This window comes from Archocentrus centrarchus, chromosome 1 (genome assembly GCF_007364275.1).
Source record: "Archocentrus centrarchus isolate MPI-CPG fArcCen1 chromosome 1, fArcCen1, whole genome shotgun sequence".
Lineage (NCBI taxonomy): Eukaryota > Metazoa > Chordata > Actinopteri > Cichliformes > Cichlidae > Archocentrus > Archocentrus centrarchus.
This window is the reverse complement of record NC_044346.1, coordinates 19,250,962-19,313,691: the sequence shown is the minus strand read 5'-3', so window position 1 is coordinate 19,313,691 and position 62,730 is coordinate 19,250,962. Positions and strand designations below refer to the sequence as shown.

The window sequence follows — 62,730 nt, the reverse complement described above, 5'->3', positions numbered from 1 at the left end:
TTATTTTCCTGTGACAATACATGCAGGGGAATATTGTGTCCATTAGGCAAAGAATGCTGATGATTTCAGCTCTGAGGACTGAGGAGATATGAGTTTGTGGGTGGAAGACTGGCCAAAACCTAGTGGATGTGACAGTTAAAGTAGCTGTGATAACGGCAGGTAGTTTTTGTTTTGTCACTGTCTCAGTTAAGTCTCAACTTCATTTTTTTCCCTTTTAAAACCAGTGGCCTCTTTAGCTTCAGTTTGAATGCAAAAACCCTAAATGTCAAACACAAAAGCCAAAATTAAAGAAATTAATATGACTGACGGTTCTTTAATGAGCATTCATTACCTGATTGACATTGCGCAGGCTCATACCTGAACACGCATTTGTGAACTTACATTATACTATTTCTACTCCTCTAGGTAAGGAAAAACGACAACTTACAGCTCGACAGTGTACATTTACAGCAGTATTTTCCATGAGGTTTTCACTATTAATATACAATATATATAGATTATGAAAGATCTATGACATATTACTGGAGAAACCTGAACCTTTAATCCTTGTCCACTTAGAAGGAAGTGTTCTGTTGGCCCAATGCCTTCCTACGAGATTTTACTTTACTTTTTATTTTCTTTATTTAATAATTTTGTAGTAGAAATGTGGGGTTTTTTGTACTTTTACTATAGTAAAATCATAACTGTTAGTTGTGACATACATTGTGTAATACAAAATGCTCTTATATAGTTAAACTAACTTTATTTAGGTGCATCCTAAACTAGGTCTATCTTCCCTTTGAGCACAGAAAACTAGAAAATGAAGATATTAATGTTCCACTTTCCTTCATTATCTTCACCTAGATCTGCTTCCACCCTGCAATAGGCATTGTGCTTTCAAGGAGCCAAAACTGGCTCCTTTTTGACAGACAAAGATGACTTCACCAAAATCAGCATATGACAAGGGTTTAAACAAGCAAAAAAAAAGATTCATATAATGCATGTGTGCGTTTACACTCACCTGTCACTTTATGTGGTATTGCTGTTCAGCTGTTAACACAAACATCTAATCTGTCAGTGTATTAAGGCACGCTGACATGGTCATCCTGCTGAAGTTCAACTAATGGGGAAGAAAGCTGATTCAAGTGACTCTGAACGTGGCATGGTTCTTGGTGGCAGACAGACTGCTTTGGGTATTTCAGAAACTGCTGATGTGCTGTGATTCTCACAGGGCACATCTCTGGGGGTTTACAGAGAATGGTCCTAAAATGAGAAAATATCCAACGAGCGGCACTTCTCTGGGTGAAAATGCCTTGTTGATGTCAGAGGTCATTGATGCTCAATGGTGAGATTACTGTACTTTTAGCTTATTTGAAGGCAACAGAAACTCAAATAACCACTTTTTACAAACCAAGGTATGCAGAAGAACACCTCTGAAGACCTTGAAGCAGACAACAGAAGACCACGCGGGATGTCACTCCTGTCAGCTGAGAAAAAGGAAACTGAGGCTACAGTTAAAACAGGCTCATAAAATTGGAACAGAAAATTAAAACAACATCGGATGAGTTTTCTGCTGCAACATTTAGATGGTAGGGTCAGAATTTGGAGTTAAAGAAACAAAAAAACAGTTCCTCTTTACATCGATTAAGATAAAGGTTTGATTTTGCGTAGTATTGTAATGTGAAATAATGACCACAGGGGGGTGCTGTCAGACTTGAAGCGTTGAAAATTTTATGTATTTTTGGCCCTGCTGATCTATCCAGAGCTAATCAGCAGGCCCCTATTTCAGGAACCAGGTTCAACAAACTTGATAAGCACTGACATGGGCAACTCTTGAGTTTCTCATTCCAAACAGATGATCAGAGTGAGTTCAGTCAGAGTATACTCACCTTGAGTTAGCGCGTCCATCATCAATGGAGCTCTGATACCAGGATTCATCATGGCAAGGTGTAAATAAGAACAGGGCCTCCATTTTAACCCAATGGACCGAGGATCGTGCGTGTCCGTGTGGAACATGATGGTTATCTAAAAACAAAACAAAACAATAAACAGGAGGGAAGAAAATAGTTGTTTTAATCAGCTCGGTCCACTCTGTCATCTTCATAGACCCAACTTTAATTTTCACCAGATGAAGCCGAATCCCAGTTTTACTAAAAAAAAATAAATAAATAATAAATTTAAAAAAAAAATCTAATTATTTGGCTCAGACCCGACAGGACAAAATGCAGGAGACAGAAAATTCATTTTTATTTTATTTTATTTTCAAATCACAAGAAACAGTCGTCTCCAGGCGCTTTATGTTGTAAAGTAAAAACCATACAACAATTAAAACTGAAACTGAACATAAATATGTGGAGAAACAGATCAGACTCAGTTTAATGATAAATCTGTGTTATTAGTGGCTGGGCATTTTTATTTTTTATTAAATAAAAACAGATTTTGCTGCAGCTTATGACCGTTTTTTGTTATTATTTAGTTGAAATGTAATCCATTGATGGAAGAGCAAGCTCACTTTTTTCTTATTTTTCCTAAATGTAGAATTTCATTAATTCTGTCATTACTGGATAAAAATGCTCCATGAGACTTAGAGAAAAACTGTTCCCAGTTTAAGTATTTCTAATCTGATCTAATGTGAGCTTCACTGATAGGTGACGCCTCTCTGACAGCCGCAGGGGAGATGTTTTACTGAGTTACTGTCAAAGGTCACAGTTCAGTCATAGCTGAAACCAGGCCGGGCAGCTTTACAAGAATGAGAACGAGCTGGGAAATGACTGGAGTCTGAACTGGAGCTGGGCCTTGTCCGGTCTGATTCCGTGATCCTGATCTGTTTTGGATCTCTCCTGCTGCGCACGTGTCCTCGGACACGGTTTGCTGATCCGTCACGGAGCGAATCAAGATTCATACTCTGAATTTCAGACATCATAACTTTCAAACTGTTGACAGCATTTAAGGTACTTTAAATATATTTAGTTCAGTTTTCAAGTCTTAAAATTATTTCAACCTCATCTTCACTCAAACATTCACATCATCTCCAAGATCCAGACATTTTCCCATCACTGACCTTTTACAACACGACAAATGATCAGTGATCAGCGTTCTGCGTCTAAAGCTCTAGACAGTTTCGTTTGATTTAAACAGTGATGCTACAGAAGCTGAAGTAAATATTTCAGAGGAACTGACTGACAGTCTGAAAGCTCCATCTGAGCCAATTATAAATGCGTCATCTAATTGCTGTCTCCGTCCTCATAGCCTATCGACAAGTGGATGCCAATAAAGGCGCCGATGTTATGTACATAACATAACAAATGAAAGTCTAGCCTGTATTTCAGTGCCCGTAAAAACATAAACGTATGCAAATGAACTCGCTCCTCAGACGCTCTGACTTATTATGAATGAAGAAATGAATGGGAGTGTCAACCAGGTGGTTCCGGTGTAACAGGAGGGGTAAAGTCAGCGAGGAGGTTAGGTTCACAGAGCCTGTTATCCCGGTAACTAATTGAGAGTTGAAGTAAACTTTCTCTCTGGAACAAAAAGCCCGAGTTTCCCCCCATTTCATCCCATACTGCTGGATACACCAGAAGGCAGTGTTAGATACAAAAACACAAACCATCCCACTACAGTACTACTGTATTCTGTTTCATGGAAAGCAAAGGTGCTTTGAAACGAAGTACAAAGGTATGATGAGGGTTACTTTAACAGCGTAACAAATCTCGGAGAACATAAACTAACACCAAATGCTGGTGGGATATATTTTTGACAGTATTTTATGGAGCTCCTTCCTGTAACAGCTGCTCCAACATCTTGCCTCGTGAATCAGGAATGTTCAGAAACTGGCAATAATTCCTGCAGACACTGCGTGACATAACAGTGCCATTGTGTGCCAGTGGGTGTGCCTACTTTGGCACTTTTCAGACGAAAAAGAATAAACAAACTGAGCTCCATTGTTCCAGTAGCTGTGACCTATTAGGTGTATAGTTAAGAGAGAACACGTAATATAAAGCATAATAGTATAAATATGTTTTTGACTTTTAAAAAATAAAGCATGTTGAGTCATAGTTCGGTGTCACCAATTAAAAACACAAACTCGGATTTTTTTTAACAAAATTTTAGTTTACCAAGAAATGTTGAAGTACACGGAAACATAAAATATGGTCAGTAAACACCGAATAAGGAGGCAGTGGGTGTTTTTTCAAGTGTAACAGATTGTCTCCTCTGTATTGCCAACATGACAACACTCAGTTATCCTACCAAGATCTTTGTTTTTACACAGAGTCACTCTAACAAATCAACACACAAAATGCTTTGTGCTTTGATTCACAAGGACTCAAGTCCCTTCCTTTGACTGCAATGCTAAGCAGTGCTAAGGACAAATACTGACTGGATAGAAATTACAAAAGCCTGAGAGTTACTAAGACCTGAAATCACACAGAAACTTTACATAAACAAGCATGAAATGAGGTTAAGTCATATTTCACGTTGGTAACATGACTAGAATACTTAACACAGAAGCACTGACTATCATGCCTTAAGTACCAAAAAAGAATTCTTAGTGCAAGTATGCAATATTGTGCTATTACGAACTGTGTCAGCATGACAGCATGCATGTTTACTGTATGCTTTTTTTCTAAAACTGTGGTCCCTTTTCAACATTTTCATAGCATATTTCATGTCATAAATTACAACACAACTTCATAACAAAAGCAAGCACAGAAAACACTGTTTAAAAAAATGAGCAGTACACAACTACATAAACGCAAAGATGCTTGACTTATGGAATATATCATTTGAAATGAAAAGCTCCTAAAAATGTTAAATTATTAAAATAAGTGCTAAAAAAAAAAATACTCTCCTCTGTCAAAAACAAAATACAAAAGTCTTCAAGGAGAAGAAAGTCCAACATTGTCTTTTTTTCCCCATCAGTTTAGTCAGGTTCAGAGAAACCTCAGTGGATTATTGAGAACATGATATCAGGTATTAATCACAGAAATATTCTGTTGTGTAAGTTGCCTTCTGAAAGTCAGTCCTTCTGACTGAGATGCCAATTGTTCAGTTTTATTACTTCTTTTTGTCATCGTGTCCAATTACTTTGCGTATCCAGGAAATAAAAGCAGAGACTTTGGTGTAGACACCAGGTGACTGTTGTGTCCTGCAGGCGTGACCCCAGGATGTGACCCCGTAAACCACCCAACCCCCTCCTGGACGCTCACACACCAATGGACCCCCACTGTCTCCACGGCAACTGTCCACGCGCCTTTCTGAATGGTCGCTGCCGGCACAGAGCATGCGGCTTGTGAAGGCTCCGCGAAAATGCTGCTCGCAGTGACGGCGCGGAAATAGTGACAGAGGAGCCTGCTGCAGGGTCTTGGAGTAGGAATGGCCTGGAAAAGGAGCGAGAGCACAGAATGGGAAGTTTCAAGGCATTCACATTTCTTAATGTGACAAAGGAAGAGAGCAATGGTTCCCAGACATTGTTTTCTAATGACATACAGTAATAGCCTGACTATGGCATGTAGGGGTGAGCAGATGTGTGGAGATACCTGCATAACTACTAGCTTAATTACACACTTTCTACAGACATTCGTGGTTCCTGGGGGACGAACTGCATACCTTCCAACACTTAGGTTTAAAAATACACAGGTTTTTCAGTGTGAGGTGGATGAGTGGATAAATACAACCTTGAAAAGCTGCAATACAGTAGCTAGCAAATGTAGTCCATTCAGCATTAAACTGCCTGACAACAGCCACATACACACTCTATGATGTGTGGGTTCCCAGGTTGTTAAAACTGTATGGACTGTGTGTGTGATTAGGATTGGATTTAAAAAAAATCTTCATAGTATTCATTGTAACCTTTCATTTAATGCCATTCTCAAGAATCTTTGTTTGTTTTAGGACTTTGACATAAATGTATGACTGTATGTGCAAAACAGGAAGTGTTTGCATTGTATTAAGTTCTTTGTAGCATGTGGATTTTATCATTTAGTTCACAATACCAGAGTGCTTTTGATATTTGTGATTATGAAGTAGTGAGCATTACTTTTGCTTTCTAAATTTTGAAACTTAACTGACTCTCATTTATTACATTCTTACGAAGGAGATTAGAGGGCTTAAAATCAGTTTTAAGCTTTCTAGCTAATCCCTCCTTTCTTTCCACATGGCTCCCACTTTGTCTCCTTTAATAAACATTGTTTTTTACATCTGCTACAGCATACAGAGCCAGCTAATGGTCAAACAAGAAGAAGCAACACAGATAATATCCATTTTGGGCTTCCAAAATTGTGTCGTTGGAACACACGCCCAAACATTAGGGAACCACTGCTAAAAACTGAGCCCACTGCTCTGGAGTTGTGGGTGGTTTCTTTCTCTGACCCTCTCCCACACTGTTCCTAACTATCCAAGGCAGCTTAGGGTGGCACATATGTGTAAAATTTGCTTGTGTGTGTGATATCAGAGGGGCACCGACAGCTGTACAGAGCACACACGTCCTCACGCCCTCAATAGCCTGCACCGCCTCACTTAAATAAACTAAACAAAAAGCGCTCTTTCCCACCCACCAAGACAAACACAAAGGTTTTATCACGTGAATTCTACTACTTAGAATCCATGTATGACACACACTCCATTCTTAGTACAGAGTGTGCGTACTTGCATGAGCGCTGACTGCGTACTTTTGAGTCACTGTGATTAATGACATCAGCGTGTAATTTAAAGATGGCTAACAGATGTGCACGTGCACACATGGTCAAGTGTATGGACAGGGACAGAAGATGAAGTCAAACAAGCGCAATTTACTGGTGAGGGACTCATCTTTACTTCATCTGGCTTTGCAGGTGACCTTTAAAAGCACATTCGAATGGCATTTTCCTTCAGGATACGAAACTAAATTTTTCTGCTCTTTGCAGAAACTCAATACAAAACCATTCCTGGGGTGCACTTGTTCCCCTTTTTATTGCCTTATTGTTTCAAAGCACCACTTTGCTTGCTGAGTGTTTTTCTTAACACTCAAAGTCATTTAGAGGTCCCCGTGAGCTTTAAAATAAATATTTTCAATATTTCAAACTATTTTCAGTGAAAATCTAACACAAAACTGAAAAAATGCAAATATCAGATAATTTGAAACCACTTTTAAAGTTGCAAGTTTTTGTTTTATTTTTCGTCTTATTTTAATATACTGTGACCCTGCGGCAATAAATAAATAAATGAAAAAGAAAAGCTGTTATATAGTAGCTAGCAAATTATATATATATATATATATTTATTTATTTATTTGTTATACACATACACACCCTCACCTGTGTCACCCCAGCCCGTTATGTGACAGTTGCTAGCTTGTTTGAGCACTCGCTCTTTCTTCATAGGCAGACAGGCAGGAAGGACATGCCGGCTGAATGACACACACTCTCCCGGTATCTGGCCCACCGCCCCCGGTGACAGATGAACCAAAGCCAGGTCGTAATCATTGCTATGGGAGTGGTAGCTTGGATGGAGGACAATTTGATCAACACCGTACTCCTCTTCATACTCCTCAGGGACCAGGGAGTGGTAATCTCCCACTCTGACTTTATACTGCTTGGTGCTGTTTCCATACCTGCAGAGGGATGAATCGAGTGACGAATGGTGTGTTTGTAACACAAGCAATACTATCATATAAGCTTTTATGAGATCTGGCAGCAACAGTTTAACTACAGTTGGCAAAAGTAAATGCATTTTACACGAAGCTGTAAAATCCTCTAAACCGGCTGCCTCTGAATTTCCGAACACATTTGTAGGTTTTGGTATAAATGTGCAACGTTATTGTAAGAAACAATACAGCCTCAAATCTTTGTGCAACTGTCTTGTTACCACCTCATCACACAAATACTGCAGTAAAACAGGGTTGAGAGATTCTTGCAATACTGCTGAGGTCTAAATAAACAGAATATGACACCAGTGAGAGCTAATCATTCTCTCTGTGTGAAGGTGTTATTGCTTGACTCATAGTTTTAAATAGCGGTGTTTCACACAGCTTCCAGTTATTTCTTAGAGGTGTTTGGACTTTTTGAAATAGAAGGGGAAATACATAGAAGAGAGGAGGAGTGAGCCTGACACAAAGAAATGAGGAAGAGAAGAAGAGTGAAAGAAGGCGGCCTGTTGATCATGACTGTGTAGTTACACACGGTGCAGTGTTTCCAGTAAGATCTCTTGACCTGGGAATGTCACCGCATTCTTGGCAGAGCAGAGACACTGCTGATCAGCCTTTTCACTATGTGAATCTTTTTGCGCACACAGGCGCGAAAGTTTTGATATCCACACAGTCACACATATTATTAAAAATAAATTGAATCTAGAGGCACAAGCAACCAGGCTTGATCCTGCACTTAAGACAAAATCTCCAGATTAGCATGGATCTTTCACATATTGCTGTTGTTGCTAAAATCTGTATGTAATATTAGTGTTGGCAAGCCTGTGGCTGTACAGTTAAAAGGTCAACACAAATGAGGCCAATTTTTATTAAGGTACTAAGGGCAATAAAATTAAGCTAGTAAGGTTGAACAGCTTTACTTAAACATTTCATATTTAAAATCACCCACACTTGTGAGCAAAAATCAAGCAAACACAAGTGAATGGACCGACTTGTTCATCCGATTTCTCTGGCCTGTGAGGGCTGCGTGGTAATATATCTTTGTTTGTTGCTGTGTGTAACTTTGTGATTGTGTATGCATCACTCTATTTTGGTTAGAGTATACTGAATGAAAGGTGACACTGAAGTCGGAAGTCTTTACATCTCTTTGTCCTCTGGCTTGCGTACAGCAAATTTCTTTTCAAAGCTGTCATAACTGAGGCTAACAGCTTGAGACATTGTAAACCAATATGTAATCAGGAAGATAAGAGAAGCAGCAGAGATCTATGTACATGTATCAAATAGCTGCCCTCTGCATACTCCATGGCAGCCACTGAAGACTTAAATAGCTGAATTGGTTATCTGTGAATTCTGTGCTCACCATTTCATGTGTCACTTGCTAGACTGTTTAATGTGTTTAATTCCTGTTTAATGTGAATTTCAGTGTATGCAGATGGCAAAAGAGTTGCAATAACTGGTCATAATAACTTTGGTTGTGCTGCAGTCTCCAACATCTGTTTTTCCCTAGTGTGACGGTGGCTTGTTTGATGTTGCACCTAAACAAACCTATCATCTCAAAGTATTTATTAGCCAAACAAGTTCAGAGCAAAACAGCACAAAAGATGTCCACAAACCTGAAATGAAAAGCACCTTGAGGTGACTGTAGTTGTGATTTGGCACTATATAAACAGACCTAAAGTGAACTGAAACAGGTTTTAATGTCTCTATGCTATGAAGCAGCAAGCAATGTGTTTCTAATATTAGATAAGCTTGGCTCTCAAGTCTGACAACTCAGTCCCACCCTGCAAGATGAAGGAATGAGTTCCTTAGGTTTCGTTCTCATTAAGCTGTGGCTGTCTGAATTGGCAGTGAAAGTGGGGCCACACATGATATATTAGAAGTTTTCTCTTACAAAGCAAAATCATTGAAACCTTGGTGATTAACTAATCACTAGGTAATCACTCCTAGAAATCCTAAGCATTGTTAATTTGGAGCAGTTTCTGTGTTCTTTTAAAGGAGCAGAAAGCAGAGGAGTTCTTGCAGATATGGCCTCTGACAGTTAAAGTGGTCTGGGAATGGCTTGGGAAATGGCACTGGGAAAGATTTAGTGAAAGATTTCTTCCTCTCTGTAATATGGAAATACTGGGATTTATAGTCATGCAGCTTCTGAGGTCTGTAAGAGGTTATTGTTCTCCCACCAAACCCATGGAACTAAAAGCAGGTAACAACCATGAGATATTATCTGCAAAATAAAGCCTGACAACCCAACATGTACTGTGCAATCATTAAATGTGGACTCTTTGTTTTTCCACTGCCTTCTCTACTGTACGCACTGAGTGATAGATTTTAGGTTTGTGGCACCATGTGGAGGCCCCAGGTCCAGATGAAACTGAGATGAAGTAATGGCCTTTCTCCCTGACACCTGCACCACAACCACAGCCAAACCACCACTGATTAATGCTCACATGTTGAGTTCTCAGGCACTCTATCAGTCTTGAGCATGTGCACACATTGTGTAGCTGATTTGGGGTGAGTTCAAACATAAAATTTTATGCAAAACATCTTTAACATTGAAGACACAGGCAGAGCAAAACGTATGCGTAGGCACACTCCACATTTACACTTCAAAATATATGCAATATATATAAAAAAAAAAAAGTAAGTGCATTTGAGTATTAGCAAATGTGTGTTTTTGACCTTTTGAAGCAGTGTGCTGAGGTGAGAACCCAGCAGGTGTCAATAAGTGTTGCTCCACAAACCAACCTCCCGTCTCCTCGAGAGCCTCGCAGACGAATGGCAGCCTGCCATGGCCAACCACCCCTATAAACAAACACAAACATGCCAAACATGCACGCATACAGGTGCATATAAATAGACAAGCAAATATGTAAGTAAACAATAGCGTTAAGGTGCAAATACAGAATTCACACTACAGTGAACCCTCGTTTATCGCGGGGGTTACATTCGAAAAATAACCCGCGATAGGCGAAATCCGGGAAGTAGTCAGCTTTATTTTTTGCAATTATTATACAGTACTATAGAAGGAAACCAAAGATCAAAACCTGTTTTCAAGCCGAACACATTCTGTGCTGGACAGAGACGAGGGACGGAGGAGATTGATTGACAGCCAATCAGGATGCAGAACACAATGCGCGTTCATACACTGTTAAAAAAAAAAAAAAAGCATAAAAAACTGCACTAAAAAAATCCGTGAAACAGCGAGAGGTGAAGCGCGTTATAACGAGGGTTCACTGTAATGGATTTTAATCTTATTCAGATAAAGTTGAAAATTATACTACATGTTATTTTACTGTGTTTTAATGTCAACCATAATAGTATTGTCCTATGATTCATAAAAGCAAAGCCACAGATAAATGTCAAAGATTTTGACAGTAAAACTGTATTTCCTCACATATAGCTTCAGATCCGTTGTTTTCCATCGAAGATTTGCTGACTTGAAAATGTGACCATTATTCTTTATTCTATATATCTCTGACAGGCTTTTTCCATGCTGTTATTAATCCCTGCTGTCCCTGCCAACTTACCTCAGAGAGTTTTCTCCTCCTATGATTCGCCGCTGGCGTGTGTGTATGAGCCGCAGACCACAAATTGAGTTCACAGGATCTGACAGAGACAAAAGAGGGACCAGTGGTTGTGTATATATGAGAACCCGTGGGAGGGTGATGATTGCTAAACCATACATTTCAGCTCCAGTGTTGGTATCATTAAATGTTTAGTCTGGTCAAAAAAACATAATTCTTCTTTTCTTACTAAACATGAACCTGAAATCAATTAAGAAATAACTAAATAAAGAGATCATTTTCATACTTTGTGTCTATGTGATGTTCAAATCTACAAGCAATGGAGACAAAACACAGCCCTGCACCGGTAATGTGAAAAATGGTAGCATTAGAACATGTGCAGGTAATAGAGAGCATTGTGTGAGTCTGCCCTGATGTGCCACAGACAGGGTGAAGCAATAACGCTCTCCATTTTACCATGTGGATATACCCAATCACTGAAGTCCCATACTTTCTACTCAAACTTTAAACCCTAGTTCTTTAATCAGCCATTCATATCTTTTGAGTTTTTTTAGTGTCTGTGACATTTTTCTGGTTTCCATATAAATAATAAAAGCTCCATTTACATTCAGAGCATCTTAAAGTGAAAAAAACAGCTCCTGACTGACCTTTAACCACTTTATAGCTGGGCTGCGATGCTCCATAGTCACATATGACCCCAGCGTCCTCACTGTGGCGGCAGTTGTGCGTTCCTGGAACCTGCTTGATACAATCAGCCAATGAAAGCTCCTCCCCAGTGCACTTCACATTGTCCACATGGATGGGCCCCGTCCCTTCACCGAAGTACGCCATCACGCGGGCCTTTGCCACGCCACTTCGGAGAACAGACGTACAGACATTTCACTGCTTTCTCAATTATAGAAAACAAAAACAACCACAGGCAGAACTGTCCAAAAAGCAGCAACGAGAAAGTATGTGCTGCAAAAATACAGCTATTTGTAGTCATCTTTTTTTTTAACAGATGTACTTTATAATAGAAGCAATTAAAAAAATAAGGTGAAGCTTGAGAAGCTTAGTGATAATATTTAAAGATCTGATGGTGAGAGACAGTATTTTATTGTTCTGAAGCAATGGCAAAGTTCGTGTTGCCATCAGTGAACCTGACAGGCATGAAGTTCTACTGAAGCCACAGTGACTCAAACTGTATTATACCCTTCATCTGATTGGTAATAGAAAACTATGTGGAACTGTGCAGGAGCTTTGCACCGTGTTTTCTGCATTGGTGTTTGGGCAAGCTGCAACAATTTAAAACTCTGACAATGAGCTTCTGCTAGTATTTGAAGTGGAAAATGTCTGTTATGTAACAGTGTAATGAGACATATGTGAGCTATGCCAGATTTATGTTTTTTCTTTCAGCTGTAAACATGACTGACATGACCGACAAGGTTATTTCCATCTCATTCCATTTCACCTTTAAATGGCGTTACAGTTGAAGACTCAGGAATGCAGTGAGTGTAGAAGTATAGATGGTGATGACGTGTTGGTTTAGATTTTATGGTTTGAAATGCTCAGGCTGTGACATAAACCAGGCCAACAAACTTTTACAATAACAAAACTTTGTACCATTATGTCACTCCTGACTTTAATTAGCAAACAGCTAACACACACTAACCTGTAGGATGTACTTGTGTAGGCAGAGGCTGTGACTGTGAATTTAATTAAGATCACAAGATAACTGAAAGAGAGGGTCTTATGTTGGATCCCTAGAGTTTGGTGGGTGACAGGTCTTGTATCCCCAGTCATCCACTGGGAATCTCATGTCTCTTACTGAGACACCTCGTGTTGGGTCTGCGTCTTCCACAGATCCCTAAGCAATACTTATACACATAGAAAGTGACCCCCCCTGAGTTGCTTGGAGCTACACCTAAAGACTGACATCATGCTGGCTTGGTGTGTCTCTTTAGCAACACACAGTTAAAGTACACTAACAATCAAAAATACAAAGCATGAGTTACTTTGCATATAAATCACTCAAGTTGGAAAGGGCAGCCAAGTGTTTTGTCAGACATCCTATTTCATGTGGTGACACAAGTATGTCTTGTATTCAGTCACTGTGAATGCACTTATTGTCTGACTGTTTTTGCCAGCCTATTTTATTCTATTGAACAAGGACATGAACCCTTTGAGTTTAAGACTCTTTGTGAAAGTGTATTTGCCAAAGGTAAGCAGCATTAACCCTTTACAGGCCATTCAATTTTAGAAGTATTAAGAGACGTGAACTCTGATTGGTCAAATGCAATTATGTCACGAATTGGAATTTAATTATGTTTCTACAGCCTCACAGAGAGGCATGGGGAAGCCAATTTTGATGTCCACTAAAGTTACCAAATATGGTTCCTTGTCTAATAAAGGGTTAAGCTAGGGCATTCTTTGGAGCTCCTGGAGAAGAACGGCACATGCATGGGCAGAAGCATGCAAACACCACACAGATATGCTCTGCCTGGGCTTGAACCCAGGACCCTCTTGTTGTAAGGCAAGAGCCACCATGCCATAGTTTTAAATAGAGCTGACAGAGATTCTGTCGCATTTGATCATGATGCAGCAAATGGCTGGAGATGGAAAGAAAAAGTTCTCTTTAATACATTATTCTTTTCATGTCATAAACCAAGAGAACAGTATTTAATGTTCAAATACCTTCCGGAAGTTTGCTCTAAACTAATAGTAGGTTTTAATACAAAACTTTTGGCTGCTCCCTTTAGGGGTTGCTACAGAGGATAATCTGCCTCCATCTCGAGCATCCTCTTTTGTCACACCAAACCTCTCTCTGTCCTCCTTCATTACATCCATGAACCTCCTCTGTGGTCTAACTCTTTTCCTCCTGCCTGGCAGCTTCATCTTCAACATCCTTTGTCCAACATATCCACTATCCCTCCTCTGCAAATCATTTCAACTTCTAACCCTTGCAGTCATGCTATGTATATAATGACCTTTCCCCACACCCTGTGTGAGACAGAATGATAATTCTAACATGGCTTTACATGCATTCACCACACTTCCACTGACTCTCACACTTATGAACTCCAGATGTGTCTTTCATCTACAGATGCGTCACAGAAAACTGGGTGACTAAAGGATGAGTATCTTTTGCTAAGGACTGATGAAAAAGAAAATGAAGACAGTTTGTTATAGTAACGTAGTCCCTCGTCATCTCAGTGTTATTGCTCTTGAAAACAAGAAAGCATCTCAGAAGAAAAGAAAATGGGACCTTGGGACAGGCTGTTTAATGCCTGAAACATATCTGATACTTCAAATGGGTCTTTTGCACCATCGGCCTGCCTTTTTTAATTAGATGTTTATTTTTTGTAATAGCTACAGATAAGATCACCAAGAAAAGCTCATACCAAGTATTTTAACATTTCCAAGCAGAAAAAAAAAGAAAGAAACAAATGTAATCTTTTTTTTTAAAGATTTAAAATGCACTGTAACATTTGTACTGTAGATTAGCTGGAGCATTTCAGATGTGTGATGAAGCGTGAAGTGGAAACAGATAATGACTGTGTGATGAGAGAAGTGTGTGTGTGTGTGTGTGTGTGTGTCAAATGCCATGTCAAATGTCAAGTGTTGATGGATTTTTCTAACAGAGTAGACAGTCTGGATTCACTTAAGTGAGCATGTATAGAGAGATTACATTGCAGTTCCACAACATACAGCTAAGCTTCTCTTGAACAATTCACAGTTCCTCTGTTTCAAAATCCTGATCCTGTGCAACACTGTGTACATTTTTTAACTCAATTAGTGGTTTTACTATTTTCATAGAATAATTGAAAGATGATGATCAGATGAATCAAGTTCAAGTGTTAAGTTAGCCTATTCCACTTTTTCCCACATGCATAAACATACATACCTGTAGCCTAACTGTCTGCACACCACCTCAGCATCATGATCGGTCCATCCATCATCACAGACGGTCCCCCACTGACCAGACAGGTAGAGCTCAACACGACCTTCCCTAGGTCTCTCTCCTCCCACTAGCCTTACTGGCACACCTGAAGAAGACACACAAACAAATTAAGCTGGTAATACACTCCTGATCAAAATCTTAAAACCAGTTAAAAAAATTGCAAGAATTTGCATTTTGCACTATTGGATCTTAAGAAGGTTCTAAGTAGAGCTTCAGAATACAAAAAGAAGAAATCGGCACAAAAGACAAAAACTTTTGAGCAGGGAATTTTTTTGAAAACTGCATTTACACTCAAACATGATTTTTTCAGCTGATCAAAAGTTTAAGACCACAGCTCAAAAAAACCCCAAAAACCCCCTCAAAAGAGAAATCAAAAAGTGTCAAAAAAAGGACTCAGTAATGAGTAGCTCCACCATTCTTGTTGATCACTTGAAACAATCGTTTAGGCATGCTTGATGCCAGTGTTTCCAGGAGGCTAGTGGGAACGTTGCTCCAAGTGTTGAAGATGGTTTCACGAAGGGCATCCACTGTCTGGAACTGATGTCCATTTTTGTAAACTTCCCTTGCCATCCATCCCCAAATGTTCTCAATCGGATTTAGATCAGGGGAACATGCAGGATGGTCCAAAAGAGTAATGTTATTCTCCTGGAAGTAGTCCTTTGTCAGGTGGGCATTGTGAACTGCAGCATTGTCCTGTTGAAAAACCCAGTCATTACCACACATTACCCCCCCCCCCCCCCCCACCGTGCCGTGTAAAATATCTCAGATCTCGTTGTCATGCCAGTAACGTTGGAAGGCATCAGGACCATCAAGGTTAAATTTTTTCTCATCAGAGAAGACAACTTCCTTCAAACTTTCAATGTCCCATGTTTGGTGCACCCTTGCAAAGTCCAAATGGGCAATTTTGTGGCGTTGAAGAAGACGTGGCCTTTGAAGACATTTTTTGTTTCTGAAGCCCTTCCCTCGCAGATGCCGTCTGATGGTTATTGGGCTGCAGTCGGCACCAGTAATGGCCTTAATTTGGGTAGAGGATCATTCCGTGTCTTGACGGACAGCCAATCGGATCCTGCGGCTCAGCGCTGGTGAAATTTTTTTGGGTCTACCACTTGACTTTTTGTTCCATAACCCTCAGGATCATAAAAAAAAATGCAAAATGACTGTCTTACTGCGTCCAACCTCAGCAGCGATGGCACGTTGTGAGAGGACTTGCTTATGCTGCTCAACAATCCTACCATGTTCAAAGTCAGTGAGCTTTTTAGCTTTTGCCATCAGGAGGTCTTGACAGTGTAAAGACTTGACAGAAAATGACATGGAATCCAAATTTTTGCACAGCTTTTGGCTTTTAAAGGCTATGTTCTTAAACTTTTGATCAGCTGAAAAAATCATGTTTGAGTGTAAATGCAGATTCCCTGCTCAAAAGTTTTTGTCTCTTGCGCTGATTTCTTCTTTTAGCATTGTGAAGCTCTACTTAGAACCTTCTTAAGATCCAATAGTGCAAAATGCAAATTCTTGCAATCTTTTAACTGGTCTTAAGATTTTGATCAGGAGTGTATATATACAGTAAATATGCCATTCGGATTTAGTTGACTGAAGTTGTCTAAAACCCAGAATCTCGAAATGCTCAAATGCACACACCAAAAACAAACCCAATCCTCCAGGCAAACTTGTCTGTTTTCTTACACAAAACCACCTTTCACCCTCTGCCTGTGGATGTGTGTGTGTGTGCGTGTGTTATTTTCACTGGCTCTCTACTTTTCACACACACTCTGTCTTGTTCTTTCTCACTTTCAAGTGCTGTTCACTTACTGTTAATCAAATCAGTCTGTGCTTTACATTGAAATGACGTATTAGTTGTGATGCCAAGATAGGCGCGCGTGCGCACACACACACACATTTAAGTGAATACTAATGTCTTTCCCATCTGCAGACATTTTCAGGATCAGTTTACATCCTTTCAAAGTTTCAGCTAAATCGGATTTTTTTGATTGCCACTGAATCAATATACCTGAGACAGAAAGAAGAAAGATTTTCTCATGGAATTTTCTTTCCTTTTTTTAAAGAGATCATTTTAGAGATATTATCATTTCTTATGTGTTAAGTAGTTTTAGTCTAAACATTCCTAAGCACAAAATCTCAGCATGAAATTATTCTGGCTGTATGGAGTTAAATGAAATGCCAAAAATTCAGTCATTCTGCTAATGATTGCACGTTTTGGGACACAGGGATTTTAGAAGGGTGAGATTAGGGTAGGGAGAGTTAACTGTGGGAATGTTTACATCTTAAATGGCGTTGGTTATGGAGGAAATGTTTGTCCTCCTTCGAAACACAAACAGTTCTTCCTCTCTTGGAGTACACACACACACACATGCAGACACAATTGCGTTTAATCACCCAGAGAACATTACTGACCTTCATTTTCTTGAGACTTACCCCAATCATAATCCTAACCCCATCCTCCTCAACTGTAACCTTATGCCAACATTAACATAAAAATTCAATTTTAATCAATGGGTTTTGTTCAGAAAGGACGCAGGTCTCCTCAGTGTGACTATGTAACCGTATTTATATCCCCACAGCATGAGTAATAAAACTAAACATAAACACACACGCGCGCTACATTACTGCTCTGACACGGCCCTAATATGATGATCTATCACAACAGAGAGTTAAAGGCTGAGTGGCTGGTTTATCTGGCCTGCCTAGCTGCTTTTTTCCCTTTTCCAAAAACAACACAGTCTGATCTGCCTTCGGCATGCCGAGGGGAGAGGCAGGGATTTGCTCACACATGTAAACACTCAAACACAAACGCACAAACACTCCATAGTAATAACAGAATTCTTGAGTTGCATGTTTGTGGGATGAGAGTGTCCCTCAGGCTATTGCCAAACAGCGTAAGCCACCTACCCCCCCCCCCAAATGAAAAAGCCATTTCAGTTTGTGCATGCGCTTTACACAAAATTCAAAACTGTCCTCACTCAGGATATGAAAAGAAACACACAGTGTCTTTTCTGTGTCATTGACCAGACTTATCAGATTCGTACATGTGGCATTTGCAGAATGATGTGAAATCTGACTCACAACTTTGCTTCATACCTTTAAAGATCTTTGACAGTGTCTGGAAGCTACAGATACAAACTTGATTGATGGTGCTGCTGTTCAGCCCTTCCTCAATCTTTCCGCAAGTTTCTAACATGACTGCAACTATGTCTCATCCTATAAAGAAGTAAGAAGTGCAGTTTTGCAGTAACACTGATCTTGTGTTATGTGATAGGCCAGCCATACGTGTGGACTGGTGCCTGGCAGAAGTTGCTTTACCCTGAGGACTTACTGTAGGTAATGCTTTGCAGTGGAGTCATTTGATCATGATGACTTTACCATCATGCCAAGTTATTAGGTTGGACAAGCCAACTGACAGCTGTGCTTACTAGAGTTAACATGGCCTACATCATTCTGTGTCACTTGGAAAATGTTGTCTTTGTTTTTCTATGCATGACGAGCTCTAATTGTCTGCAGGTTGAGTGCATGTCATGTCATGTAAGAAATCAGCTTACCCTTCCATTACCTGGTTTTATGAAGGGAAGGCAAATTACAAAGACTCTTTAATCATTCTGGGTTCCTGTTTCTCCCGGTCATAAAGTAGGCCTATAAGTAAAAAGCCCTTTAATAATTTATATTTATGCTGCTAAAAGTAAGATGTTCCCACACTTATTAGTCTTCCTGATTACATATGCTTGTCATTCTGCTAAACCTAAAAAGAGGAGGCAGAATTCAGCTTCTTTGAGCTCAGAAGGTCAGTAGTAGTCTGGAGCTAACCTCATATGGGCCATAAAAGTGATTAAAAGTCACATAATGTCAACACTACATGTCAGTATCCCAGTGAAGACATGTTAAAATGCTCTCTTACAGAATCATGAAAAAACTGGCTGTGACATCCTGAAACCATTTACACCACTGACTATTATATTGTCCCAAACAGAAATATTTATCTTTCTGAAACAGAAGCACATCAGCAATCCCACTGGAGCTTTGTGTTGAATCGATCAAGTTTTACTATTTGTGGTCATGGACAAGGGCCACCAAAGATTTGGGAAGAAAAGGTGAATGAAGATTTCCTTGAATTTCTAAAAACTAAATCATATCAGTATTATTAATCTTCATCCATGCAGATCAAGAAACTGATCCTGGAGATTTTGCTTAAATTAATTTCCTGGAAGATCTGGAAAATAAAACAGGTTAACTGAATCTTGGGGCATACCATAAGTCAAACAGGATGATCTCTACTGGGCAAAGATTGAACAAACATGAGAGAGAAAATAAATCTACTGATGAGCAATACCAAAAGCATTATTATGGACTTAAGAGAAGAGAGCCTTAAAACATAATTAAAAGTGTATTAAAATGCATTTCTTTGCTATGGTTAACTATGAGCCCTGAATGTGTGCATGCCCGTTTCCTACATTTTTTTAGAATAATCCAGCCTACAGCTTTAAGTAGCATTATGCTTCATATATAGTGATATATCTACATTTATGTATTCACATATATACTACTAAAAGAACACTTGGAAAACACAACATATCTCAGTGGGAAAAAGACTGTGCTGGAAGATACAGCAAACTTTTTGGCAATGACACATACTGATGATCATGCAGGAGGAATTGGACTACCTGTGCAACCTCTGTATGGCCTCATGCTACCAGTAGTGACACTGACCCTAAGCAAATCATTAAAAAAACAGTCTGAAAAGATGAGGAGGGAAAAACGTGAGTGGCCTCCAACTGTAAAACCATTCGTGTTTTGGTGGACGCCTCATAGTTGCCCCTCTAGTGTGCCTGTTGTTAATTTCATTAACACCAAAGTAACTGAAACTGATTGACAACCCTCTCTGCTACTTAACTGACCAGATCAATATCTCAGAAGTTGAATTGACTTTATGCTATATTCTGATTTAAAAAGTGTTTCTTTATTTTTTTTTTAAGTTGTGTACATTGTAATATACTAGTACACATGACCACATATATAACCATGCATCTGTCCCATTATATATAACCTTTTAATTTACAGTCTTACTTGTTGGCAGACTCTCTCCATTGTGCTCAGGTCTGCATGCAATGTTAACATCTTCATGGTGTGTACAGTCATGTCGGAGCCACTCCCTCCTGTTACACAGCAATAAGCTAGGTTCTTTTCCTGTGCAGCTCACATCGTCCAACAGAATAGGGCTTGATCCCACCCCGAAGCGTGAGACTGGAGTGCCTAACCCTCCAGGAGGGAGAGTCTCACCCACCCTGCAAGCCACGCATGTAGACACATATCCACAATCAAGCAAACAGTAATAAATTGAAATTCACGTGACTGTGCGTGAATACTTCACATTACCTGTAGCCAAGCTGTCGGCACACCACTTGTGTGTTAGAGTTTGTCCATCCATCATCACACACAGTCCCCCACTGACCACGGTAGAAGATCTCCAAACGCCCCTCGTGGCTGCCGGTACCCCCAACCAACCTAATAGTACCATCTGGAGAGAGATCAAGTGTGACAGACAGAGAAAGGGAGAGAGAGAGAGAGAGAGAGAGAGAGAGTGAGAGAGAGAGACAGAGAGAGAGACAGGGGGGTGGATGGGTAGATAATGGGGTAAATGTAAACATGTTGTATAAGCGCTTTGAGTGCTCAGACAGAGTAGAAAAGCGCACTAGTCCATTTACTATTTATCATAAATGGGTGGGTGGGTACATGAGGTAGGTTGGGTAAGGGTTTGACAGAAAGAGTAATGTCCTTTCATATTTGGATACATTTCTTCCAATATCTGATACTTTACTTTAATCTTTGATCACACAGCTGTGAATAACACTGTGAAATGTAATTTATAATGCTATACTGGATGAAAAGCTCTGGCAAATCCTGTTTGAAATAAGTGGTCAGTTTGTGTAACCAGCATCAGTTCTTGAGAATTCTGCCTTAATCTTCTGGTAGCCTACCAACACAGCAGACTCGTATTCCTCTTCCCCACTGTTTGTTTAAGATGAACAATGGTCAGGTCTCTGTTTTGGGGCCTAGAGTTTCACCTAAATAAATTTGCCATACCTTTTAGAAAGTGGGCATTCTGACTTGATAAAGAAAAACAAGAGAATGCATGAAAGAGATCAATGAACACCTGTCACCTGCACAGTTTCTGAGATACTGAAAGCGTGACAGACAGACAGAAACGTGATCCCTGGGTCTCTCTGCCTCTCGGCAGGCGACATAAAAATAGATGTAAAAAATTGCACCTAATGGAATGCAATATTTGTTAATGTTATCAGTTACACTTACACTTGATAAGTCAAAATGTGGTAAGAGAACTCAACAAAAAAAAAAAACTTTCAGGGTCATGGGAACACACACTTATGTCGCCACCATTCCTGAACAAGCCTCCATTTCTTGATGTTTACAATATCTTTGTAAATGGTAAATGGACTAGTTCTTATATAGCACTTTTCTACTCTGTCTGAGCACTCAAAGCGCTTACACAACATGTTTACATTTACCCCATTCATACGAGCACTTCCATGATTAACTAAGCTAAGTGCTTTTATTATCTAGCATTCACACACATTCACACTCCAACACTTGTGTCGGTGAGCAACTTGGGGTTAAGTATTTTGCCCAAGGATACATTGGCATGCAGCCTGGAGTAGCCAGGAATCGAACCGATGACCTTCCAATCAGTAGGTGACTTGCTCTACCTCCTGGCTGTAGCTCAGAAGGTAGAGCAAGTCAACTACCGCTAGGTGTAGGTGACTTGCTAGGTGTATTCCATTTGCATGTCTTTGCCACGAATTCTGACTTTTTATTGACTTACCTGTAAGAGGGTTACAGGACACCCCTGCATCCTCAGAGTGCAGACAGTTGTGTTCTCCCCATGCACTTTTTGGACATTGCTCCAGAGTGAGCTCATTGCCTGTGCAGCGCACCTCATCCAGCCACACACGGCCTGAACCCTTGCCAAAATGTGCCTGGCTCCATGCCCTTGCAACACCACTACAAAGAAGAGGATCAGTACAAAATTCTAAGATGTTTGGTCTGGCAATGCTAATACAATGAAAGACAGATGTGCTGATGTGCATGACGTACAAAATACAGAGCATACAATACCATATTCTATTTTTTTTTTTCCATTTGGAAGATTTACAGAGGGTGCACACTGTATGTCATGTTTAATATTTTGAAACTACTTGTCATGCACATCCCTGCAAATATAAACATTGCAATGTATTTGCTGCCTGTATGGTGTTGCTAAATATGCATATCTCTGTGGTACTAGAATTCTTGCGGAAACAATGAGCCTGATTCACTATCTGACCCCCAGATGTTCTTTACTGCTTGCTCCTCTTTCTGTGTGTCTGGCTGGAAAGAATACTTGTCATACTTTTGGAGACAGAGGGAGAGAAAGATGACAGGACACCCACATGAACTCATCAGCAGCTTCCTTCTTTATCTTTCTACCATACGTTTTTCTCACTTTTGTCACACTAACAATGTATTTCCTTTATGCTAATTACTGATCAGAGTTAACGTGCATTAGTATCACTTTGTGTGCATGTGCGTGTGACTTAACCTCAGCCCCAGCTGTCGACACACCACTTCTGCATCACTGTCATCCCATTGGTCATCACATATGGAACCCCACTGCCCGGCATGGAAGACCTCAACTCTGCCCTCTGACTTTGACGGACCTCCCACGAGCCTTATGGGAAGGGACACACCTGCTGAAAAGGAAACAAGCATAAATGCACACTTTTGCATGCAGTCTGCTGATTGTCTTTTTTAACTATAAATTCGACTGATTCAGTGATTCATTCTACTGATTCATAGATTGCAATTATAAAATTCAAGTAAGTGTTGTAGAAATATGGTGCGTTTGTAGTTATCTGATTTCATTATATTACAGTAAACTTCTATTCAGTCATCACAGACCTATAATTCCTCATTAAGTATGCTTACCTGGTTGTTGGTTGCAGGTAACAGCTGCAACCAGAGAACATTCTTCTCCATTCCAGGTAGCCTTGGGACACTGGAGCAGATCTGGCTCTTTGCCTTGGCAATGAACCGCCGTCCAGTGGAGCTTGGCTGCGCCTGGACGAAACAGAGGAACTGCTCGGGCGCGACCTGAAAATCTAGAAGAGCATCAATATGTAAACGAGTTAGGGACACCCTTTACAGTTTATCACAGGGCTAACACAGAGAGATGACAACCACACACTTTTACATCCTCTCTATGTCCACTTTAGAAAGTCTTTGAGCCTTTGCGTGTATCAGGTGTTGGAGGAAACCAGAGAACCTGACGATAGGTACAGGGAAAACAAGTCCACACAGAAAGTAAGCACTTGTTTGTCACTGGGATGCGTGGCTTCAGGTCTTCAGCACTATTGACAGGCTACTGACAGCACCGGCCTTCTTGGCCTTGTTGCAGCTTCTAACCCTCATTATTAAATACGTTTTGTGACAAACACACATACACATGTGCCCAGATACACACATGCGCATGTGCACACACATACAAACACTCACACAGACCAAGATTGCATGTTTGTTTTTGTACCTTTTTCTTTTTTGCACTCTCTTCTCCTCATTGCCTTTCAGCCATGGCATTGTTACACAATATATATATATCAATGTGAATAACAAAAAATAATAAAGTAAAAATAAATTGACCAGGAAAAGGAATCTACAGAGAGTTTACAGAGCTCCTCTTGATTAAGCAAATATGTTTGGCACAACAGGGCATTGAGATCATAATTCTGCTTGCTAAAGCTGCCGGATAGGGCAGGTATTTAAAAAAAATTATATAATAAATTACAGGCAGTCTTAGATAAAATTTAAAGCAGCTTTATTAACCTGCTAGCAATAAGCTTTAGCAGTCTGCACACACATAAACTGCTGTTCTGGGCCAATGCCATCAGTAGTTTTTACACCAAACAGCTTTCAATGATTAAACATGTGAAAGTCATCACCAACCATTCCAAATGACATATGCCTGACATTTGCCCTTTTTCCTTTCTGGGGTGGACTTTCATTGACTCCTGTGTGAATATGCACATGCACACAGGCAAGTGTTTATAGTAGCATGTGCGCCAGCAGTGGTGTTAGTAACAGCATGTGCAATAAGTCAAAGAGTTTCTCTGTTCTCCAGGGATAGCATGACGCTCTCTCAACTGACTATATCCCATCATATGGACACTGCTATTATATACAATCTGACAAAAGGGTCCCTAGATAAGCATGACGACATCTTATAATCAAGTTTACGAGACACAGCGTAAATAGCATACCACTAAAGGTATTTAAATACCTCTGGGGAATGGAGGGCTGGAATGCAAGGGTAAAACAAGAAAAGTACAAAGAGAAAGGAGGAGCATGTCTGAATGGAGTTCTCTGACATTAAGGCCAATTTTCCATCACATTTATCCATCTGTTCGACCTCTATGAGCAGCTTGAGATTTTGAATTTAATGGCAGAAGGTGACAGAACTGTGCCTAAATAGGTGTGTGCAAGGGAGGGACAGTATGAATATTGCACATTTAAGTGTGTGTGTATGTATGTGTGCTCTCTCACCCCTTGCCCAGCTGTCTGCAGACCACTGTAGCATCTTTGTCCCCCCAGTCATTGCTACAAATGGACCCCCACACTCCCTCTAGGTACACTTCCACCCTGCCATCTAGCTTGGAGCGGCCACCTTGAAGACGCACTGAGCCTAAGATGGAAAATTGGTTGGAGAACAGTGGATGTAAAACAATATGTGATATGAAAAAGAAGATTTTTTTTTAAGGGAACACGAGGTTTAAGTGGCATGTTAAAAAAGAAGCTGTAATCAGCACAAAGTCACAGGATAAAACGAGACATCCCAAACAGTATGTGAGCTCTAAGATCCACCGACTTTGAAGTAATACTCTGTACGTATAAATGGCTTCATGCAGAAATTCTCATATAACTTTATTTTATAAGATACATTAACACATTTCCATGTGTGTTTCATCATTCTAACCCAGGACTCTATAAATATGACAATCTCACTGTCAAAAATAAAGAATGCAAACGGTGTTTCACAGGCTTTGATATTTTCAGCATAGCACTTCCTCTCAACAATCAAATACGTTTTTGTTCCTGTGCTGCCCCACAATGCAATTCTACGATGATCTAAAGATGAAAGATGCATAACCAATAAACACTAAGAACTGAGGGGTTTTTTTTGTTTTTTTTTTTTAATTTTCCCTAAATCTCAGAAAGCATTCATAACTTTTTACATACCGGACAGTTACAGTCGCACAGTGTGAGAGTATGCATTGTGTATATCGCTGGATTACCCTGATTGCTTTCCTTGGAGAGCTAGAAGCTTACAGCCGGTGCATATCCATGCTGACATGCACATATGCATAAATATACACGTGGCTCGGCACCAAAATGCTGACTTCCTTTTGCAATAGTAAACACACTGAATCTGGATGTCTCACTTACAGGCATGTAATTGTTAAAATGTCTAATAACTGACCCCCAAACTAAAAAAATACTACAGCTGTACATTTCGTCACATATGGAATTCCACACTTAGACCATAACTGCAGTGGTTAATATTATATGGTGATACCACAGACCCCATGGTATCAGGAGGCTGAAACACAACTATTTTTAAACAAGCAATAACATTCACACCCTCATAAGCTAAAGGTGCACACACACCCCAATAATTCCATGGATTGATGCTCTGTGTTGGGCCCAACTGGAGCTAGAACATGATTTATACAGTAGCACAGCACTGTAAAAACATCTGCAGATTCTGCAAACCTATATAAAATATAAAAATGTATATTCCATCCACACTGGCCTATTATCTCTTGTAGCCTGTAGCTTTGAATTTTGCTGATCTGGGGATTTCAGCGTCTTCATGGTGTAATATTTGTTGCCATGTTCTGCAAATGTGAGATTGTTCATCCCTATAAAATACAATATAGCTGCTGCTCTAGGCCTGCGTGTTTACCTTGTTTACAGTCGCAGTACCCCCAGTCTACTCTGCCTCTGTGGTTCTTAAAAAAGCACCAGGGTCGGATTCGGCCGTCCGGGTTGCGACAGTGATTGTGCTCTCCTATGCCTTTGCCCGGATACCGCTCCTCGAAGCCGGCCACTTCGGTCCAGTTCATGCACCGGGCGCCGGACTCAGTGACGTCTATCGCTCCCCGGTAGAAACCGTCTTTCCCACGGCTCCGGGCGCAGTCGGTGAACGGCAGGATGAATGAAGGGACGCTGCTGGCACAACAGCAGCCGCTGATCACAGCCAAAAGCGCGGCTTTTAAGACAAAATATGGCACATTCATGTTAGGTCTATGACAGTCTGTGGGCAGCTGGTACTGTTAAAATTTTCACCGGATCCTATCATCAGCTGAGGGTTTCCACTCATCCAGTCAGCCTCTCGCCCAGCCGTGGGACGAGAGAGAACGACGCGGATCGATGGAACACCCCCCACCCTTCTTTTTTTTTTTTTTTTTTTTTTAAATGCATGTTAGACCTTCAACTAAAACTCTATTAACATACATGATGGAAGTAATTACCTAAAGCTAAGTTACAGTTTTAGCCAATTGTACTGTACCTATATTTCAAATGGGAATGTTTTTCAACTCCATTTTTGGCTCTATGTTACATATTACAGTAGCCTTTAACACTCATTACCATGTAGTTTAGAAATGTAATAATAAATTTAAACTAATCTTTAATTAATCTTTAAAACATATTAAGGCAACGGAATAATAATTACCTTTGATAACCTATCGGCAACATTTTATGAAAATACTTCTTTGCGTTTATTTAAAAAATATTTTGCATTCAATATTATTAATTTAACGTTGCAATTTAGACTTTAGTATCCCACTGATTCCACAAAGTATGCGCATTTTTGGTAGTTGGGAGCAGATTTTCAGGCAGATAATTTGAAAAGCGTTCCTGCACTTGAGCTATCCGAAGTGCTTTGTCTACGAGGAATGTATTTATTCTATAGGTAATGAATATATGAATGAACAAAGTCGCACACGCTCCATCGCCTTTCACTGCAGACTTTTGAGCGCTAGGATCTGACAACAATAAGTGCGAGAAACCGAACAAATAGTGCGCGTGATGACTCAGTGCACCAGGGCATGAAATCACGTCAAGAACACAGTCTGTGAGAAAATCACCGCTCTAATGTGTGCAAGGTTTAGTTGTTGTTATGTTGGATCGGCAGGTTTTGCTGTGACGTGAGCGACTCCCTGTTGTGGTTGGTAGTTAGGTTACTAGTTGCCAAAGCCCTCGAATAGTAAATACTCAGTTTGAAAAATAAACACCGTCTGGGATCTGCTCGCTGCTGCAAAGCCCTCGAGAAACTAACTTTCTCTGATTGGAAGAGGACTCAGGAAACGTCAAAGACATGCTCCGAAAATGCTGACATCATCGCACGGCGTCCGTTCATTTACAAAGGCGTCCGCTCTTTAGTTATTACCGGCGTACACCAGCAGTTACCGGGTCAGACAGTAAAGTACTCTATTCTCAAGACTACAACCTTGTTTATACAATTGCGGTTGTTTAAAAAATCCAGTTAAGTAGCCAAGGCAGTAGCAACATGCAAATACCCATGTGCCTTTGACCCTCAGTTTGAACAAACTCCACCTGCGCAGCGGCACGAACTCGAGGCTGAGTGTACTGGTGTCGAAATCGATTGCACCTATGGTCCGCCCCCCCGTCCCGGCGGCTATCCTGTACTACCCGGTTGTTAGCTACCGTTATAAGTAGCTATTAGATTTATAGGAAATATTTTATTTGCACCAGCAATCAAGGGTATTTAATAATTTCTCAGAACACAGTACGAGAGAAGAAATGAACAGTCGTCTTCAAGAGATACGCGAGAGGCAAAAACTTAGGCGGCAGCTGTTAGCTCAACAGGCAAGTACACAATGAGCCCCCAGTTGTTACTGTGTAGCTGCCTCCCAGCTTAACCACTCACCTGTCGGAGGTCTGCTAATAACTTGGAGCAGCACGTGTTATATACAGAATAAGCTTTCACAGCGACTTGTGTCGAGCGTATCCATGCGTGGGCGCCGATAACTTGCGTACCCCTTTTAAACATTCACAATAGTCGCCCTCGGGAGGACTTCAGGAGAAGTAGCTTCAGTGTAAATCTAAAAACATGACACAAATGTATTGAGGAGCCATTGCAGTTATGAAGCCACGTAACAGCAGAACAAACCACCAAGAGAGGCAAAGCAGATCGATACGAAATCATATGAAATTAAGCAAATGTTTCTTTGTGGTATGCACTGTTTAGTTAATACAACGTAAGAACGTTTGACTTTATTTGTTACTTTCTTGCCACAGCTGGGAGCCGAAAGCGCAGACAGCATCGGAGCTGTCCTACACAGTAAAGACGAACTAAAAGAGATCGAGGAGACCAGAGAAACATGCAGGTAAGCTGATGTGTTTGTACATTTGGGAGTGGCTGTGGCATCTAAAGGTCGGTGGCTCAATCCCCAGCTCCTCCAGTTAACATGCTGAAGCATCCTTTTTCTTTTTTGGTTTACTGCAATGCATTTGTTGTCACTTTCACTACCAAGTACCTGTTTTGTATTTTGGGACTAAGGAAATGTAGAAATTGAAAGATGTATTTGTTTTGCAGGGCTTCATATGATAGCACGGCCCCTCTTTCCAAAAGGAAAGCACAGACAGAAGGAGAGGACACTGAGGAGGATGTGGAAGAACAAAAGGTGAGTGTAATCACATGAGTGAGCATTTCAAGTTGTTGATTATTTATGTTGGTGTGTTTTAAAAGTGGAAGAAGTTCTACCCTCCAGGGAAGGGTGGTTCCACATGGTGTGGATTGTACAGCTAACCTCTGGCTATGAGCCGTCAAGCTGTGCATTGTTCTTAATTATTAGTTTCTAAGATCAATCAAAGCAGTCGTTACAAATTGCTATGCCTGGGGATTTTGTGTCCAAACAAACATTATTAGTTTATTGAAATGTACTATTTACACATTATATGCAGGAATATATGTTTAATTGCCTGAAAGTATCTTATAATTTTATGCATATGTGATAAAGCAGTGGAGTTTATGGCAAAGCCATGCTCCGAAGTGTTTAACTGACATTACAGTTAAAATTTTCATTGACATTATTAGTGATGACATTGGGGCCCTTTTCTTTAAGTATCTATACATATGTACCTTGAAATTTGGTGTGACTTGGGCCCAAAAAGCTTGAAAACATCTGGATTAGTTGAATAGAATAGAATAGAATGCTGTTATTGTCATTCTACAGAATGTACAATGAGACTGGGGGGCCACTCCTGTTCAGTGCTATGCTGTAGAATATCACACACTAAAATATAAAATAAAACTTCTATAAATGTCCAGAAAAATAAAATAGAATCTATAAAAAATATATAATTGTAAAAAATAAAATAAGCATATACATATAATAATGAAGATGGAGATGGGTGAGGATTGAACTTGGTGAATGAATTTTGGATATTGCACATTATAGGGGTGATAGATATTGTTCAGTATGAATAATATAATATTGCACATAGATGTGGGTATTGCAGTGTGTGTGTGTGTGAGTGTGAGTTCAGGGTGGTGAGTAAGTCTGTTTGTTCTGGCTTTGATGCACCTGTAGCGCCTGCCAGAGGGCAGCAGGTCAAACCCAGGGTGTGAGCTGTCCTTGACGATGTTTTTGGCTCTGCTGAGGCAGTGGGAGGTGTAGATGTCCATCAGGGAGGGGAGAGGGCAGCCAACGATTCTCTGTGCTGTCTTGACTACCCTCTGAAGCCTCACCCTGTCTGTCTCAGTGCAGCTGCTGTAGCATACTGTGATACAGTACGTCAGCAGGTTGTTCTTCCTTGGGACCCTCAGGAAGTGAAGTCGCTGTTGAGCCTTCTTGATAACAGCTGGGATGTTATCTGACCAAGAGAGATCATCAGAATGAGGACACCAAGAAACCTGAACATGTGGACCCTCTCCACACACTTGCTATTGATGTACAGGAAACACAGGACTGACCTAGCCCCAGGTTGTTCTCTAAACACCAGACTATCGACTTCAGGACCTCCTCTCTGTAGACTGGCTCATCTCCTCTTGAGATGAGCTCACTCACTGTAGTGTCGACAGCAAATCTGACGATGAGGTTGTCATTGTGGGCCGGACTGCAGTCATGGGTGTAGAGGCAGTACAGGAGGGGTCTCAGGACACAGCCCTGTGGGGAGCCCATGGTTAGTGTGTGGGTGGATGAGAGATGGGGGCCAAGTCTCACAGTCTGGGGCTGGTTGGTTAAGAAGTCATTTATCCAGGAACATGGGGGAGGGGGGGGGGGGGGTGTCTAGGGTGTGATTGTATTGAAGGCTGAGCTGTAATTCTCAAAGAGCATGCGAGTGTAGCTGTGCTGTTTCTCCAAGTGGTTCAACACAGAGTGAAGTGCTACAACAATGGCGTCCTCTTTGGATCTGTTTGCACAATATGCAAACTGATGGGTGTCGAAAGTGGGGGAGAGATGGTCCTTGATGTGCTGGAGAACCAGCCTCTCAAAGCACTTCATGATTGCCTGACGAGGGCCGGAGCAAACGAGTGGTCCTGAGGTGTTAAATAGGTTTTAAAAGGTTGTAGGTTGTGTAAGGTGAAGGGTAGATTTACAACCCCAATTCCAAAAAAAGTAAAAAAAAAAAAAAAAAAAAAAATCAAATTTTATTTACATTTCACACAGCGACCCAACTTCTTTGGAACTGATTCAGATGTACCAGAATAAATATGAGACCAGAATGTGAAGTATGAGGTTCAGTTACGGTGACTTTGGTGTAAATATATTTGGTGTGATATCCAGGCAGATTTATCAGGCTCAAAATGTCCCATCTCTTCACTTTCCATCTAACTGATTTGATGTGATTTCTACTTTTGTGTCTTATCTTCCATTGGTTAGTATGGAGATTAATTTTATCATAATGATTATAATTAGCAATTCACCTGCATTTCACTCACTTTATTATAAATTCAGCTGAATTCATCTGCTAACCCAGTGTTCTCAGTCTCAGGCGTAAATGGAAATCTGATTGTTCATTTGTGTGTTTGGGCCTTTTTTGTGTTTCAGGATGAGTTGGAAGTGCAGCAACCAGATGAAACCAATCCATATGAGGAAGTGTACAAGGACTCAAGTACTTTTCTCAAGGTTAGGAAACTTTCTTTTCACACACAGGCTCTCTTTTACATGGGCGCACTGAAGCTGTGTTTCGACACTAAGAGTCAAGTAACTTTAAGAGAGAGGAAATTTTTGAATGGACTAGAAGTCTGCTTTTTCTTTGCCAAGTCCCATTTCCATAAAATTTGTCAATGTGACATTTTCTCGCAAGATTGTGGTGGTGTATTCTGTTTTTGGTTTTTTTTTACTTTATAATGTAATTGCTATAAAACTAACAAAATATAACCTCGTTACATATGGCTCATGTTTTCTGTTCGCCCCACTTCCTCTTTTTATTCACGCCCCAGGCTGCTTGACCTCTGCCTTCAAATGGTAAAAGTTTGTTGGAATAGAATGAACAGAAGAATAGAATGCCTTTATTATCATTATACAGGATGTACAGTCAGATTGGACGGCCGCTCCTGTTCAGTGCCATGCAATAGAAAGTCAAACTTTCTAAAATAAAAATATAATAATCTAATATAATCTAAATATATACAGAAAATAAAATATATTAAAAATACAGAAAATACAAGAATGTATAAAATATATACATTGTAAAAAATAAAATAAGTGTATACATATAATAATAAAGATGCAATTTACTTGATCAGAAATACACATGTGAACAAAAGCAGTTATAAATACTAACTGACTGAAAATATTTTGTTGCACAACCTTTTGAGGCAATCAAGCAATTTCTTCAACTTTCAATGAGACTTCTGTACCTGTCGACAGGTATTTTGGCCCAGGTATTTTAGCCGTCTCAGGTTTGAAGAGTGCTGTCTCCAGACTGCATGTTTCAGCTCCTTGCACAGATGTTTGATAGGATTTGGATCAGGGCTCATAGAAGGACACTTCAGAACAGTTTAATGTTTAGTTTTTAGCCATTCCTGGGTGTTTTTAGCTGCATGTTTTATCCTGTTGGAGGACCCATGACCTGCGACTGAGACAAAGCTTTCTGACACTGGACAGCACATTTTGCTCCAGAATGTCTTGATAGTCTTGAGATTTCATTGTACCCTGCACAGATTCAGAACACCCTGTACCAAATGCAGCAAAGCAGGCCCAGAACTTAACCGAGCCTTCTCCATGTTTCACAGTACTGTAGGTACAGTGATTTTTCTTTTTCTTTGTATGCTTCAGTTTTGAGTCTGTGGACAGAGTTGATTTGCCAAAAAGCTCCAGTTTTAACTCATTTGTGCAAAGGACAGTCTTCCAGAAGCTTCGAGACTTATCAATATGCATTTTTTATGATTTTTATGATTTGATTTCAACAGTGTCCTCCTCGGTCATTGTCCATTAAGTCCTTTTTGGCTCAAACATTGTCAGATGGTTAGCTCCAACACTAATGTACCTTGACCTTAGAGTCTTTTTGTTTTTCTGGGCTCTTTGGTTACCATTCGTATTATCCCTCTCTTCTAGCTGTTATCAGTTTTCCTCTTGTGGCCATGTCCAGGGAGGTTGGCTATAGTCCCGTGAACCGTAAAAACCAGCTATAGTCACAGGAACATCAAGCTGCATAGAGATAGTCTTGTAGCCTTTACCTTTAACTTGCTTGTTAATAATTGTCTTTCTTATCTCCTGAGATAGCTCTCTCCTTAGCTTTCTGTGGTCCATGTTCAGTGTTTTATACACAATGATACCAAACAGTACAGTTACTACTTTTCACCATTTTAAATAGGCAGACTGACTCATTACAAGTTAGAAGGCACCTGTGATGCAAAGTACAGTGCACACCTTAGTTTAACGTGTCCCTGTGGGCAACTTATTTTCAATCTTTTCTAGAGAGATAGTCATTTTTGTCCAGGCCAGTTTCATTATTTATTTATTTATTTTAAATAATTCTGTTGAACTATAGAAAGTAATGTCTGATTTTCATTAGTTCACTTTCAGTTTTCAATTTTCATTATTATATCAGTTTCAAGTTATTTCAGTGGTTTTCTTTCTTTAACAAAATGGTACCAACATTTTTGTATACAGTGCTGCAAGCCAAACGACCAAAATTCCTAATTCCCACCCCACCCAGTTTCACCCTACCCAACCCCACTCGACTCCCAGTTCATAAATAATTCACCACCAAGATTATCACCTCCATTTATCAGTACCTGCATGCTTTTTGCAAAACAATCACACATGTGACAAAGGAGTCTTTTCAAAACTAAAGTGGGATTTCTGGTTCTGCATAAAAGCTGCCATAGGTATGTTGTAAATGCAAATCCTGAAACCATACACTGTCACTAATGCTGTGACCTGACATTCTCATTCTCAAACATGTAACTATATGTCACAACATTGTCACCACAACACCTATGATTGCCCATTCATTACTGCCAGTTCTTCCTGTACACTTTCAACTACTTCTTCTTCTGCCTCCATATTTCAAATTGATTGGCAAAGAATGATCAACTCGGAAGAGAGAAAACTGATTACAAGTCAATAAAGAAGTTAATAAAGAAATAGATTTAAAAGCAGTGCTCTAAGTCTAATATTATTAATAATCTGAGCAGTATAAACTGCTTGTCAGACTCTCCTGGTCACTAGGAAAGTTTTTCCAGGGGGAATGCAGGTTAAAACATTTTTCTGTATCAGCAATTTATTTTTGTATTCAGTTATATAGATATTTTGTCTGATTTAAATTTTGTATTGCCAGTTAGAAATGTCCTGATAAGCAAGGCACAGTGACCATTACAAAAAGAAGTTTTCCTTGTCAGCAATTCCAGATTATATCACAGTTACCAGTGTCAGCTGCTACAAGGTGCAGCACTATCAAGCTGCCACTGTTGGGCCCAACTTCTTAACTGTAAAACTAACTGTGCTGTAAAATGATAAATAAAAGCTTTATTTAAATTCCAAGTTATAAATTTGGCTTTGGTGATTCTGCTCTTGATTACAGCCAAGATTCATCCACATTTAGAAAACGCTTGAAATATAATTAGTGGCCAGAGGATTTGATGCAGTATAAAACATGCTAATGGGTTGACTTGAAAGACTAAAAGAGAAAAACAAAAAACAGCAGCCACAGAGAAAATGTAACAGCGTCATTATCAGGTGTTAGATATTCAAAATGATTTTATATTGTAAATGCCTTGAGATGACTTGTGATTTGGCACTGTGTAAATAAAATTGTAATTGAATTGAAACTGCTTCTTAAGTAATTAGCAGTCAAACATCTCTCTGTATGATAAACAAGTCTTTAATGGCAAACCTGAAGGAACAGTATTGTTTGCCAGTATGAACATTTTTTGGGAGGATATTCAGTGGAGTATTTTCAAACTAATTACATGTATCATAATACTTTATATTGTTTAGAAACTCTTTTGTGTAAAGTAATTATTGAAAGGAATGGAAAAAAAGGGTTGGTTAAATCTTATATTGTTCCGAATGTAAATGCCAAACTCAATAGTTAAAATAATGGTATCGGCGAAGCAGTCTTGTAATTCAACAAGACAAAGTTTTTAGATCCATCGATTGACATAATAATCAGATTCACAAGATGATGGTAAACTTGTTCGCGAATACTGAACTACAGCACTGATAACTGAGACCAGCTGACCAGTTTATAGAACTTCAGTTTAATTTGACAGTTAACAATACAGCAGAGCTGAATTTGTGTCTCCATTTTTTTCTTTGTTTGAGATGCTTTTCAGAATCAAGAAGCGGAATTGGAAAAATTTTTATGTAGTTTTGTAATATAACATTTTAATACTGCATACATTAAATGTGTGATAAAATACAGCTGTTTTTTTTTTAATTGAGTTTTTTCTAATTATCCTTTCTTCTATTCTGTTTCTACTCCTTTTTGACTGCCTCTCATAATCTTTTCATTCTCAGGGTACCCAGTCTTTGAATCCTCACAATGACTATTGTCAGCACTTTGTGGACACTGGGCATAGGCCACAGAACTTCATCAGAGATGTTGGTGAGTGTGCGCTTGGCTGTATGAGTGTTTACATGCGTCTCCGTGGGTCTGACTTGCGCCTCTTCTGTTGTTAAGGCTTGGCAGACCGATTTGAAGAATACCCTAAACTCCGTGAGCTGATCAGACTGAAGGACGAACTCATCTCCACCACCAACACTCCTCCCATGTATGCTAAATGAAGACATGAACATTAATATTTATCTGATTGTCAGTGCAGTTCATTTATAGTTGAATTGAAGCACTCACTGACCATTTCAAGTTGGGTATGTGTATCTGTGTGTTTAGGTACCTCCAGGCAGACCCAGAGCACTTTGACCTGAAGGATTTGAAGTGCAAATTTGATGTGATTTTGCTTGAGCCTCCCCTAGAGGAGTACTACAGAGAATCAGGCATCAGCCACACCGAGCGCTTCTGGACATGGGATGATGTGTGTATAGTTTGTTTTTTTTCTTTTGGCTGGTTTGCATTTAGCACTGTGGGCTCTCATGTCAATATATACTGAAGATTTTTACTACATCTTAATAAATGAATAAGGTGGGGAAGTTGTTATCTTGTACAGTGGGTACAGAAAGTATTCAGACCCCTTAAAATTTTTCACTCTTTGTTTCATCTTGACAGAAAAAACAGAAAAGTAGAAATTTTTGCAAATGTATTAAAAAAGAAAAACTGAAATATCACATGGTCATAAGTATTCAGACCCTTTGCTGCAACACTCATATTTAACTCACATGCTGTCCATTTCTTCTGATCCTCCTTGAGATGGTTCTACTCCTTCATTGGAGTCCAGCTGTGTTTAATTAAACTGATTGGACTTGATTAGGAAAAGCACACACCTGTCTATATAAGACCTCACAGCTCACAGTGCATGTCAGAGCAAATGAGAGTCATGACGTTGAAGGAACTGCCCAAGGAGCTCAGAGAGTGAATTGTGGCAAGGCACAGATCTGACCAAGGTTACAAAAGAATTTCTGCAGCACTCGAGGTTCTAAGAGCACAGTGGCCTCCATAATCCTTAAATGGAAGAAGTTTGGGATGACCAGAACTCTTCCTAGACCTGGCAGTCCAGCCAAACTGGGCAATTGTGGGAGAAGAGCCTTGGCGAGAGAGGTAAAGAAGAATCCAAAGATGACTGTGGCTGAGCTCCAGAGATGCAGTAGGGAGATGGGAGAAAGTTCCACAAAGTCAACTATCACTGCAGCCTTCCACCAGTCGGGACTTTATGGCAGAGTGGCCCGACAGAAGCCTCTCCTCAGTGCAAGACATATGAAAGCCTGCACAGAGTTTGCCAAAAAACACATGAAGGACTCCCAGACTATGAGAAATAAGATTCTCTGGTCTGATGAGAAGAAAATTGAACTTTTTGGCATTAATTCTAAGCAGTATGTGTGGAGAACACAAGGCACTGCTTATCACCTGCCCAATACAATCCCACCAGGGAACCATGGTGGTGGCAGCATCATGCTATGGGGTTTTTTTAGCTGCAGGGACAGGACGACTGGTTGTAATTGAAGGAACGATGAATGCGGCCAAGTACAGAGATATCCTGGAAGAAAACCTCTTCCAGAGTGCTCAGGACCTCAGACTGGGCCAAAGGTTCACCTTCCAACAAGACAATGACCCTAAGCACACAGCTAAAATAACAAAGGAGTGGCTTTGGTACAACTCTGTGACCATTCTTGACTGGCCCAGCCAGAGCCCTGACCTAAACCCAATTGAGCGTCTCTGGAGAGACCTGAAAATGGCTGTCCACCAACGTTCACCATCCAACCTGATGGAACTGGAGAGGATCTGCAAGGAAAAATGGCAGAGGATCCCCAAATCCAGGTGTGGAAAACTTCTTGCATCATTCCCAAGAAGACTCATGGCTGTACTAGCTCAAAAGGGTGCTTTTACTCAATACTGAGCAAAGGGTCTGAATACTTATGACCATGTGATATTTCAGTTTTTCTTTTTTAATAAATTTGCAAACATTTCTACATTTCTGTTTTTTTCTGTCAAGATGGGGTGCTGAGTGTACATTAATGAGAAATAAAGTGAACTTTTTTGATTTTAGCAAATGGCTGCAATGAAACAAAGAGTGAAAAATTTATAGGTGTCTGAATACTTTCCGTACCCACTGTATGTGACCGTGTATAAATGAAGTGGCTGGTTTGAAGTATATCCCAAAGGACATCAGTTTGGCCCTGTGAAACAGCCTTGTTTACCTGCTGATGTGAAAATCTGTTAGAAATCAGTCCGTCACCTGTAGTGTTTTTGTTTGTTTGTTTGTTTTAAAGGCAGCCTATGAGCTAGAAAAGAACAGTTAAGTGAATAATTACTCACTCCCCACAGAGAATCTTTGTGATATCATGTACACTTACTCTTCTTTCCATTTCCTTCCCACTGCTATTGTAGATCATGAGACTGGAGATAGAAGAGATATCTGCTCTGCGTTCCTTTGTCTTTCTGTGGTGTGGTTCTGGTGAAGGCCTGGACTTGGGCAGAATGGTAACACAATTCCACATTCAGTCAAAAGCATTCAGTCCTGTGGTGACCCAATGTTTTCCATTCTATCGGGATAATCAGTAACAGTGCTGAACCTATGCATTGCGGATGACAGCAGATCGCTGCATTGGTAGGACGTACTGATTTTCCTGTATGCTTCCAGTGTGCTAAGCACACCCAGTCATCCATCATTAATCCACAGCATACATGTTGTGCACGCAGGCCATCCGCCCCTTCAACCTTATTGCGAAGGACTGTGGACTGATAGTGGACGGAACACGTGCACTGTGGACTGATCACGGGCTCAATGTGTGTTCATCACGTGCATTCCTGCCCACTGTGTCCACAGCAGTGTTAATTTCATTGATGAAATATTTTTGTCATAGTTTTCGTCAACGACAAAAACTCTAAACCCGGGAAGGACAAACTAACCTGTGAGTTTTCTTTACTTCCGATAGAACCAAGTTATGTAAACAATGTCAGCAGGGAGAAAGAGAAGAGCCGATGTATGGACACATTTGTCCTTTGACGCTGTGACAAACAAAACGATGAGTAAACCATATGGGGCGACTATCTCGGGTAAAAACATGACAAATCTTAAACGACATCTGCAAACCAGTTTAGTGTTTGTGTTTAGAGAAAATCACCACACCACGGTGGATTAGCCTTTCCTGATCTTAGTCCTGAACACTGCCCTGTACTTTTCAGAGCGTGTCCTGCTCTGAATGCTCGTATTATCTCAGTAAGGTGCTGTTAACGATCAGGTGTGTGGGAAGCAGGTGAAACGCTAATGTTAATATTATTAATAAATGTTTAATTTTGTGTAAGTGTGTATAATTAATTCAAGGGAACTGAAGAAAAAGCGTTTACATTTTACACCCTTTATATTTTAGTCAACTGTAGATTTAGTCGACTATATTCTTAGGATAATTCGTCGACTGAAACTATTCAAATGACTAAATTATGACTAAAACTAAATTACATTTTCGTCAAAAGACCATGACTAAAACTAAATCAAAATTTGCCGTCAAAATTAACACTGGTGCACAGCTAAAAATAAGGCGGGACTTTTTTTTTTTTTTTTGGGAAAATTTGTTTTGTTGACACTGGCAGATGCCTGCGTACATGACATCTACAGAGCCTGGTGAACAATTTCCTCATTCTTTCTGCCTGTGGTTACCTCCTGGAGCCAATTTTGCATCACTGTGAGATGGGTTTAAGATTTTATTTATTTGTTCCTGGGGTTTTTTTGTCTTTTAAGGCATGTGAAATATTTTCACTTGCCCAGAACCTGTTGATTCAGTATGCTTTTAACGCAGAGAAAATCCACCAGCCCGCTGAATTTCAAGAAGCAGTATGACTCACAGTTTCATTTCCTCATTCACTCAGTTGGTGCAAAAACACAGATTTGTTCTTCAGAAATTTACATCATTGTAAACACAGAAAGCTCAATCCAGTTATTTAACAACACCATATTTATACCAGTCTGTTATCAATGTAATGTCAGAGACCGTGATCACTGGACAACATAGATTAATAATCAGCTCTGAATCAATTATATAGCATGCAGCGCCGATAACATGCACTTACATAACACAGTCACTCTGTTGACTACAGGTACAGTTCCTCATTACTGCAGTAGTTACTGTTGATGCTGATTTGATTTAGCTTTAGCCACATGACACACTGATACAGGATCAATCAAATCATGTTGTGATGGATGAGGGAAAATTCTTGTCACAGTTTACATTAAAATAATCAAGACCAACAAGAATAACCCAGGAAAGACCAAGGCACTGGATCCAAAAGCATGATTCCAAAGGACCAAGGTACTTTATACATACACACAAACAGAGATGCCTTCATGTCTTGTTTGCTATATGATAGATATAACTTGTGTAATTAACTGCATTATGATTCACTGTGACAAACACGTTCCGTCCAGGAGCATTGCCCAATGGGAATCAAAGGAAAATTCTTGTCACAGTTTACATTAAAATGATGTTTTAATATTACTGAGTGAAGCTGGGTATGCTGATTGAACTTTAAGATTCTAAAACTGGAGCAAATGTAGTTGTGTCAGACGACTGACAGTCTGAATGTGTTCACGCATTGATTTAGGAAATTAAATGCTGTGGAGCGACAAATTAAATTTCTGAAAACAGTATTGCCAATGCATCAAAGTTGAATTTAGTGAAATATCACAATAACAGAAAAAAAAAAAAAAAAAAATAAAAATAAGATTGATATTTTATATTAATTACTTCAATTTAATTCAGTATGCTTAATAAATAATCATATATTACATGGAAAGTGTGTTTGTGTGTGAGAAGAGTTCCCTACATCACTGAATGTTGTATAATGTAAGGGGGAAATTCCTTCATTTAGCCACACCTGTCAAACAATGATCACATGCTCCACTTTCTTTCGGTTGGTTTGATGTTTGTTTTTTTTAAACTCCTTGTTCAATTGCCAGTTTTCTTGGTCACTTACCCTAACTTGTTTACATCTCTGCTATTTGTCCGTCTCTTTATCTGTACAAAATAAAGAAAATAGGGAGAAAATATTTACATTTTAACTTGTTTTGAACTGTTTGTGAAGTGCATTCAGATATTCAGAAATTTGGTTTGTTTTTGTTTGTTTTACTCATTGATCTAGAATACAGTAGATGGGCGAGCTTTAAGGGCTCCCGAGTTTCCCTCTGGCCAAAATGGAGTGGATTCAATCCTTTATAAAATTCAATTAAAGCCAAAGTTTCCACAAAAAAAAATCACTGGAGAGTGCAGGAGCTGATGCATTCAGTTTATTAGACATACATTTCAACAAAACACTCAGAGAAAAGGATACAAACACAAAGAAGAGAAAAAAAGAACTGAAAAGGAAAGAGAGAGATGTTTCATCCATCTCACATTTAGATGTCACATTGCTATAATATAATATGACGTAATATGAATATGATGTGCATAAATGATTATAAAGCCTCACGCATAACAAGCCTCAGCCCTAAACTACTGTCTTAAACATAGTGTACATCATTCCAGTGTATTACTATTACTAATAAATGATACTATAAATGAATACTGTAACTACTACTGCCATAACAATTAAAAAAAATTCCCAAAAACAATCCTCACAGATAAATATAAAATAAAAAGTAAGCTCTCAGCATTAACAACTTTAAATCAAATGCTTGTTTAGTCCATGCAATACACCGGCCCATCATAATAATCCTTATTGCACCTATTTCAGTGTTTGAGGAAGTGGGGCTTTAGGAGGTGTGAGGATATCTGCTGGATCAAGACCAACAAGAATAACCCAGGAAAGACCAAGGCACTGGATCCAAAAGCAGTATTCCAAAGGACCAAGGTACTTTATGCATACACACAAACAGAGATGCCTTCATGTCTTGTTTGCTATATGATAGATATAACTTGTGTAATTAACTGCATTATGATTCACTGTGACAAACACGTTCCTTCCAGGAGCATTGCCTAATGGGAATCAAAGGAACAGTGCGTAGGAGTACTGATGGAGACTTCATCCATGCCAATGTAGACATTGACCTGATCATCACAGAGGAGCCCGAGATGGGAAATGTAGAGAAGCCTGTGGAGATCTTCCACATCATTGAGCACTTCTGTTTGGGCCGCAGGAGGTTGCACCTGTTTGGAAGAGACTCAACCATTAGACCAGGTGCGATCAACTTGCTCTTTTCTTGGGAAAATGTAGTTAACTTGTGTTTGTTTTGTTTTTTATGTCATTACATGTGTTTCATTTTTGGTCGTTCTTTCATTCCAGGCTGGCTGACAGTGGGTCCTACTTTGACAAATACCAACTTTAATCCAGAAACCTACGCCACACATTTTGCTTTGCCTAATTCCCATCTGTCTGGCTGCACAGAAGAAATAGAGAGGCTCCGGCCCAAGTCTCCCCCTGTTAAGCTAAAGTCAGACCGTGGTGGCGGAGCACCCAGGGGGGGACGTGGTGGACCAAATGCTGGAAGAGGGGGAGACAGAGGTCGAGAAAGAAATCGACCAAATTTCCGTGGAGACAGAGGAGGGTTCAGAGGTAGAGGAGGGCCACATAGAGGCTTTCCACCTCGCTAGAGTAAAGGGGGGAATGGGAATGGGAATTTCCTTTGCTTAGTCTGCTGACTTATTCATAACTCATTTTGTATGGTTTGTATGAAAAAGTGGAGAAGTTGGCAAATGTGGTTACTTTTTATTTTTGTTTATATTTTTCATGGATATACATTAGATTGAATGGGAATAGTCTGAATAAATACATTTTCATCATTTTTGTTTGCTTATTGCATTGTGTATTATAAATTGAATGTGTATGCAGTCATAAAGATAATGGCAATATTACAGTGCTTTAATACTTAGAGAGGAAATTGAATGTCATTTTGGGCAAATGGAAAGTAAACCCATTATGTATTGTTAATAGAAGATAGGATAACAGTAAAACTCTTCCTTATTATTGTCTGGGGCACAGTAATGTATGCCATTGTACACTGCTCCAAAAATGTAATGGAACACTTCAACATAAGTATATCAGCAAATCAGTTAAACTTGAGGCAAAAACAAAACAAACCGCATCATCTCATGTTATCAGTAGTGACAACTGCAATAAAAAAAAAAGCAAAGCATGTTACAAGCACTTTACCTAATTGGCTTTCATGCTTTTACTGTATGCTGTCAAGCATGAAGAAAGAATGTAAAAAAAAAAAAAGAGTTTTGAGCAATGGTACACCTTGAAAAATGCTGCAGGTCACACTCAGCATCTTGAATAATCCTCTGATTGTGAGCACAGTTATAGTAGAACTGCATTTTTCTTTTTTCTTTTTTAATCTCTATTTTATTTAGAAATATTGTTTTTAGTTCAGTTTCCAGTGTAGGTGTGCCTGTTTAAGTTTAGTTTTACCAGAACCCCTAAGAGGATGCATTCCAGTATAATCACCACACTTTGTTTAGGCAGCATGCTCACACTCACATAATCCAAAACTGGTTAAACAATGCCTCACCAGACAGGCTGTGTTCACATGTGACTAAGTAACTGGATAGAACCAGTTTTATGGGCCAATCTGCTCACTACAGAGAAAGCCTTAATTTGTTGAGTTTTCACTGTAATTTTCTGTTAGAAGCATTGTGTTGCGAGTTAAGAATGAAGCACATCATGAGCGTGGCTGACCGCTGATCTTAATCTTCATCAGTTTTACTGCCTTCTTCCATTCAGAGATATTGCCAATGTAAACGTTTAAGCTAATGTGTGTCACATTATTTCTCTGATTTGTGACAAGTTGAAAAAGTCAAATATTTTTGACATTGCACTCGTTTTCCTTAAGACATCTCCTGATGTTCATTATCTGTTTTACAAATGAATAGTCCATCAAGTATAATCATTACCAGCACAATACTTGTACATCTTTAAAGACATTCTTGTAGCACTTTTTTATTACAGGTCAGTATTTGTGTGGTAACAGTGTGGTAATAAGTTTGAAATGCCAAAGTAATAATATGGCAAAAACCAATTTATTACAACTTAATTAAAAAGTAATATCCAAGAATTATTGCAGTGACATTGTAAACTGGGTAACAACAGGTCAGAAACTGGGGGTAATAATGTGGAAACAAACATATTACCAATTAGTAATAGCAGTAATATACAGTACCAGTCAACAGTTTGGACACACACGATTCATGCAATTTCTTTTCTATTAAATTGAATACTACTAACAAAATAACACCAATTTTACCTTCTTACTTTGGTATTTGACAGGGCATGGGTTCTTTGTCAGTAAGACCACTATAAAACTGATGAAAATACAGGTGAAGATCTAAAATTGATGCCCCCCCTTTTTGAAATTTTCACATTTTTCCAAAGTCATCCAGTGAATTGGATAGGAAGCTTTGGTGGACAGATTTTGGCCCATGGCTCATATGAGACCCCTGCTAAACACTGTCAAAATACACAAAAATGCCAAGATCAATGAAGCTGCATGTTAGAGTGAGAAAACAATCCAGAGTTAGTCACATTTTAAGACTGCTGTCACAAAGAAAATAGTTTTATGAAGCTGGCTTTTGTGGGGCATTTTTCTTTGTAGATCACAGTTCATGGATATATCAAATTGGCTTGATCATTAGTTTAACTTATATAAATTCTGCAGTGAGTTCACAGACCGTCAGTATTCATTATCAAGGTGTTTTGTAGAGCAGTATGATTATGGGACAGACTAAGAATTTGAATAGGTGAGCAGGAATGAATGACACAAAAGCATCTTGTTCCATTGGCTGTCATTAAGCTTTACTAGTGTTTTTCCCTGAATGTTTGTTCCAGTATGTTGGTAATTGACAGGTTGTGTCAGTGTGTGTAGATCATGTACACAGTACCTGTCAAGTTTGGACACACTTCTGACTGGTACTGCAGTTTACACCTTGATTGCAACGACATGAAATCAAGTTATTGCTCAGTATGCGTGTGTCATTTAGCCTTCTCATGAGCCCTGTGGTTCACAGGCATGCTGTTCGTGCCGCAGTGACCAACACAACCACCATGGTTGACTTTCAACAAATGCTGGTTGAAGAATGGGATGCCATCACACAGCTGTGTGTGACCAAGCTGGTGACCAGCATGAGGAGGAGGTGCCAGGTTGTGTGTGGTTCTTCCACATGCTATTGAGGCCCCTGTTTGTTAAATGAATAAACTTAAATTGCCAATATGTCTTGTTTCTTCTGCCTTCAACCATCCAATCCAATAAATGACACCAAAGAAGAGTCACTAGCAGAATAATAATAATAAAAATAAGCTGTTTGGCATTAGTAGAGAGGATCTGGGGAGTTTTTCATGGGCACAACCTACATACTCAACTGTCCTGCTCAACCTACAAGGCTGTAATCTTACCATAATATGATCACTTTTATTCCAGGAACCTAAAGACGTTTATTTAGTATTTAGTTTGTATATTATTTCCAACCCACAGATAACCATGGGAAATAATTAAAATAAATATATCTCTTTTCCCGTAACAGCTTTTCTACTGTAATGCAGTCAGACAGGGTCCGGCATTCCAAAAACAGGAACAGCACATTCTAGAAAAAAGTAATCCAATTATAGCTAAAATAGTGCCAACATCCTCCTTTCCGCTACAGAGGGTGTAACCTTGCTAATCAAAGCTAGTACTACACTTAACCAACAGTACATGTAAATAAATGCCTTTAAATCCCATATATTCTACATATACAGTTTGTGTTCTGTTTTCATGTTGGTACAGCTTTGACGTCTTATGTTTTATTATTTCAAAGTAATAAACTAGAAAAATACACCAGGCACTCCTCTGAAAAACTTCTACCAAATAAAATCTTGTCAGCGTTGCATTCTTTGTTTTGGGTGATTGCCTTGTTGCACTAGCTCGTGTACTGCTGCCCTGATATTCCCATTTTTTTTTTTTTCCTTTATACAGACTTGAATTCATAGTACCCTTAATGTCATTTCACTTCATTTCATTCATTAAACTTGAAAAAAAAAAAAAAAATCATTCATTGCTAGCTCTGGTTTACAATGAGGTGATGGTGTCAATTTGTTTAAAAGGAACAACTAAGGAAACATAAGGTAAGGAATGCAGTAAAGCAAATTATAAAAATACCATTTAATTTATACAAAAGAAACAAATCAGAAACATGACAAATTTACACTTATCAAAGTCACCAGATGAATTATTTTTAGTGATAAGAGAACCAAAGCCAGTTCTACCTCACTGAGTACAAAGGCAGTCATTAGACCAACTGATGTTGCTTTGAGAAGCAGTCTTGCATAAAAGTTAAATAAAGTGGCAGTCTCTAAAGGAGAGCCTTATACATGTCTATCACGATTTCTGCTGCAACACTCAGATGGTAGGGTCAGAATTTGGTGGTGTAATGATATATATATTTCAGATGAAACTCTCATCTTACTTTCTTAATTCCAATTTTCTGTGTGAGGTTGATAAGAAAGGTATATTTACAGTATATATACAGCACCACTCAACATGGTCACCTCTAAAGCAGTCTTTGCTGCAAGAACTAGTTATACATTCTGGATTTTTTTTTGGCCAGTTGCTGAAACAATTTTGTGGCCAGGTGTGAATGATATTTACACTTCATTGACGGTAAAGTCTCTGTGCATCAGCTGACTTGGTATTTATATTGCACCTTAGGCCCTTCCTCATTTTTTCTTTTTGATGAACAAAACAAGTCCAGTTAGTTCTGTCACACAAAGAATTTCTTGCCTCACTTACAAAAACCTTTTGCAACATAGTGAGTCTTCAGTTTCCTTGGACTGCAGCTGGAAACGTGTCTGCTGTCTTCACTGTTAGCTTACCATCCATACACTGAACACTGACTAGAAGAATACTGCTGCACAGATTCCACTGGGGTAAGAGTTTTTTTTTTATTCTTAGTCTACCACAACTAAATATTAAAAATGTTATCCATAGGGACTTACTTGGCATCAACAAGGTGTAATTAATATTTACTTTAAAATTTTTGAAAAGACTGTTAAAATAAAGATTTGCTTTTTTAATATACATAACATTCAGACTATTTAAATCATTATAGTAAATCTAATACATTTTGATGTCTTAAGGTTGCAGATTGAGTCCTGATCAGGAACCAGATGAGACAAGATAATCATTTTTATCATTCATAATGTCATTATCAGAGTTGCAACATGGGGTTGAGACACGAGTCTAATTTGTTAATTTGATAATATGTTAGTAATTCATGCATAAGCATTTCAGATCAGTCATTTGACCTGGATTTAGAAAGAGCAGAAAAATGGAGTGCACCTTTAAACGGAATCCTAAAAAAGCAACTGTAGTTGTGAGACTGCTTTGTCAATGAATAAAAACAGAACATTCCACAAATGTGTCTGTTTGGAATTTTGGATTATCCAAGTTAGTGTGTGGCAGTGTAATAACTTTTTTTCTGTAATTAAATGAAAATCACATACAAGACTGAGAAACAGGACATAAAACTGGACCAGAGTCATTATCCTCCTGGGACCTGAGCTCCTATCTGTGATGCATTTTTAATTTCTCCTAGATATTTGTGATTAGATGGACCTCTTCCTCTTTGAACAGGAAGTTGTATTTTTTTTTTTTTTTTTACACACTTCTGTGAAAAAAAAAGTCCTGAGATGTGGGCAATGGCATTATTTTATAGGATAACCCACACACAAAAACATGACTTAAAGTGTAAAACACTATTGAGCAGAATGAAGTATAAGGTGCAGCAAAGCCAAAATGCAATATCCATATGGGGATGCAGGGTCTCAGGAGGTTTTCTACATTATACAAAAGTAAAAATTTCCCTGCACTATTAATGTAAGTGATAAAGGAATGCATATAAAATAAATGTCCATGCACTGTTTAACATATTTCACTTTACTTGTCAACATATTTTTGGAGGGCACTGCAAGTTTCAAATGTTTGGCAACATTTAAATATTTCAAACATTTATGGAAAGTTTTACTTTACAGGAACCAGGCACAGGGAGGATGGAACCTCTCGCATTCCTACTACTACTAGCAGGTATTTGTTAGATTGTATTGTAGTCACTTTTTTCTATTGCCAAGTGTAGTTTGGTGTGGGTATGAGAGAATACAATTGAAAGTGTGGATACATAAAATTTGTCTAAATTATATATTAAATTCTGGTTTGATAATTAATCAAATTTATATTCTACAGGACTAGTGGGAACACCTGCTGCTGTCTCAGGTAACAAAAGCTGAAGCTGAAAGAGTCAACCAAGATTTTGAATGAAGAAACTTTAGTGTTATGACGAGGCGATCAAGGTTTATTAGCTGTGACCAGTGTTAATTTTGACAGCAAATACTGATTTAGTTTTAGTCATAGTCTTTTGACAAAAATGTAATTTAGTTTTAGTCATAATTTAGTCATCTGAATAGTTTTAGTTTTAGTCTAGTTTTAGTCGACAAAATTATCCTAAGAATATAGTCGACTAAATCTACAGTCAATTTAGTCGACTAAAATATAAAGGGTGTAAAATGCTTTTCTTCAGTTCCCTTGAATACACACAAAATTAAACATTTATTAATAATATTAACATTAGCGTTTCACCTGCTTCCCACACACCTGATCATTAACACCACCTTACTGAGATAATACGAGCGTTTTACAGCAGGACACGCTCTGAAAGGTACAGGGCAGTGTTCAGGACTAAGATTAGGAAAGGCTAATCTACCGCGGTGTGGAGATTTTCTCTAAGCACAAACACTAAACTGGGAAAAACACTTCACCCTGCGTGACATTAAAATGCTTACCTTTGCACGGAGATCTGGGTGACTGGTTTGCAGATGTTGTTTAAGATTTGTCTTTTTTTTACTCGAGATAGTCGCTCCACATGGATTACACATTGTTTTGTTTGTCACAATGTCAAAGGACAAATGTGACCATACATCGGCTCTTCTCTTTCTCCCTGTTGACATAACTTAGTTCTATTGGAAGTAAAGACAAGTCGCAGGCTAGTCTGGCCTTCCCGGGTTTACAGCATATAGAGTAGAATAGAATAGAATGCCTTTATTGTCATTATACAGGCTGTACAATAAGATTGGAGGGCCATTCCTGTTCAGTGCCATGCAATAGAAAGTCAAAATCTCTAAAATAAAAATAAAGATATAATAATCTAATTAAATCTAAAAATATACAAAAAATAAAATGTATTAAAAATATAGAAAATAAGAGAATGTATAGAAATTAGGGGTGGGACTCGATTAAAAAATTAATCTAATTCATTAGGAGCTTTGTAATTAATTAATTGAAATTAATCGCATTTTAATCGCATTTGAATATTTAACATGATAAATATTAATTTAAGTTTGGTTGATGAATGAATCAATACAAATAAGCTTAAACTTCAAAATTTTGTTTATTTTCCCACCAGTCTACTACACAGACCAACAACGGGCGGAAGTGCTCCTGTGATGAGCAAACACCTGAAATTAAAGTTAAGCATCATAACTGGATAGTTTTACTCAACATTAATGTCTCACTTAATATAGTTGGAAATTAATCATTAGCTCAGCTGTATTCCTTGATGTTGTTGTGCTTGTTTTAACAGCTTATTTTGAATTAAAGATTTAAAATTAAACCACAAAAAGGAGAAAAGTTCGTTCTCCGTTTAACCAGCTGCTCTTACACAGCTGTCCTTCGCACTCACGGTTGCTAGGTGACATGCAGAGGTGAGGGCAGGTGACGCTGATATGAAGGATAGCCGCTCGCTTCCGGCCTTTGCGGTCTTCGTGGGCTGCGAAGGTCTACGTGGGCCGATTCCTTCGAAGGATGCGGCCCCTGAATTTTTGACATCGTGCGTCGATATAATCTGTATGCCTGGAACTCGTGCACTGAGAAACGTTCCACGGTACAAAGTGCGATTAAAATGCGTTAAAATTTTTAATTCGTTATTTTCCCCGTAATTAATTAATCGAAATTAACGCGTTAAAGTCCCACCCCTAATAAAAATATATACATTGTAAAAAAAAAACAAAATAAGTGTATACATATAATAATGAAGATGGTGAATATTGCACTTGGTAAATAAATATTGCACTAGTGAATGAATACTAGATACATATTACACAATATAGGAGTGACAGATATTGTTCAGTATGAATAATATATTATTGCACAGAGATATGGGTATTGCAAAGTCACAGTGGGTGAGTGTGAGAGTTCAGGGTGCTGATTGCTCTGGAGAAGATACTGTTCTTAAGTCTGTTTGATCGAATATATTTAGTTTAGATGAAAATTATGGGAAGATTTGTATTATTTGTGGTTTAAAGATCTCTACTACCAAACTAACCTGGCTCAAATGAAAGCCATGAGGCTTCCCTTTAAAATGATACCAAACACTATAGTCTAGACCAGGGCTCTTCAACTCCAGGCCTCGAGAACCCCTGTCCTGCAGGTTTTAGATGTGTCTCTGCTTCAACACACCTGAGTCAAATATAGAAGTCATTAGCAGGACTCTGGAGAACTGGACTGCATACTGAGGAGGTAATTCAGCCATTTGATTCAGGTGTATTGGATCAGGAACACATCTAAAACCTGCAGGACAGGGGCTCTCGTGGCCTGAAGTTGAAGAGCCCTGGTCTAGACCAGGGATGCCCAAACTCGGCCTCTTCTGGCCCGCGAATTGATGTAAAAAAAATAGCATACAATTTGGCCCTTTAAGTTCTTTTTTGACATTTCGCTTAACCCTCTTAATTGGAGAAGAAGGCAAAATGTCAAAAAAGTAACTTAAAGGGCCAAATTATGTCACGGAGGGGGCTGTGTGCTGAAAGGGGTGGACCCAAATGCAGGACACATGAACTGGAGCTTTACTCTATACAGCTTTATTGCTGGAGGCTCACAAATCTTAAAACAAAAACTCAAAAATACAATAAAATCTCAACCAAGGCAAAAAACACAAATTCACAAAGAACACAAATTCACAAAGGCTGGGAGAAAGAAAACACAAGAATACTAAACTGGAACAGCTAAAACAGGAACACTGGGGGAAACAATGATGATGACGCAACAATGAACAGAGGAAAACTGAGGGCTTAAATACACAAAGGAAATTAGGGCAAGTGAAAACAACAGGGAATGACAGGTGAACCAAATGAACCTAATGACAAAGGGAAGCAAAACTAAACACCAAGCACAGGGAACACGAGACTGTCAAAATAAAACAGGAAGTGACACAAGGGAACAGAGATGCAGACCTGACACTGAACACTGGGAAACAGAAGGAATCTGAAAATCATACAATCAAACCCCACAATAAAAGAAAAACCCCAGAACAGACAAATAAAAACCAAACCAAAAACACACAGGGTCCAACGGACCCCAAACCATGACAAATTATGTTATGTTTTACAACAATTTGCGGACCAGAAGCAGGGGGCAGGGCCATAAGCGGCCCACAGGCAGAGTTTGGGCACCCCTGGTCTATAGTATTTGGTATCATTTTAAAGGGAAGCCTCATGGCTTTCATTTGAGCCAGGTTAGTTTGGTAGTAGAGATCTTTAAACCACAAATAATACAAATTTTCCCATAATTTTTACCTAAACTAAATATATTCTTTTAGCCCTGTGGCATCCAGGGACATCAGGGACACAAGAGTTGCCCAAGTTCCACTTTGGCCAAGGCCTCTCACTGTGTGGAATTTGCATGTTCTCCCCGTGTCTGCGTGGGTTTCCTCCAGGTACTCGGGTTTCCTCCCACAGTCATAGACATGCAGTTACTGGGATTAGGTTAATTGGTAATTCTAAATTACCCATATGTGTGAATGGTTGACGGGCTGGTGACCTATACAAGGTGCACCCTGCCTCTCACCCTATGTCAGCTACTCTGAACAGGTTAAGTGGAGGGGAATGGATGGTTTCCTCTATTCAAAATAATTCAACATTTCTACTGGGACAGAACTGGAGATTTAGCCAACAATTGCCACAACCTCACCAACACTTAACTCAATCTCACCATCAACAGCAGTAAACGAGACTTCACCGCGACTTGCCACGAACTCAACAGAAATCAACGTGACCTCAACATCACTTAACCCAACCTCGCCAACTGATGTGACCTCAGCACGGTCCGCACCAACAACCCAAGTCAACGTGACTACAACGCCACTTGACACCACCTCACCACAAACCAACACAACTATAACATCACCTAAACCAACCTCGCCAACTGAAGTAACTTCAGCACCATCAACAGCACAAGTCAACTTCACTTCAACACCACTTGCCACAACTTCACCACAAATCAACATGACCTCAACACCTCTCAACCCAACCTCGCCAACTGATGTGACCTCAGCACAGTCCACACCAACAACACAAGTCAACATGACTTCAACACCACTTGGCACCACCTCACCACAAATCAACACAACTATAACATCACCTGACCCAACCTCGCCAACTGAAGTAACTTCAGCACCATCAACAGCACAAGTCAACGTCACTTCAACGCCACTTGCCACAACTTCACCACAAATCAACATGACCTCAACACCTCTCAACCCAACCTCGACAACTGATGTGACCTCAGCACAGTCCACACCAACAACACAAGTCAACATGACTTCAACACCAGTTGGCACCACCTCACCACAAATCAACACAACTATAACATCACCTAACCCAACCTCACCAACTGAAGTAACTTCAGCACCATCAACAGCACAAGTCAACGTCACTTCAACGCCATTTGCCACAACTTCACCACAAATCAACATGACCTCAACACCTCTCAACCCAACCTCGACAACTGATGTGACCTCAGCACAGTCCACACCAACAACACAAGTCAACATGACTTCAACACCAGTTGGCACCACCTCACCACAAATCAACACAACTATAACATCACCTGACCCAACCTCACCAACTGAAGTAACTTCAGCACCATCAACAGCACAAGTCAACGTCACTTCAACGCCACTTGCCACAACTTCACCACAAATCAACATGACCTCATCACCTCTCAACCCAACCTCGCCAACTGATGTGACCTCAGCACGGTCCACACCAACAACACAAGTCAACGTGACTTCAACACCACTTGGCACCACCTCACCACAAATCAACACAACTATAACATCACCTGACCCAACCTCACCAACTGAAGTAACTTCAGCACCATCAACAGCACGAGTCAACGTCACTTCAACGCCACTTGCCACAACTTCACCACAAATCAACATGACCTCAACACCTCTCAACCCAACCTCGCCAACTGATGTGACCTCAGCACAGTCCACACCAACAACACAAGTCAACATGACTTCAACGCCACTTGACACCACCTCACCACAAATCAACACAACTATAATATCACCTAACCCAACCTCGCCAACTGAAGTAACTTCAGCACCATCAACAGCACAAGTCAACGTCACTTCAACGCCACTTGCCACAACTTCACCACAAATCAACATGACCTCAACACCTCTCAACCCAACCTCGCCAACTGATGTGACCTCAGCACAGTCCACACCAACAACACAAGTCAACATGACTTCAACACCAGTTGGCACCACCTCACCACAAATCAACACAACTATAACATCACCTAACCCAACCTCACCAACTGAAGTAACTTCAGCACCATCAACAGCACAAGTCAACGTCACTTCAACGCCATTTGCCACAACTTCACCACAAATCAACATGACCTCAACACCTCTCAACCCAACCTCGACAACTGATGTGACCTCAGCACAGTCCACACCAACAACACAAGTCAACATGACTTCAACACCAGTTGGCACCACCTCACCACAAATCAACACAACTATAACATCACCTGACCCAACCTCACCAACTGAAGTAACTTCAGCACCATCAACAGCACAAGTCAACGTCACTTCAACGCCACTTGCCACAACTTCACCACAAATCAACATGACCTCATCACCTCTCAACCCAACCTCGCCAACTGATGTGACCTCAGCACGGTCCACACCAACAACACAAGTCAACGTGACTTCAACACCACTTGGCACCACCTCACCACAAATCAACACAACTATAACATCACCTGACCCAACCTCACCAACTGAAGTAACTTCAGCACCATCAACAGCACGAGTCAACGTCACTTCAACGCCACTTGCCACAACTTCACCACAAATCAACACAACTATAACATCACCTAACCCAACCTCACCAACTGAAGTAACTTCAGCACCATCAACAGCACAAGTCAACGTCACTTCAACGCCACTTGCCACAACTTCACCACAAATCAACATGACCTCAACACCTCTCAACCCAACCTCGCCAACTGATGTGACCTCAGCACAGTCCACACCAACAACACAAGTCAACATGACTTCAACACCAGTTGGCACCACCTCACCACAAATCAACACAACTATAACATCACCTAACCCAACCTCGCCAACTGAAGTAACTTCAGCACCATCAACAGCACAAGTCAACGTCACTTCAACGCCACTTGCCACAACTTCACCACAAATCAACACAACTATAACATCACCTAACCCAACCTCACCAACTGAAGTAACTTCAGCACCATCAACAGCACAAGTCAACGTCACTTCAACGCCACTTGCCACAACTTCACCACAAATCAACATGACTTCAACACCTCTCAACCCAACCTCGCCAACTGATGTGACCTCAGCACAGTCCACACCAACAACACAAGTCAACATGACTTCAACACCAGTTGGCACCACCTCACCACAAATCAACACAACTATAACATCACCTGACCCAACCTCGCCAACTGAAGTAACTTCAGCACCATCAACAGCACAAGTCAACGTCACTTCAACGCCACTTGCCACAACTTCACCACAAATCAACATGACCTCAACACCTCTCAACCCAACCTCGCCAACTGATGTGACCTCAGCACAGTCCACACCAACAACACAAGTCAACATGACTTCAACACCACTTGGCACCACCTCACCACAAATCAACACAACTATAACATCACCTAACCCAACCTCACCAACTGAAGTAACTTCAGCACCATCAACAGCACAAGTCAACGTCACTTCAACGCCACTTGCCAAAACTTCACCACAAATCAACATGACCTCAACACCTCTCAACCCAACCTCGACAACTGATGTGACCTCAGCACAGTCCACACCAACAACACAAGTCAACATGACTTCAACACCAGTTGGCACCACCTCACCACAAATCAACACAACTATAACATCACCTAACCCAACCTCGCCAACTGAAATAACTTCAGCACCATCAACAGCACAAGTCAACGTCACTTCAACACCACTTGCCACAACTTCACCACAAATCAACATGACCTCAACACCTCTCAACCCAACCTCGCCAACTGATGTGACCTCAGCACGGTCCACACCAACAACACAAGTCAACATGACTTCAACACCAGTTGGCACCACCTCACCACAAATCAACACAACTATAACATCACCTGACCCAACCTCACCAACTGAAGTAACTTCAGCACCATCAACAGCACAAGTCAACGTCACTTCAACGCCATTTGCCACAACTTCACCACAAATCAACATGACCTCAACACCTCTCAACCCAACCTCGCCAACTGATGTGACCTCAGCACGGTCCACACCAACAACACAAGTCAACGTGACTTCAACACCACTTGGCACCACTTCACCACAAATCAACACAACTATAACATCACCTAACCCAACCTCACCAACTGAAGTAACTTCAGCACCATCCACATCAACAGCTGCAACTTCAACAGATGCCCCGCAAACACAACCTCAAATTAACTTGGAATTTAAGCTGCAGAGTAACTTTACATCAGAACTTCTAAACTCATCCTCACCAGAGTTTAAAACATTAGCAACCAAAGTGACCAGAGTGGTGAGTTCTTGATTTTATTTGATTTTTTTATGCAGACAAAGTAATAGTAAACTCATCCAAAACAATCTGATGATTTTGTCTGAACTGACCCAGTCAATAGTCCTATTTAGTTTTTGATGTTAAAAAAAAAAACAAATTGTGATTCTTGCCTGAAAGAGTATATACATAATTTAAACATGCTTTCATTTCCAGCATAATGTAGTGCAACAAACAGAATCATAAAATCATATTCTCCTAAAATATGAACAAATAAGTTTAAGATGAAGGCAAAGTGTAATTTAATAAATTTAATATTTGATGATGTGTAATTTTACAAATGCTCTCCAAACAATTCTCAAGATAAATTATACATGGAGCTTCACATTTTTGAAACCCTTGTGGCATGATGAATTTGATTTTTAAATATGTTTGAAATTCCATTTAAAAATATTTATTTTCTTTTTTTGTAAAAAATTTATTCACAGCTCAATGAAGTCTATTTAAAGCTATTTGGATCTCGCCTCAAGAAAGCAGTCGTCAGAGGTTTCAGGTATAAAACACTGCTTAAAATGGCATTCCATAGTTACTTCTTTTCAAGTGCAAATAACTTTCTTTAATAAAAAAAAATTGTTTTGATTTTTAAGAACAGATTTATAAAGTTAATTCCTATGCCAGGGTGCTTGAAAGGAGTGTCCGCCCGTTAGTCGAACCTCGGATCCAGGAGGAACAATGCGGTTTTTGTCCTGGTTGTGGAACGCTGGACCAGCTCTTTATCCTCTCAAGGATATTCGAGTGTGCGTGGGAGTTTGCCCAACCAGTCTACATGTGTTTTGTGGACTTGGAAAAGCCATTTGACCGTGTCCCTCGGGGTATGCTGTGGGAGGTCCTGTGGGAATATGGGGTGTCTGGCTCGTTGTTGCGAGCCATTCAGTCTCTGTACTGTACAACCACAGTGAGAGCTTGGTCCATATAGCCGGTAATAAGTCGGACTCATTTCCTGTGGGTGTTGGACTCTGCCAGGGCTGCCCTTTATCATCGATTCTGTTCTTAATTTTTATGGACATAATTTCTAGGCGTAGCCAGGTGGTGGAAGGCTTCTTCCTTGGTGGCCTCAGAGTCTCACCTCTGCTCTTTGCAGATGATGCAGTCCTGTTGGCTTCATCAGCTGGTGGCCTCCAGCTCGCAGTGGAATAGTTCGCAGCCCAGTGTGAAGTGGCTGGCATGAGGATCAGCACCTCTAAATCTGAGGCCATGGTCCTCAGCCGGAAAAGGGTGGAGTGCTCTCTCTGGGTCATGGACAAGTTCCTGCCCGAAGTGGAGGAGTTCAAGTATCGCTGAGTCTTGTTCAAAAGTGATAGGAGAAGGGAGTGGGAGATCAACAGACGGATCGGAGCTGTTTCTGCAGTGATGCGGATGCTGCAATGGTCTGTCGTGGTGAAGAGGGAGCTTAGCGTAAAAGCGAAGCTGTCGATTTACCGGTTGATCTATGTTCCTACCCTTAACTATGGTCACGAGCTTTGGGTAGTGACTGAAAGAATAAGATCACGAATACAAGCGGCAGAAATGAGTTTCCTTCGAAGGGTGGCTGGCCTCTCCCTTAGAAACAAAGTGAAGAGTGTGGCCATCCGGGAGGGGCTCAGAGTAGAAATGCTGCTCCTCCACATCGAAAGGAGCCAGTTGAGGTGGCTTGGGCATCTTGGGTGAGGTGTTCCGGGCATGCCACACCGGGAGGAGGCCCCGTGGTAGACCCAGGACACGCTGAGGAGATTATATCTCTCGGCTGGCCTGGGAACACCTTGGGGTCCCTCCGGAGGAGCTGGAGGAGGTGGCTGGGGAAATGGAAGCCTGGGCTTCTCTGCTTAGGCTCCTGGCCCTGTGACCCGGCCCCCGGATAAGTGGAAGAGAATGGATGGATGGATGGATGGATGGATGGATTCAATTAGTTAATTCCTGTCTGTTGTCATAGAGCCAATCAATGATAACAACTGGAAAATAAAATGAAAGTATAAAAATTAATAAATATTTCTGTTACAGACAAGGATCCATTTTAGTTGATGCTGCCCTGACGTTCAGCAATGACAGCGTGTTACCAAATGTTACTACTGTTATTCAAGCTCTAAAAGAGGCTGCTCAAAGCTCAAATTTTTCTCTCCCAATCAACGTATCATCTATTACAGCAACAGGTCAATTTTCATATTATTTATCTTTTCAATTTACCATTTTATTCATCATTTATTTTCATACTTTGTCAATATGCAAGTACATATCAAGTATAAGATGAAAGGGAAATGTTTACAAGCATAATTTACCTCATGTTTCAACCTCACCAGAAATCCACACGACTTCAACAACTCTCAACCCAACCTCACCAACCTCAATGTCAGCATCTTCAACACTGAATCCAAGTACCTCACCAGGTATTTCTATGACATATTTTTGAAATTTTCCATGTTATTATCACAAACATATTAACACTGTCGTCCAACCACACCACCAGTCAGTATGACCTCTATACTACTGAGCACAAGCTCACATGACTCAACAGAACTGTGTTAGTTAATCTCATCTCAAGAGCATTAACCTTAACCACAGGAACTGTCACCACTCCAGTCAATAGGACATCAGCAGCCTAACCAACACACAACATGAGCTTGACCTTACCATCAGTCAATGTAACCTCACCACAAGGAAACATGATCTTAACAACTCTCAGCACAGCCTCACCAGTTACCATGAACTCAGCACCACTCCATCTAGCCATACAGCAAAACATGACCTCTCCACTTATCTCCACCATGTCATCACCTGTTAAATCAGGACCTACAAATTGAAATAGCTGTTCTTGGAAACATTTTTTTGATTTAACAGGTTTCATAATAAAATGAAATATATAACACTTTATAACAAAAGTGAGTGCAGCATCATGACTTCAAATTTATACAATTTTACATCTGTAAAAATTAACACCATTTAACTTACATTGTAGGCTCTGATACAACTGCAGCTTCTCCCGTGTCTCCAAATACAACACCTATATTACCCACTACAATCCCCAGCACTGCAGCCACAGATCCTCCTACGCAGACAGAAGGAACCCTTGGCCTTAAATTTAGTCTCAACCAAACTTTTACAACGGATCTGTCAAACCCAAGCTCAACAGGTTTTCAGACTTTAGCTCAAAAAGTGATCACAGAGGTAAGATGTCAACACTATGTACTAACAAACCAAAATGGCAGCTGCAAATAAATTGTGTCTGATTTGCAGATCTTTGAAATAAATGTAGATAATGTATTTGTGTATATATTCTAGGAAACATATAATCTAAGAAAATGTATTATTTTTATTTTTTAACCTTTATTAAGTGCTTTAAATATTTCAAAATAATGTTCTCTTTCAGATAAACAGACTAGTTAGACAGATCTCTGCGTCCTTCCTTCGCTCCAGGATTAACTCCTTTACGTAAGACTAAATTTTAGTCCCTGACTCATGTATTTTTTTTAGATTTGAGTTTGTGAATTGCTTTTATAAACATTACTTTTTTTCTTTGTCATTGTAGGAATGGATCTGTAGTTGTCAACATGACTCTTGTGTTTCAAAATAAAACCTTAGTTCCATCACTAGCCAGTGCAACTGCAGATTTGTTAAGAATACTCAGCTCAACCACACTGGATATTATACCGGGCACTATATGTAAGTTTTTAGACACAAACTTTGTGGCTTGCAATTATTAATATACTTTGTCTTATATAATGTAGTATTTGTAATTCTGTGGTTACTGTTAAACATAAAAGCAAGAGGAGAACTCAAGCTTAAGAGAATTTCATGACATACTTGTTTTTTTTTTTCTTCTAATGTTTCAGTTGTATCATCATCAACAACCAGTCTTCAGTCTGCAATGAGCATATGGGCACTAATGCTGATGATTATGGCCCAAATCCTGATCAACATGTAGCCAGCACTCAAGCCAGCTGCAGGGACTTCACTAACAGTCTGTAATGTGCAATAAAAGCTTGAAAAACAGTATGTACCAACAAACAAAAAAGCAAAAGATAAAAGAAGTGTGCATTATGAAATTTACCAAGACAAAGTAATTTAATTCAAAAGATGCATGCTGTGTGTAAAAGATTGAACAGGTTCATGGTGTTTGCCAAAACATTAAAAATATTTGATACATTTTGATACATGTATTAGCAGTTGTCACTAAGTACCACATTTGTTCGTTAGAACATTTGTTTTTATTGCTATTGTGGCATTTAAAGCAAAAAATTAATTTATTTATACTAGGTATTGTACATTATGCAAGACACAATTTAATATCCAAACATATTGTGGAGTTAAAGAGTGAAAAGGAAGATGCAAGCAGTTAATGTAGAGCAATGCTAGAAGTTAAAAGAGTTAAGCTGAAATGATCTTGATCCTGCCAACTGATTCTGTTAGAGTCAAATTGTCCAGTATCAGGTGAATAGTTTGGAACGTGGATTTTAAATGAGCTTCTGGATACTAATTTAACAAAATATCCACATACTGCTGTCATAATTATAAGATGATTCTTTTTGCTTTTATTGATTGATCAATCAATTGATGAACAGCTTCATCTGAATACTTGTTCTTCCTGTATGTCTCTGAAAATGAGATTAATAAAACTCTATGCTGTATACTTTTGGGGATTCTTTAACACCCTCTCTTTTCCCTTTTTTTTTGTTTTTGTTTTTGTTATTTTTTGTTTTGTTTTTTCCCCTTTAAATACCAAAGGAGGATAAACCCATACAAACAACTACTATTGGTGGTTTGGTGAATATAATTTGTAGGTTTGTGATGAACCTTTTAAATCTTTATATTTGTAAAAGCAAGGTTTATAGCAATTGCTGGAGGGAAGTACTAAGAACAGAGATTAATGGATTATGGAGCTCTGTCAGGCTTAAAATCAGAGTTTTCTGTGTCAAGAAAGTGGCTCTCTTTTTACCTGGCTACATCACCATGGTAAACGATGCTGAATGCATAAGCTGATTGGGAGCAGGCTATTTCTAAGTTTTGGTATAAAATCAGCTGGAAAAGCCACATTTTCACTTCTTCTTTTATTTGTAGCATGTTTTAAGCAACATAATGATTCTCTGAAACCTGAATCCATTTTATTGCAAGTTTTGCATGATGTTAAGCTGTAACTTAATAACATCACAAATGGAGCCGAGCTGCAAAGTTACAGTAGAGCAAACTATGTGTTGTGTTGTCACTGACATGTACATGCATTCAGTTAGTGATGCAAAAAAATGTAGACTTATTAATAATCTGCTGCTTAGTCTCTTTTACACAGCTGGGATAACACTCAATAAAATAAATTTCATATTTTTTTTTTTAATAAAGCCTGTCATGTCTGGCAGTTTTCGCAATCGGAACGGTGATCCAAATGTAATGATGTACCAAACATATTTGCTTTTACAAGAACTGCTCTATAAGTTTTCTATAGGCTATTCTTGTTAATGTTTGTATTTTAATTTTTTATTTGGTAATTTATGCCAGACCTGACAGGCAATAAGGAAAGGGATATAGAGGAGGGGAAAAAGCAAACAAAAAAAAAAAAAAGGGGGGGGTATACATACATACATACACACACACATTCACATGTCTATACAAATGCAAATACATATAAACACAATTTTGCTGTTTGCAGTAATGTGTGTATGCGCCTCTGTCATGGAATGTACTCAATGAGGGTAAGAACTGCAACCATGCCCCCCACGATCCAGAGGCAAATAGGAAAGGACCCAGGAGACCCAGGCCATCCACAGCCCACTAGGAGCTCAGAAGACCTGAGGCCACACATCCTGATGGCAACTGAGTGCACTCCCCAGAGGAGGAAGGAGGGAGACCCTAGACGGAGCCCCCTACTGCCAAAGGGCAAGAGTCCAGAGAGCCAGAGGCAATGAGCAGCCCCCCCCCCCCCCCCCCCCCCCCCCCCCCGCAGGCAGGTACCCCAGCACGAGCCGAGCACGCGGGTCCCGAGGCCCCAAGCGCCCAAGAACTGCCCGACACCCGGCAGAGCCCCCCCCCCCCCAACGCCAAGGAGGCCCAAATAAATAAATTTCATTTTGATCTTCTGACAGCAAAAAAGCAATTTCCATATCTTCTTTATCAGGTTATGGGAGAATAACATTTAATATTAAAATTCATTCTATTTAAAGTTTCAGAGCTTTAATGTGAAATGACATTAAAAATGAACAGCAGCACCGAGCGCTCACTCGGGATTAAAATAATTAACTTGAATGAAAATGGTTAATTTACCACTCTGTGCTGCATATCACAAGATGAATGATTTTCTGCATTAATCACTTGTCTTAATCACTTTGTCTTGCTCAGGATGGTAAATGGATTGCACACCCGTCACGAAAGGATATCAAGTGACTGGCTGGGGCTTAGGTTCTGTCAACCCAGCAAACTCAAAGAAAGAACAGCTGTTTTGAGTTGTACTGAGTAGAAGCACCCTTTTGAGCTAATACAGCCATTAGTCTTCTTGGGAATGATGCAACAAGTTTTTCACACCTGGATTTGGGATCCTCTGCCATCTTTCCTTGCAGATCCTCTCCAGTTCCGTCAGGTTGGATGGTGAACGATGGTGGACGGCCATTTTCAGGTCTCTCCAGAGATGCTCAGTTGGGTTTAGGTCAGAGCTCTGTCTGGGCCAGTCAAGAATGGTCACAGAGTTGTACCAAAGCCACTCCTTTGTTATTTTAGCTGTGTGCTTGGGGTCATTGTCTTGTTGGAAGGTGAACCTTTGGCCCAGTCTGAGGTCCTGAGCACTCTGGAAGAGGTTTTCTTCCAGGATGTCTCTGTACTTGGCCGCATTCATCAACCAATCAGGGTCACGGGCAACTGAGGAAGAGACGAGGTCCGCCTCTACAACACAAGGATTTGTTAGTGGGAAGGTCAGAGTACCGGACACAGAGCAAGGAAAGCTGGATCCGTGATACACACTCTTTGGGAAATGGAACTCTCAGACCCTGCTTACGTTTAGGATACATGTTGGAGACTTCGTGTTGATCATACCAGTCATCATTCATTAGCTGTTCCCATGACTTGCAAAACAAATTTGAAGCCTTTCAGGGTTGATGGTGAAACAGGCAGCAGCACATAAAAATGTGTAGACTCTGTGGTCAGTACTGCGCCCTAATAATTTTTTTCTCTACATGAAACACTTCATACCAGCCTCCAAAACTGAAATTCACTTCTGTACTAGAAAGTGGTTTATATTCAACCCACTAGCATGCAAACCTCAGACTGTTTTTGCTTTACTAGACTACAATCACCTCAATCACTAACTAGTAGCACAGACAAAAAATTTAGCTAATAAGATATAGTTAAAGGCTGAAAATGTTTGACTATCTTACAGGACATTTTCTTGTATTTACTTTGTGCATGTCATGTAAAAAGAAGACATTCATTAGGACAAGTGCAAACATTAAAATGACTAAAAGTCTAATGATGCATTACAATCAAATTGAGCTACTGGCTTATTTTATAAAATACATCCCCCTACTGTAAAACTGGTCAGGAAACAGAGCCTTTGTTAAAGGATATGCCTATGAAAGATTTTGTATTTCCCTTTTTGTAATTTTTTTTTTTAAATAATGACAAAGAAAGTAATGCATAAATGTGCTGTCCTCAGC

General features: G+C 39.8%; 3 protein-coding genes across 5 annotated transcripts; 2 read left to right on the top strand and 1 right to left on the bottom strand.

Moving 5' to 3' along the window:
- Positions 1-4,097: 4,097 nt before the first annotated feature.
- Positions 4,098-28,174, bottom strand: prss12 (serine protease 12). 3 transcript variants are annotated; one of them, XM_030733360.1, is made up of 14 exons: positions 28,068-28,174; positions 26,079-26,384; positions 24,659-24,797; positions 23,048-23,220; positions 22,662-22,812; positions 21,906-22,084; positions 20,441-20,582; positions 20,132-20,349; positions 15,005-15,146; positions 11,769-11,974; positions 11,125-11,203; positions 10,277-10,399; positions 7,272-7,567; positions 4,098-5,357 (listed from the first exon to the last, which is right to left on the bottom strand). In XM_030733360.1, exons 2-14 carry the CDS (start codon positions 26,236-26,238, stop codon positions 5,035-5,037), a joined length of 2,331 nt encoding a protein of 776 aa, XP_030589220.1. In that variant the 5' UTR covers positions 26,239-26,384; positions 28,068-28,174; the 3' UTR covers positions 4,098-5,034. The 3 variants fall into 3 exon arrangements, with proteins under 3 accessions (XP_030589220.1, XP_030589200.1, XP_030589210.1); XM_030733340.1 differs by lacking the exon at positions 28,068-28,174 and having other exon boundaries at positions 26,079-26,514; XM_030733350.1 differs by lacking the exon at positions 28,068-28,174 and having other exon boundaries at positions 22,662-22,809; positions 26,079-26,514.
- Positions 27,651-41,982, top strand: mettl14 (methyltransferase 14, N6-adenosine-methyltransferase non-catalytic subunit). The gene is made up of 11 exons (XM_030733373.1): positions 27,651-28,006; positions 28,439-28,527; positions 28,737-28,824; positions 31,195-31,272; positions 35,116-35,203; positions 35,279-35,369; positions 35,489-35,630; positions 37,598-37,690; positions 40,937-41,053; positions 41,170-41,380; positions 41,486-41,982. The coding sequence occupies exons 1-11, from the start codon at positions 27,941-27,943 to the stop codon at positions 41,791-41,793; spliced, it is 1,371 nt and encodes a 456-aa protein (XP_030589233.1). The 5' UTR covers positions 27,651-27,940; the 3' UTR covers positions 41,794-41,982.
- A 4,021-nt stretch (positions 41,983-46,003) lies between these two features.
- Positions 46,004-59,812, top strand: LOC115784691 (mucin-2-like). Its single transcript, XM_030736010.1, has 11 exons — positions 46,004-46,096; positions 47,201-47,252; positions 47,409-47,438; positions 51,213-55,090; positions 55,555-55,619; positions 57,104-57,252; positions 57,400-57,486; positions 58,056-58,264; positions 58,467-58,528; positions 58,626-58,759; positions 58,930-59,812. The coding sequence occupies exons 2-11, from the start codon at positions 47,219-47,221 to the stop codon at positions 59,019-59,021; spliced, it is 4,740 nt and encodes a 1,579-aa protein (XP_030591870.1). The 5' UTR covers positions 46,004-46,096; positions 47,201-47,218; the 3' UTR covers positions 59,022-59,812.
- Positions 59,813-62,730: the final 2,918 nt, after the last annotated feature.

Excerpts from the sequence above, each read along its gene's own strand:
- prss12 (XM_030733340.1), bottom strand. The coding sequence starts at position 26,412 with ATGAATGTGCCATATTTTGTCTTAAAAGCCGCGCTTTTGGCTGTGATC. Across the intron at positions 20,583-21,905 it reads GTCCTGTAACCCTCTTACAG|ATGGTACTATTAGGTTGGTT; the intron begins GTAAGTCAATAA and ends ATCTCTCTCCAG. Across the intron at positions 11,975-15,004 it reads TGCAGACAGTTAGGCTACAG|TGGCGTGGCAAAGGCCCGCG; the intron begins GTATGTATGTTT and ends TGTTCTCCGAAG.
- LOC115784691 (XM_030736010.1), top strand. The coding sequence starts at position 47,219 with ATGGAACCTCTCGCATTCCTACTACTACTAGCAG. Across the intron at positions 47,439-51,212 it reads AACACCTGCTGCTGTCTCAG|CAGTAAACGAGACTTCACCG; the intron begins GTAACAAAAGCT and ends CACCATCAACAG. Across the intron at positions 58,760-58,929 it reads TATTATACCGGGCACTATAT|TTGTATCATCATCAACAACC; the intron begins GTAAGTTTTTAG and ends CTAATGTTTCAG.
- mettl14 (XM_030733373.1), top strand. The coding sequence starts at position 27,941 with ATGAACAGTCGTCTTCAAGAGATACGCGAGAGGCAAAAACTTAGGCGG. Across the intron at positions 31,273-35,115 it reads ACTCAAGTACTTTTCTCAAG|GGTACCCAGTCTTTGAATCC; the intron begins GTTAGGAAACTT and ends TTTCATTCTCAG. Across the intron at positions 41,381-41,485 it reads AGACTCAACCATTAGACCAG|GCTGGCTGACAGTGGGTCCT; the intron begins GTGCGATCAACT and ends CTTTCATTCCAG.